Here is a 72,089-nt window from a genome sequence, read left to right as displayed (position 1 = left end):
TTTTATTTTGAGTTCACCGGGATATTTCGAGTCAACATATGAATGAAAGTAATTATTGTTAATTGATAAAACGGCATAGATATACATGTATCTAAATGTTTTGTTAAAGGCCACATCAAATATTCCCATACACATGTTTTTGAATAAATTATGTTTCATAGAAATATAAAAATAGGTCGGCTAATAAAGGAGCACAATAAGTGGCCATCGAATTTTCAACAGATTTTTGGAAGACCTGGTCTCTAATGACTACATAGATGTCACTGAGGATCTCCAGCATCTTTCCAATACGCAGCACTGTTTAGGCGTACTACGAAGAAATCAACGGAATATAAACGTGCATAAATACATACCTTTTTAAACTGAATTTATTTTTGAAGCTACTATATTATCACATGACTTTAATATCATTTGAAATAACATTGTATACCCCGCTCTTAACTGAATTTGGTTTGGTCAAGTTATTTAACAGTCACGAGATAAATGCATGTAGTGTGTACTGTATCTAGGTCACAAACAAATTTCTGTATCGCAAGGGCATACCCTAGTTAAAATTAAAAAATTAAGTAATAAATTGTTTCTACATTACTTGTGGTTTATGGAAAGTGCTGCTGCTTCAAAGAGAATTCGCATTTTATTAGTTTAAATTTCAAGTTATTTGGCTTTAGTCGAAATATGTGTGACCTTTACCAAGTATTTTATGTATTTATGAAGTTATGCTCCCGATTTCAGGAAAGCAGCAGCACTTTTCCAGTTAAGGAATGTTTCTGCATGTTACGTATATTCAAAATATGATCAAGATCTATTATGTGTATGCCATTGCGAAAAGGCGATTTAATGAGGCACCTCGGCCTGAAACATACAAACCCTGTATACAAAAATACGGTAGAATTAATTCAATACATTCTCTCGATAGTTTTTAAATAATGGCACTAAACAAAGGTATCAGATTTGTATTAATTGTCTCCCTACGATTTGCAAATAATATTCTGATTTTAATAAAATGCATTTTTCACTGTGAAAAAATTACTTGATCCGCTTCTCACTGAACACAAAATGCGTCAAATTTTACCATGATGTCATGTCATGTCATGTCGTCATGTCGGCAAGTGCATTGCGATCAGTGTCACAGTGAACATTCCCCGTATAAAATAGGCCCGCCCCCTTTATGCAGCATTAACAGACTGCGTATCAAATTCAGAGTATAGAATTCGAGTGATTTTTAACAAAGTCATAATGTATATGACAAATCACAAGATGTGAAAATTTCGAGTTCCATTTTTATTGAGGAAGCAGATGTCTATGATATCAAAAAGCCTGCTCCTTAATTTATCGTAGGCAATGGTTGTAAAAAAGCGTATAAATTAATGTGTGAATGAAAAACGAATACTGTTAATGTTGATATTTTCGAGTGTTGTTAAAAACGCCAGTTAGAATTTTGAATAAATAATGCATCATAAGAATATACCAACAGGGCTGCTAGTAAAAGGCATAAATAGTACCATTGGAATTCAACAGATTCTTAGAAGACATGACCGTCATAGACTACAAATTAAACATTGTCAATGAGCAACTCATGCATCAAGTATGTAATATATCGCAAGCAAATCAGATTCATTGAATTACACTGTTAATACAAGTTATATTGGATTTCAAATTCTAGATGCACAAGCATCTAAATCTATGGAAAATTATAAATCCCCAGGTTATATGTTAGATTACGTTGTCCCTAACATAGATATGAATACATACTTTTGCTTCCTTTCTCCCATAACATTACAACGAAAATGTAATTTTATTACATTCAGTTTATATCATTAATGTTATAGCATCCTCAACATAAATGAACTAAATCATAGATGTCTTAATAGTAAACCTGTGTTGATGTATTTCTTTGTGTTCGTATTACGTAGTTACTACTCATATTCTTATTTTTTAACTACTTTGGGTCAAGTTCGATACAAAAATGGGTTTCAATTTTACCGTAAAATCTATTTGACATTTTATTTGATAAAAGTTGGATATATATACTCAGATAAGTTAATGTACACCCATAACGCACACTTCTACATTGATTTCAACACATAGAAAGTATATATTTTCAGGTTGGTGCATGTATCGTCAACGAGAAAAACAGAATTGTTTCGACTGGATACAACGGATTTGTTGACTCCATTAAGAATAATGATGAAACATTCGACTGGTCAGACAATAAGAAAAATCTTTATGGTAAATGTATAAATATTTATTTACAGAAATTGTTTTATATTGATAAAGTGCATCGTTTCTCTTTTTGCTCCAAGTGCTATATGTAATCCGTAAATAAGTACATCTGGATTATTATCAGTCTGTCATGCGGAAATGAATGCTGTCGCTAATAGACATTGCACCGATTTGAAAGATTGCACGATCTACGTCACACTTTTTCTATGTAACGAATGCACCAAACTATTATTACAATCCGGAATCAAAAGGGTTATTTATTATGCGGACGACAAGCTGAAGGCTGAAGAAGATAACCAGAAAAAAGCCGACGAAGGAAAATACATGGCATCCAAAGAAATGTTGGATAAATCAGGTGTCGAATTGGTGTATGTATTACTAAGCTTATCTTAGAATATAATTAAGGAGTTAAACATTGCATCTAATTTTAGAAATATATTAATTTGCAAAACAATTCCAATATATGAAACCATGAGTATATTTCAAGCATTAAAATTTTATTCTCGTTAGGTTCAATGGTGAAATACAAAAGAATCTAATTGATTTGTTTTAAGATTTGTAAATGTCGTGAAGTATATGGCTGAAACAAAACAATAATTTATAAAGTATTGCATATGATAGACGCTTTTGATACGCTGAAACACATATACAAATTAAAAATGATCAAAATTTTAACAAATTATCAGTAAGATCGTTTCAAACTTAGCTAAACAAACTTCAAGTGAAATATTTTCAAAGGTAGGATGGTACACCTTCAGTGAGATAAACAAATCTCAAGGCTCAAGGTGAAAAGAAGGGAAACACATCTCCAATGAAAAAGTTAGAGGGAAGAACGGATGATTATCTACCAGTTAGAAAAGGCTGATTTTATTATTACACTATCCCAGGAAAAATGAGAAATAATAGTCATTTGATATCGTGTTTAGATGTACATGTATGATAAAAAAACTCCTGATGTGATAATTTCAGAAGAAGGGGAACAATCTCCAGAAATATATGAAAGAAAGTGTAAAAACTTACTTCTCGGAGACATATTCAGAGTAACAAACCCCCTGAAGTTAGACATATCACAAGTAAAAACGCAAATTATTAGATGATTCAATCATATCGATTCAATTAAAGAGCTTTTTGGCTTTGGGGTGAAATAACTTCATATTTCTTGAAATTTTATTTTAAAATACCAATTTCCTTTTATTTAAAGTAAATATTAATTTAGTAATTATTTTAATTCCCACACCCATTTAAAATAGTTTCTATGAAATAGAGGTCAAAACAGTACAGTTTCCAAAGTCATCAATTTTTTTATGAATATAGTTCTGTTTTCTTGGTAAGAATAAATGTTAATAAGACTCTATCAAAAGTGCCCTTCAGCAATCCCAAACAAAACGAAATATCGACAAACAACATTATGCTACAACTTGTGAAATCTCTGTATTTTTTAATATTCCAAATTTAATTATTTGGGTTTTTATTATGAATAAAACAATGATCTCTAATTCAGAAAAACTTATCAAGATTTTAGCATTCGTTAATAAGAAATCAAAACCATCCCTGTTTCATAACTTTAATACACAACGTAAATCTCTAATGGTACTCGCAAATCATGCGAGGAACTTTTTTGGAGAGAGATTTTTAAGATTATCAAAGTTTACGTGTTAAATGCATTAACTGGAGTGTTTTGTCGATGGGTGCATAGGCTTACGGCAAGTGTGACCAATCAACAGGATACTTATTTCTTTTATGCACCTGATCCCACATGTGGAATTTTTGGGGGTTCGGATTTTATGCCCTGTTCACAGATTTGTATTGCTGATAGAATTTTGAGATCGATAACAGCTCTTCATTTTTAATTTTTTCATTATAAATACATAATTATAGATATTGATACCAGCCAGGTGAAGTTATCTCGCATAACAAAACGATTTAAATACATAATGAAATCTAATCATTTTATTTTATAAACCGTGAAATCAGAGGCGTAGACAGGTAAGTTCCGAGTAAGAGAAATATGACATAAAGTATTTTCAAGTATTTTCGCAAAAGGCAAATTCTCGGTGATTCTGAATTTCACGTTGGGGATTAGTAGTTTTTCGTATTGTTTTCCCCCTTCTTAATTTTAATAAGAATGGTATTTTTCACCATGTCCTTTTAATTATGTTTAACTTTTTTATACTGCAGACAATATAAAGACCTTGAAGATGAAGATGGAAGTCCACTAAACCCAAAACGAAACATTATACTCAGTTTTGATGAAATTGCTTTACAAAAGCAAACATGAAATAATATATGCATTGTGTACTGGTTATATGTTAGAATTGCTGTTATTTGAAACATTGTTGATTTATTAGAAGTTACTATATGTATAGATAAATTAGTGAGCCCTTTACAATGCACTTTAGGACTATTCGAAAGAGGGCATTGAAACTTTACAATGCTGTTTATAAAATGACAATTTTTGAGTATATTCATTATAGTTAGAGAGGCTGAAGATGACAGAGAAATAAGTATTTCTTTTAGTATTCAATTTACGAATTTTATTTTAATAAAATGTTTATTACAAGTTAAAATTATTACCGATAAAAGTTTTAAAACCAAGAACATTTATACTAGTCCGAAAGTATTCTATTATGGACGCCGTAATACATATGTATAAGACTCTGTGTAAAATGTGTATCCCCTCATCTCAAAACGAATGCACTTGAACATAATATATAATGTCTATCACAAAAGATCAGAGGTTACTACAAAATTTCTTCATGATCCCGAGATGACAAGAACCATACGTTGCAGATTTTATGCAATGTACTGTATTAGATATGCTGGCTACAGCCAAATATTTGTTAGTTCCCAGGAGTCTTATAATATCATACTTTTTCGTGCAAATGGCACTTTAGTTAACAAGATTCCAATAAATCAAATGGTCATGTATATAACTCCCTTTCAGGACGGTATGTAGTACACAGGCAGTGGAGGAATAAGAAAAATGCAAAAAAAAAAAACATGCCATGTTCTGCATTAGATATCACGGAAGCAGCAAAATTTGTGTAAGTTCGCGCGTGTGGTTAAGTATAAAACGGTTTTGAACGATGAGAACTTTACACCTACACCTAGAAGTTTGGTCATGTATCTAACTCCAGTGTCTTGTTCACAGAGACTTGGCAAATAAGAAAAATCGACACTCAAGGCGAAAAATTATTTTCACTAAATGAAGGAGATTTGAAGGGCATAAAATTTATGCTACCTGAACCATATTTATCTGCAACTCTTCCAAAGTCGAAAAGTATGGCACCACACACCGTATTGGTACTATAACGCCTGACTCTTCATAAGTCGCAAAGAAACTGGTGTTTTCAAGGTATTATATTTACTAGAAATTAAAGATGAAATTAATTACATTATCCCAGATAATAAATTATTCTAAAAATTCTATTTGTAATAATCTAAAAATATTTTAAGTATGATAAGTCTCTATTCATTATTGGTCATTGCGGCAAAATTCCCGAGTCCGACGTAATATCTTATTGTTCACGCAACTACAAGATATGAAAAGATGCACTTTCAATCCTCTGAATTAAATGAAGTTTAGCGGATACAATAATGTGTATCATTCATTTTGATATTGTTGAAGTTTCAACATCATTTTCTTAATTTCATGAGTTTGGGATGAATATACAGTGCGTAAGTAAAATGTCCAACAGAAAAAAATCGTTTTCTAACGTTGACATTAGCCGAAATAGTGATGTGTACCATACATAAGTGCCAAAGATTAATTTTGGTGAATAATCCTTTAATTTAGTACATATATTTCTAAAATTAGTTGTGTTGATACATATTATATTACTTTTCCATCGTAAATATTAGTAAGGCTTTGTTAAGTGTAGCCATTTTTGTTATGCACATTCGAGCCACTGTACTGTTACTTAATATGTCCCAGTTACATATCATAAATATATGATTAATGTCATATCTATACCAATCATTATGTATATTGAAAGAATATTTAATACTTTATTAAATAATTACATAATTTTAACGGTAATGATCTACACAAAATAAATGCAAGCATCAATGAAAGTGTAGCCATTTTGTCACAGGCACGAAAAAACGTATATACGTATGACGTCGGGAGCGTCAAATTATTATCGCCGTGCTCTTTTTTTCCAAAGTTCTGCAGGTCCGTAGTACCAGATCGGGTAGGGAGTCCTTCTCCCATAATTTTAGAATAATTTTTGCTGTAAATTTGCTGAAAATGTTCATTGAAAATGCCTTCCTTTTTCATTTCATCTCACGTTGTTTTTCTCATATTTTGTTGTTGTTGTTGTTGTTTTGTTTTTGTTTTTGTTTTTGTTTTTTGTTTGTTTGTTTGTTTTCTGAAAATGAGAATGAGAACATCCCTCCCTCCTTCAACAAAAATCGTAAAAGGAATTTTTAAGTTTGGTGATTTGCCAGATTCTCAGTTTTGAATTGTTTTTAAATTGGTGAAACGTCCCCATCCCTCCCCTTTTTCGTGTCAAAAGCCCCTCCCCAATTTATGGAGAGAGCTTATAGATTTTTTTCCATGTTTCATAGTATTCAATACTAGCCCAAACGGCAGCCTACTACTTGGGCTGAAAAAAGCAAGAAAAGTTCAATTCAATGAAAGGCGTTTTAATTTTTTTTTTTCAATTGAGCGATTACCTATCATAATTAAAGAAACTCTACCGATTCACAAAAACATATCATCACGAAAATTATAATCAAAAAGTCTAGTTGTGTACTCAGCATTTAATTTTTTTTTTTTCAAAATGACGACTAGTTCCATTGAAACCTACGAACTATGAAAATTGAAAATTTTAAATCTCATTTTTCTCAGTAACCGCCCATTAAAGTCTTATCCTTTTCATCTGGTCAAACTGGTTTGATAAAAAAAAAGGTGGATACAGTGTAATCGGTTGGACAAATTTTTAACTGAGCCATCGAAGTAATGATTGGGGAATTAATTTATTAGTCCCCTACCGGTGAAACCGGAGTGGACTATAGGTTTCCTCTGAGTCTGTCCGTCCGTCTATCTGTCTGTCTGTCAGTCTGTCCCACTTGGTTTTCCGCATTTTTTTCTAATTTAGAATTTAGATTGCAGATATTGAGCTGATTTTTAGTATGTGACTTTACCTTGATGAGTTATAGATCAAGTTTGTATTTCGTTCCACTTCATTGATTTTTGACGGAATGATGACATTTTCAATTTTTATCGGAAACCAGATTACACTTGCCGGTAGGGGGCTAATATTGCTAATGCAATACTCTCAGAATGCTTGTTTTAAATGATTTTTTTCTCCAATTGTATTTTAATCTGCATGTCATAAAATTGATGCGTAATTGTCTCTACAAGTTAATAATTGACGTTGTCAATGAACTAGAATTAAATGGGACAATTTCTAAAGATTGGAAATTTTGCAAAAAAAAAAAAAAAAAAAAATACGAGAGTATTTGCTCCCTCCTTTCAAATCCAATATTGCACTGCTGTGGTCGAGAGGTCATACCTATTCTACGGTTTGCATTGCAAGAGCAGCGCTTCTTTTTGTTGTTGTTGTTGTTGTTGTTTTTCTAACTACTAAGATTTCATACTAAATTTGAACAATTCTGTAACAAAGAAGAAGGTACGTTATGTACCAAAATCCGCCCTGTCCCCAAATCTGATGAAGATTTTTTTCGAAACATGTCTAAGATGTCTTCTTTTTAATTCAGCTTAATTTTTGTAATTATCTCAAATCAATTTTTCTACAAAGCTGTCTGAATAAAGAAAGTTTCTTTTGGAAAATAACACCACTATGACGTTATGACGTCAACCTAACGACGCTACGCAAATACGAGGGTTGTTGGAAAGTTCGTTATATTACTTTCATATTACTTTCAAGAAATATCAAAAAAGAACACATTTTCTTATATAAAAAAATTATTTTGTAGATGCATGAAGTTTCATTTAATTCGATTTAACAGAAATCAATTTACTTAATTTTAAAATCAACATGTTTGGTAACCCCGGAGCTACATTATTACGTCAAAAACATTGCGTCATGGTGTTTAAAAAAACAACAACAACAAACAAACAAACTTATATTTCACACAGTTAGGTCCAATAGCCACTTACTAAAAACCTTTCTCTATCAATTTTAATTCATTTTGCTAAAAATCGTACCAGTAGCATAATTTCGTTTGCCTATGTTTAATTTTTTTATTATTTTACAAGATCAGCAACTGTGAAGTGCTTTTCTCTTTCCATGACTTTAACAACTCAAAGTTTCTGTTCAGATTTTTACAGATAATCCATTTTCTCACAGACCGCCCTTGTCTGATACAGAGTTTTAATCACTCGAACACAGCCTCTATCATTTCTACACGTGCACAAATCGTTTTTGACATTTGCTCCCTACAATATTTTTCAGACTTTATTCTGAAGATTTCCAGAGTACAACACAAAATTTTGCTATGCCTTTAAAAATCGGTTTCTATATAAATCTATACACATTTCCAATGTTGTATTGAGCGGTCCTAAAAAAAATCTATGTTTGGTCGCAAGTAAGATATTTGACCTGTCGATGAGAAATTGGACCGCTTATCAAAATTGTGGGCGGGATCAGCTAAATCTCATTTGCATTGGTTGGTGTTCGACAGTGACGAAATTGACCAAGTTTAATAGCAGTGTGGTTTAAGTAAATTTACATCATGGAAGCCAACACAAGATGCAAAGGTATAACAAAACATTCATTGACTATGTTCTGGGGCAAAATGCGTTTTGTCGACCCATCGATTGGTTAAATAATGACCTGAGACAGTTTGGTTTTGGGTCTAAAAATATACGTACAAATGAAAGATTAATTTATGTGATTTTAAAACAAGAGAGAGAGAGAAGAAAGAGAGATGCGTAACGCATATTTAATAGTACGTTTATTTTAAGTATCGGATTATTCTAATTCAAGCAAGATTTTTTTTTAAAAAAAGCTTTACAATATTTCTTATGCGAATTACTTGTTTTTTTTTTTTTTTTTGTTTGGTTTTTTTTTTAAGAATTCCTTAAAACATTTAACACTATTTTATAGAATGTCAGATTCCCTATAAAATTTTATGAGAGAGTATTAAAGGTATTTTTCGAAAAGTATTTGAGATTTTAATTAACAGATAACATTGAAAGGCAAATGAAAGATATTTTCGAAAAATATTTGAGATTTTAATTAATAGATAACATTGAAAGGCAAATTCCCCAGCCCATCCTTTCTAACGAGTCGCAGCGTCATAGTAGTATAGAGGGGGACATTATAGCCCACTTTGAGGATCGGAACGACTGAGGATCGATTGAGGATCGTGACGTAGCAAACAGGAAGGTAATTAGCGCCGAGAAGGGGGTAGTCGTAATCAATGATTAGGATTAATACTACGACATGTAACCTAGATTAAATCATTTGAAGAAGTCATTCCAGAAAACAAATGGTTTAGTCTGTGTTTTTATTAAAAGAGTAACACTGTGGTTAATTGGTGATAAAAAAAAATTGATTTTGATAAAGATGAAAAAGTGTGTAAGATTTTCAAATGAAGTGACAATAATTAACATTCCTTACGAGGACCGTAAAGGAGAGTGGATGATGTTAGCTGTAGACAGATGTCGGTTTAAGACACGAATCGAGAGAGTATCCCCAATGATTAATTTAGTGCTCAAGAAACATTTTAAACTTATATCGAGTAACATAAATGGAAATCCATGTATTCAGACCGGAAAACGATTACACCCGTAAACAAAAATATTAACACGCAATGTTTGCATTTCGGATGATGAAGGACAACCCATCAATTCCGGTCTAGCAAGATGAATACATTATGAATCGGATATGACGACCATCCTGTTCCGTTTCCGGAACGTGCTTTAGTATTCCAACATTTGACCAGCAGTATTCACGGTGACAACGGTGAACGTCGAGTTGACGTACGAGAATGGAAATCAACGAAAAATCGTTAGTTCCCTTCCAAGAAAGGCATCAGTTTAAACTTGCAGCTATTTAAAAGCCTAACGCTTGCAACTGATATGGTCCAGGCAGCCTTGAATAAGAAAGAAGACCTCCACTATCACGTCCGTGCTAATATTTTCTTAACGGTTAAAGGAGACTGTCCCTGTGTTAACATAAGGAAATACTGGAAACCAAAGAATGAAGAAAACCTCATACCTACCAAGAAGGGGATTTGCCTCCGTTCTCTCGAATATTTGAATCTAAAATCACATATGAGTGGCATTGACAAAGCGGTTCCCGATCTTGAAAACACTGTACCTCATTCCCTAAAAGACGATCATCAAAATCAGCTAGGGATGCTTCAATGTGCGATGTGAAATCCCTTAGAATACCAGAACTGGTGAAACGACTACAGACGAAATGTGTCGAATATTCTTTTTATGTGAAAACTGTACAAATTGTGTGTGACAATCATACCTTTTTATGTTTTGTAAACCTTAATTTTTACTTTGTGTGTAAATTTGTATTAAGTATATATAATCTAATAAATATATGTATCAAACACAAGTCCATGATTTTTTGTCACATCATCACAACTCACTACCGGAATGCGAATATATTACAAGCCGATTGTTGACAAAGCGCTGTGTATCAAGCAAATGGTGAAATTTGATCTGAAAGTCTCTTAAAAACGTCAATAGATTTGTAATATGATGTCTTCTACAAAATACCATCTAGATATAAACGTCTGGACATTAATATATGTACATGATAAATAAATGAATGCAAAAACTCTTAAAGGTGCTTGGACACAGATTTGAAGTTAATATTTACTCAAATTTTCTGTATAATTCCATGACTTATATGTTGCTATAACATTTCATACGAAAATTTGATAAAAATCTTATTTTGTCTGGAAGTTATTGAAACTTCGAATTCTGGACGCGTTTGATAGACACATCCTTGCACTTTTACAAATTTTAACTTTATCCTTATTACTTTAGAAAAGTAGCAATTTTGTTGTTTATTAATGAAAAATATTAAAACTATAATGCAGAAATTTTAGAATAGAAATGTAGAAAGCAAAATCCTATCACCAGTATTGCCAGTCCGTGCTCAGTGGTGTGTGCAGAGTTTAACAATTGAACACACCCGGTGAAACATTAACAACAACAGAGCTCGTGCCCTGTTTACAAAAACAGTTTACGTTTCACGGGTGTATTCAATTTGTTAAACTCTGTACACAACTATGCAACACTGAGCATGGGCTGACAATACTTAAATAAGTGGGTTTTGCTTTCGCACATTTTTACTCTGAATTTTCTGGATTATAGATGTAATATTATTCATTAACACACAACAAAATTGCTACTTTTCTTAAGTATTGAGGATAAAGTTAAAAATTGTGAAAGTGCAAGGATGTGTAAATCAAACACCTCCCGAAATTCGTAGTTTCAATAATTTCCAGATTAAATAAGTTTTTAATTATATTTTCATGTGAAATGCTATAGCAACATATAAGTTGTGATATTATACAGAAAATTTGAGAAAATATAAACTTCAAATCTGTGTCTATGCACCTTTAAGTATAAATCAATAAATGGTTTGTGCAACAAGGATTTTCATATATGTAAATTGCGGAGTAGAACTTCATTAAAACACTCTCTCTTTCCTCCTTTTCTTGCTATGTTGTGTATACTCAAAGTCGATGTCGATCACGAACCAATACGAGACATCGGAGGAGGGGAGGGGGAGCAGGGTGGTGTTTCTTTTGTTTTGAATTCTTAGCAAAATACTGGTGTCGATAGCCGAATTTTGTAATCTAAAATAATTTATCATAAATAATTTGTGTTACTTTACACTATAAAATCATTCAAATGAAAGATACATCAGAGATGAGTGTTGTGTAATACTTAACATTGCTATCACCCCCTACGGACTATTGTTGGTGTGACTGATCCAAGAGACCAAAACTGTTTTACTATGAGAGCGGGAAGGGAGTTAGTGAAGATATACTATCAACACAACATAACGAACCATTCGCCAGTTTCAAAAAAGCTAAAGCTACATTCTTTCAAATATAAAAATGTAAAAATAGAGAATGGAGATCAGAAATATGTGTTAGTCCTATGGTGAAAAATAAAGAAAAGAGGTAAACATAAGGGATGGGATTGCGCCAACAACAAAGCGCCAACAGCAAAATCAAAAGGAAGAAGCTTGAAGTAAGAGTTCTTTAAAACTCTCATTGATGGGATCGTCACGGCAAGATGTAATAAAACAAGCTAGATTTTCACATCGGAGTCAATATTTTCTGCGTCATTAAAAAAGACAACCCTTGCCTAATTATTAGACAAACCTGGAGACGACGCCAAGAAGGAGACATCGTGTGGGAAAAAAGGAGTTTTTTTTGTCTGACCCACAGACTACGAAAGACTGAAATCTCTCTTTAGCGAAAGACAACAAGCTTCCGAATCAGACCTACCTTGGTTCCTTGCTATCTAATAAATGGTTATTTGAATGAATTAGGCATGCTGTTTTGCCCCTATCGAATCAATAAGAGTACCAGAACTGGTCATGAAACACTGAATCAAAATGTGTGTAATATCCAAACATCTTTAAATAATTATATTTTCATGTTCGTGAAACTCATGGAAATGTTATCATGTATATACATATGTAATTAACAATTAAACAAAATGATTATTTATGTTTATTGTTGTGTAGCTTAACTGTGATTCATTTAAGATATATAAGGTACTCACTGGGTAGTGTCTATCGCTCTATTTGAAAGATGAAACGTTGTTTGCCAAAGAGAAATGAATTGTGTTATCAATTTCGCACAAAATCGTAGGGGCGATATGATCCACGTACATTTCCAAGTGTGATGTTTCACATAAAAATAGTAGGATGAAATTGTTTGAACTTTTTCAAATAGGAAGAATAATTGCAATGGGATTACGCGACGATTTTAAATCGGTTTTTAAGACTCATCTTTATATAAACATGCTAAAGAGGAGGGGAGGATGGAGTGTTTGTGTGTGTATGGGGGTATATAACTTTTAAAACCTCCGTTACTTTCAATTAAATTTATCTGCAGAATAAAATATATCTTATTTATATTCTACATTTATATGAGAAATACAAGTCTTGGTACGACCAAATGAAGTTAGTATTGAAACCCCAAGACGTGGTCCCAAGAAGGTTCGCAGTCAAAGGAAGAATTGTATTGTCACTCCACGTATGATATGCACAAGAATCTGTCTCTACAATGTTAGAGGCGCTATCAAATAAAGACGTAGTCTTTTGAACTCTCTTCTTCACAGGATGACAAAGATGGAAAAACATCCAAATATATTTTTCTTTGTATGACGTCACATTTGTCGATCACGGAAATGATCTATTCGGGATCTGCCCATTTGTTCACGCCACGGACTTTCATTCCTATAGTTGAAACGAGTAAGGGCTCCGACACCTTGAAAATATGGATGGAGACAGGAAAGAGTTAGTAAGACAATCGTATAAAGATTCGAGGTCTAAAAACTGGTGTTTTATATACGAATTGAGAGATCGGGTCCTAGAAGAAACATTTAGGAGAGATGTGCATGATCTGTGCGAATATGATAAGGCGATCATTCAGTATATCATTTGGAGATATTACCTTCAATCTTCAGGGGATATAATAGCGAAGGGATATATGAGATTAAGAAAAAAAAAGGAATAGGGGCACAGTTTGGAAATTTTTTGCACCATTGTGGATGTTTGAGGTAGAAATATACCAGGAGCGTTATTGCCATGAAACAGTATCTCAGACCAGGAGAAAGAGACGAGGACTGTTGTCATGTAGAACTTGGAAACTTCTACGAACACTGTTCACGTATATGGATCCCTAAATGGGTCAGGAAGAAAAGGTCTATTCAAATTGATCATTGTTTTATTTGTTTGAAAGACAATACAAAAAGTTCCTGGATTTGTCGACGCTGTCATCAATATCCCTGCTGTCTACAATGTAAGAAAATCATGCAAATCATGAGAATTCAATCCTGCCTCGTTTGCCGCTATTGTGGTGAATAAACACATACTAACCCTCTTTACCACTAATCCGGATAATCCTTCTTTTGTCTCTCTGTTGCTTTCGGACAGCAAAAGAATATGTTGTTTGATCGCCCCACACAGATACTATACTACTTTTGATGTACCATTGCCGAAAAGGTTACCGTAATAATACCTGTATATGGCAATTTCCACAGGTTGTACTTTACATAAAAACTAAGAACTGTCAAACTATGGAGCTCAATTCGTTGTACACATAAGCTTCTTGCCGATTTAATCCACGCCAAGCAAACATTTTGGGTGGTGACTACTGACAGATGCGGCGGAGAGGATGGCATTGTTTTTTTGTTTTTTTTTTTTTTTCTTTTCCTTCTGCGGATCCTATAGAGTTTTCGATTCATTTGAAAATACCCATCACGAGAGATTTCAACAAATCTGATTAACAATGGATCTTAACATTTATGTAGCACAGTTCTCCAATCTAGTCGGAAACTTCAATATGAAAAATGTGGAGATAAAACGAACAGTGTTTGAACATTTTTTGAACAGTTTGATGGATATTCAAAGTGAAAGTGGATGAAGAAACGTTGTCTGCTTTCTTATTTTATTCAAGATATTTATAAAATATAAAATGAAAACAAAAAATAAGAAAATAAACACTGGAAAGAAATATACTAGATATAGAGATGTGGTAAATAAACAATAAAAAAAAAATCCACGCATTTTGCGTGTGTAAATCTGATGTATTCGTTTAACAACATCAAAAAATCAATGAATAAATAAAAAAATTAAATCCAAACTTATTCATTTTGTATTGCCATTTCTTTTTTACAGCCTCTCAGTTCTACAATGTTTACGGCGAATGTCTCCATGTTGTCTTCTTCTTTAGAAGTTGCTTTCGGGTCTTCATTCAGATATGTTTGAGTTTTCATTTCACTCATCACTTTCTCTAAATGACACCATTTTGCGAGTCTTCTCCTTGTGACTTTTTCATAAACTTGTCCTGAACATGACAGGTCAACCAACAACGATTACCGTGCCAGTTACATCCGTAAAACTGGACATACGTCGTTTTTAGCGACGTCATAGCCCTCAACCGGAAAGCGTCCGATTTTCTTTTTTCTTTTCCAAATATTAGCTGCTTGTGATGAATCGTGTGCCGACCATTGTGGTTCAGCCACTCCAACAAACAATAAGCAAGAGAGTAACGATCGCGTTCTCGTGGTTTAAATTTACTTTCTACTAGACGAGGCACGAAAGAACCCACAAGCATATTCTCTCAAAGCACTGATACATGTACATAGATTGGCATCTAAATCAATTATTGTACTACAATTTCTTTTTTAGAGGTTGGGATTTCACGGAAATGTTTAAACATGATTCTAAATCCCTTGAATTAGGTTTTGCTTTTATCGTATCCATATACGTCGTTGGCCTGATCAAAAGATGCAAAACTAGCCCCTCCTTTCTACTGTCAAAAACTAGCCCCCTCTTTTCTACTGCCAATCTGCATGCAAGACCGACTCCGAAATGCTGCATGTAAAGAATCAAAAGAACGTCCTGTGCGGAAGATTCGACTTTAAAGGTTATTGTACCAAACCAGAAAATCAGGACAGAATGTCATTTTTTTTCCCCTCCCAGACTCTGTAACAAAGGGTGTATTTTTCGTAATATTTGGACATTTTAAAGAAGGAAAAATAACTTCATGTAGAGGACGGTTGGAGCAACTAAATTTTTCATTAGACACTTAACATTTGATAAAGGAAAAAGCTGTTACATTCCTGCCCGTCGAAAGGACACGAAAACCCCGAAAAATTAGAGATGGAACTCAGATACTGAGTAGTATTTTAAAAATGTAAAGATGGAACTCAGATACTGAGTAGTATTTTAAAAATGTAAACACAGGAACACATACGCAAGCATAAACATTATTTTATTTTCGGTTAATAAGCCATATTTCAAACCTAGCTCGAGATCCTTGACGAGATAGCTTTTGAAGAAATTAATGTCATATGCGGCCTAACTGAAAGGAATGCAAAATGATTTGTTTCAGTATTCTTTCATTTTAAAAACTTTAATTTTCTGAGTATTTTCTCCCTTCACCAATCATTTTTTTTAATCTCCGTCGTCATGTTCGAGGCATTCAGCCCTGACTTTGTCCACATTGTCGACGAAAACAGGGTTTCAAGGGCCTCGAACACGTAGATAATTTCTGCTTTTGCACTATTAGCTATCATTGTCATGTATTAGAGTATGATCCTGACCAAAGTGTTGTTAACTGGTTTTATGATATAACTTGGATCGGTGTATCCATCTATGTAAGAACAGACGTCAACAGAGATGGGAATATGAGTATCTGTATATTGCTAAAAACCAGAGCTTTATTGTTTATAGATCCTTACATACTCTCAAAGTCAAACACTAAAAACCACTCGTATATCTTTCGTTCTCGGGAACGTTTACACCGAACTGATTTAATCGATCAAATACAGACCTTGGGGAATACTGATACCTACCTTCATACTTTTCCTTTTTTTTTTTTTTTATACTTTTGGTCCGAACACGCTGATGTTGTTTTATATCTAAAAAAAAAAATGAAATGATGACAAATATGTTTTGCACTGGAATTTTTTGGTATTAGAATTAAAATTCGAGATGTAAGACAGATGATTTCGAATAGATTTAATTTAAACCTGCTTGAAAATTTACCTTGCGATTTGTAGACAGACTGTGCCGATTGTTCAGAGAAAAGACATATATGTTAAAATTGAAGCATTTTTCATATCAAACAAATTTCTTCTGAGGTAATGCATCGTAAAGTTTTAGTCGTTTTGGTGAGCTTTTTTTTTTTTTGGAAATAAGGCACAATGTTGAATCAAATTATTTACACGAGATTCAGAGTCATTGTGATACAAGCTTTGAGGAAGCACTGTGCATCGTAATGCACAAGATTAAATATCTGTATATCATTGACCTTTCTGGTCCCTTGTCAAATTAACAATGGATTTTGTTCGACTGATGTTGTGAAGTTAAATTACGTCCGTATTTTCAAATACAAGATTAAGATGTTTTATAAATATTCGTGCATTGGTTACTAAATATGGCTTCCATTTTATGTAATTAGAATTATTAAGTCGCCGCATGTGCTACTGCAGGCAATTTAAATGTTCGCGCCGCGACACTTAAAAAGTCCTTGAGAAATCCTTGATTATGACGGGGTTTGAAATTCCTATATTCTTTTGTTTCACTTTGTAACAATACGTGTTCAAATTCTGAATTTAATCTGAACGGTCTACTTTGACAATAATTCATGTTCTTTGCTGATGGCATGCTTTTCCCAACAGAAAACAATATCTATGGAGAAATTTTACACACTACAAACACTTCCCTCTTGGTGACGTCTTAAAATGAACGGGACAATAAGTTTGGTTATATATATATATATATATATATATATATATATATATATATATATATATATATATATATATATATATATATATATATATATATATCCTTTAATTTATCATCAACGCTTCCAACTTCTTCCAATGGAAGAATCCCGTTCCCCCATGGATTGCTTGTAACTGTCCCCTCTCTCTCCTACTTGAAAATGTTCGTTCATCTGGTGAACAGAGTCCGAGCCGAGTAAAATCTGTTATTACAAGTTCTATATGTACATCGTTAAATCGGTTCTTGAAACATCCAAACAAAAAAAAAAAAAAAAAAAAAAAAAAAAAAATAGAATTCAACACAAATAAATGAAAATTTTAAACTTCTTTCTTAAGTATTTCAATGTAGGAAAAAAGAGCTTTTTTAAATATGGTAAGTTGGAAAATAAATATACGAAGCATAGCTCATTTATAAAGCTTGAAAATGAAATTAAAAAAATGTCTAACTAACTTTGATTTTCAGCTGACCTGTGACTGCGTCACGAATCAAAATGATTGTTCTGTATAATGAAAAAAGATTTATTTAAAATTATTTGCTTAAAAATTTGAGGGGTTAATTTAAAAGAGAATTTATTAAATACCCCATTTTGAAGCAAAAATTAGTTGCTTCAGAATTGAAATGTAAAAATCAGACTTTAAAAGCAAACAAATAAGTTTTTAAAAAGTGTTAGTTATAACATTTCTTTTTCATTAATTTTATTTTGTGTCTTTCAGCGTTTTTTTAATAAGATATTTTTATTTGCTTATAAAAAAAACGCTTATCTTTTTAAAAACTTATTTGTTTGCTTTTAAAGTCTGATTTTTACATTTCAATTCTGAAGCAACTAATTTTTGCTTTTCAGAATAATTTAAAAAAATATTTCTTCACAAAGATCCATTGAAATTAAAAAAAAAAAACTTTTTTTCTTGATTTGATTTTAATTTCACCCAATTCATAAGCATTTTTCAAGATTGTGTTTGTGTGCGTTTTAAAGAAAAATCAGAATTTTCCGATATCAAGTTAGAGATCCGATGGTATTCAAAATGGGGTATTTAATAAATTCTCTTTTAAATTAACCCCTCAAATTTTTAAGCAAATAATTTTAAATAAATCTTTTTTCATTATACAGAACAATCATTTTGATTCGTGACGCAGTCACAGGTCAGCTGAAAATCAAAGTTAGTTAGACATTTTTTTAATTTCATTTTCAAGCTTTATAAATGAGCTATGCTTCGTATATTTATTTTCCAACTTACCATATTTAAAAAAGCTCTTTTTTCCTACATTGAAATACTTAAGAAAGAAGTTTAAAATTTTCATTTATTTGTGTTGAATTCTATTTTTTTTTTTTTGTTTTTTTTTTTTTTGTTTTTTTTTTTGTTTGGATGTTTCAAGAACCGATTTAACGATGTACATATAGAACTTGTAATAACAGATTTTACTCGGCTCGGACTCTGTTCACCAGATGAACGAACATTTTCAAGTAGGAGAGAGAGGGGGCAGTAACAAGCAATCCATGGGGGAACGGGATTCTTCCATTGGAAGAAGTTGGAAGCGTTGATGATAAATTAAAGGATATATATATATATATATATATATATATATATATATATATATATATATATATATATATATATATATATATATATATATATATATATATAACCAAACTTATTGTCCCGTTCATTTTAAGACGTCACCAAGAGGGAAGTGTTTGTAGTGTGTAAAATTTCTCCATAGATATTGTTTTCTGTTGGGAAAAGCATGCCATCAGCAAAGAACATGAATTATTGTCAAAGTAGACCGTTCAGATTAAATTCAGAATTTGAACACGTATTGTTACAAAGTGAAACAAAAGAATATAGGAATTTCAAACCCCGTCATAATCAAGGATTTCTCAAGGACTTTTTAAGTGTCGCGGCGCGAACATTTAAATTGCCTGCAGTAGCACATGCGGCGACTTAATAATTCTAATTACATAAAATGGAAGCCATATTTAGTAACCAATGCACGAATATTTATAAAACATCTTAATCTTGTATTTGAAAATACGGACGTAATTTAACTTCACAACATCAGTCGAACAAAATCCATTGTTAATTTGACAAGGGACCAGAAAGGTCAATGATATACAGATATTTAATCTTGTGCATTACGATGCACAGTGCTTCCTCAAAGCTTGTATCACAATGACTCTGAATCTCGTGTAAATAATTTGATTCAACATTGTGCCTTATTTCCAAAAAAAAAAAAAAAGCTCACCAAAACGACTAAAACTTTACGATGCATTACCTCAGAAGAAATTTGTTTGATATGAAAAATGCTTCAATTTTAACATATATGTCTTTTCTCTGAACAATCGGCACAGTCTGTCTACAAATCGCAAGGTAAATTTTCAAGCAGGTTTAAATTAAATCTATTCGAAATCATCTGTCTTACATCTCGAATTTTAATTCTAATACCAAAAAATTCCAGTGCAAAACATATTTGTCATCATTTCATTTTTTTTTTTAGATATAAAACAACATCAGCGTGTTCGGACCAAAAGTATAAAAAAAAAAAAAAAAAAAAAAAAAAAAAAAGGAAAAGTATGAAGGTAGGTATCAGTATTCCCCAAGGTCTGTATTTGATCGATTAAATCAGTTCGGTGTAAACGTTCCCGAGAACGAAAGATATACGAGTGGTTTTTAGTGTTTGACTTTGAGAGTATGTAAGGATCTATAAACAATAAAGCTCTGGTTTTTAGCAATATACAGATACTCATATTCCCATCTCTGTTGACGTCTGTTCTTACATAGATGGATACACCGATCCAAGTTATATCATAAAACCAGTTAACAACACTTTGGTCAGGATCATACTCTAATACATGACAATGATAGCTAATAGTGCAAAAGCAGAAATTATCTACGTGTTCGAGGCCCTTGAAACCCTGTTTTCGTCGACAATGTGGACAAAGTCAGGGCTGAATGCCTCGAACATGACGACGGTGATTACAAAAAATGATTGGTGAAGGGAGAAAATACTCAGAAAATTAAAGTTTTTAAAATGAAAGAATACTGAAACAAATCATTTTGCATTCCTTTCAGTTAGGCCGCATATGACATTAATTTCTTCAAAAGCTATCTCGTCAAGGATCTCGAGCTAGGTTTGAAATATGGCTTATTAACCGAAAATAAAATAATGTTTATGCTTGCGTATGTGTTCCTGTGTTTACATTTTTAAAATACTACTCAGTATCTGAGTTCCATCTTTACATTTTTAAAATACTACTCAGTATCTGAGTTCCATCTCTAATTTTTCGGGGTTTTCGTGTCCTTTCGACGGGCAGGAATGTAACAGCTTTTTCCTTTATCAAATGTTAAGTGTCTAATGAAAAATTTAGTTGCTCCAACCGTCCTCTACATGAAGTTATTTTTCCTTCTTTAAAATGTCCAAATATTACGAAAAATACACCCTTTGTTACAGAGTCTGGGAGGGGAAAAAAAATGACATTCTGTCCTGATTTTCTGGTTTGGTACAATAACCTTTAAAGTCGAATCTTCCGCACAGGACGTTCTTTTGATTCTTTACATGCAGCATTTCGGAGTCGGTCTTGCATGCAGATTGGCAGTAGAAAAGAGGGGGCTAGTTTTTGACAGTAGAAAGGAGGGGCTAGTTTTGCATCTTTTGATCAGGCCAACGACGTATATGGATACGATAAAAGCAAAACCTAATTCAAGGGATTTAGAATCATGTTTAAACATTTCCGTGAAATCCCAACCTCTAAAAAAGAAATTGTAGTACAATAATTGATTTAGATGCCAATCTATGTACATGTATCAGTGCTTTGAGAGAATATGCTTGTGGGTTCTTTCGTGCCTCGTCTAGTAGAAAGTAAATTTAAACCACGAGAACGCGATCGTTACTCTCTTGCTTATTGTTTGTTGGAGTGGCTGAACCACAATGGTCGGCACACGATTCATCACAAGCAGCTAATATTTGGAAAAGAAAAAAGAAAATCGGACGCTTTCCGGTTGAGGGCTATGACGTCGCTAAAAACGACGTATGTCCAGTTTTACGGATGTAACTGGCACGGTAATCGTTGTTGGTTGACCTGTCATGTTCAGGACAAGTTTATGAAAAAGTCACAAGGAGAAGACTCGCAAAATGGTGTCATTTAGAGAAAGTGATGAGTGAAATGAAAACTCAAACATATCTGAATGAAGACCCGAAAGCAACTTCTAAAGAAGAAGACAACATGGAGACATTCGCCGTAAACATTGTAGAACTGAGAGGCTGTAAAAAAGAAATGGCAATACAAAATGAATAAGTTTGGATTTAATTTTTTTATTTATTCATTGATTTTTTGATGTTGTTAAACGAATACATCAGATTTACACACGCAAAATGCGTGGATTTTTTTTTTATTGTTTATTTACCACATCTCTATATCTAGTATATTTCTTTCCAGTGTTTATTTTCTTATTTTTTGTTTTCATTTTATATTTTATAAATATCTTGAATAAAATAAGAAAGCAGACAACGTTTCTTCATCCACTTTCACTTTGAATATCCATCAAACTGTTCAAAAAATGTTCAAACACTGTTCGTTTTATCTCCACATTTTTCATATTGAAGTTTCCGACTAGATTGGAGAACTGTGCTACATAAATGTTAAGATCCATTGTTAATCAGATTTGTTGAAATCTCTCGTGATGGGTATTTTCAAATGAATCGAAAACTCTATAGGATCCGCAGAAGGAAAAGAAAAAAAAAAACAAAAAAACAATGCCATCCTCTCCGCCGCATCTGTCAGTAGTCACCACCCAAAATGTTTGCTTGGCGTGGATTAAATCGGCAAGAAGCTTATGTGTACAACGAATTGAGCTCCATAGTTTGACAGTTCTTAGTTTTTATGTAAAGTACAACCTGTGGAAATTGCCATATACAGGTATTATTACGGTAACCTTTTCGGCAATGGTACATCAAAAGTAGTATAGTATCTGTGTGGGGCGATCAAACAACATATTCTTTTGCTGTCCGAAAGCAACAGAGAGACAAAAGAAGGATTATCCGGATTAGTGGTAAAGAGGGTTAGTATGTGTTTATTCACCACAATAGCGGCAAACGAGGCAGGATTGAATTCTCATGATTTGCATGATTTTCTTACATTGTAGACAGCAGGGATATTGATGACAGCGTCGACAAATCCAGGAACTTTTTGTATTGTCTTTCAAACAAATAAAACAATGATCAATTTGAATAGACCTTTTCTTCCTGACCCATTTAGGGATCCATATACGTGAACAGTGTTCGTAGAAGTTTCCAAGTTCTACATGACAACAGTCCTCGTCTCTTTCTCCTGGTCTGAGATACTGTTTCATGGCAATAACGCTCCTGGTATATTTCTACCTCAAACATCCACAATGGTGCAAAAAATTTCCAAACTGTGCCCCTATTCCTTTTTTTTTCTTAATCTCATATATCCCTTCGCTATTATATCCCCTGAAGATTGAAGGTAATATCTCCAAATGATATACTGAATGATCGCCTTATCATATTCGCACAGATCATGCACATCTCTCCTAAATGTTTCTTCTAGGACCCGATCTCTCAATTCGTATATAAAACACCAGTTTTTAGACCTCGAATCTTTATACGATTGTCTTACTAACTCTTTCCTGTCTCCATCCATATTTTCAAGGTGTCGGAGCCCTTACTCGTTTCAACTATAGGAATGAAAGTCCGTGGCGTGAACAAATGGGCAGATCCCGAATAGATCATTTCCGTGATCGACAAATGTGACGTCATACAAAGAAAAATATATTTGGATGTTTTTCCATCTTTGTCATCCTGTGAAGAAGAGAGTTCAAAAGACTACGTCTTTATTTGATAGCGCCTCTAACATTGTAGAGACAGATTCTTGTGCATATCATACGTGGAGTGACAATACAATTCTTCCCTTGACTGCGAACCTTCTTGGGACCACGTCTTGGGGTTTCAATACTAACTTCATTTGGTCGTACCAAGACTTGTATTTCTCATATAAATGTAGAATATAAATAAGATATATTTTATTCTGCAGATAAATTTAATTGAAAGTAACGGAGGTTTTAAAAGTTATATACCCCCATACACACACAAACACTCCATCCTCCCCTCCTCTTTAGCATGTTTATATAAAGATGAGTCTTAAAAACCGATTTAAAATCGTCGCGTAATCCCATTGCAATTATTCTTCCTATTTGAAAAAGTTCAAACAATTTCATCCTACTATTTTTATGTGAAACATCACACTTGGAAATGTACGTGGATCATATCGCCCCTACGATTTTGTGCGAAATTGATAACACAATTCATTTCTCTTTGGCAAACAACGTTTCATCTTTCAAATAGAGCGATAGACACTACCCAGTGAGTACCTTATATATCTTAAATGAATCACAGTTAAGCTACACAACAATAAACATAAATAATCATTTTGTTTAATTGTTAATTACATATGTATATACATGATAACATTTCCATGAGTTTCACGAACATGAAAATATAATTATTTAAAGATGTTTGGATATTACACACATTTTGATTCAGTGTTTCATGACCAGTTCTGGTACTCTTATTGATTCGATAGGGGCAAAACAGCATGCCTAATTCATTCAAATAACCATTTATTAGATAGCAAGGAACCAAGGTAGGTCTGATTCGGAAGCTTGTTGTCTTTCGCTAAAGAGAGATTTCAGTCTTTCGTAGTCTGTGGGTCAGACAAAAAAAACTCCTTTTTTCCCACACGATGTCTCCTTCTTGGCGTCGTCTCCAGGTTTGTCTAATAATTAGGCAAGGGTTGTCTTTTTTAATGACGCAGAAAATATTGACTCCGATGTGAAAATCTAGCTTGTTTTATTACATCTTGCCGTGACGATCCCATCAATGAGAGTTTTAAAGAACTCTTACTTCAAGCTTCTTCCTTTTGATTTTGCTGTTGGCGCTTTGTTGTTGGCGCAATCCCATCCCTTATGTTTACCTCTTTTCTTTATTTTTCACCATAGGACTAACACATATTTCTGATCTCCATTCTCTATTTTTACATTTTTATATTTGAAAGAATGTAGCTTTAGCTTTTTTGAAACTGGCGAATGGTTCGTTATGTTGTGTTGATAGTATATCTTCACTAACTCCCTTCCCGCTCTCATAGTAAAACAGTTTTGGTCTCTTGGATCAGTCACACCAACAATAGTCCGTAGGGGGTGATAGCAATGTTAAGTATTACAAAACACTCATCTCTGATGTATCTTTCATTTGAATGATTTTATAGTGTAAAGTAACACAAATTATTTATGATAAATTATTGTAGATTACAAAATTCGGCTATCGACACCAGTATTTTGCTAAGAATTCAAAACAAAAGAAACACCACCCTGCTCCCCCTCCCCTCCTCCGATGTCTCGTATTGGTTCGTGATCGACATCGACTTTGAGTATACACAACATAGCAAGAAAAGGAGGAAAGAGAGAGTGTTTTAATGAAGTTCTACTCCGCAATTTACATATATGAAAATCCTTGTTGCACAAACCATTTATTGATTTATACTTAAAGGTGCATAGACACAGATTTGAAGTTTATGTTTTCTCAAATTTTCTGTATAATATCACAACTTATATGTTGCTATAGCATTTCACATGAAAATATAATTAAAAACTTGTTTAATCTGGAAATTATTGAAACTACGAATTTCGGGAGGCGTTTGATTTACACATCCTTGCACTTTCACAATTTTTAACTTTATCCTCAATACTTAAGAAAAGTAGCAATTTTGTTGTGTGTTAATGAATAATATTACATCTATAATCCAGAAAATTCAGAGTAAAAATGTGCGAAAGTAAAACCCACTTATTTAAGTATTGTCAGCCCATGCTCAGTGTTGCATAGTTGTGTACAGAGTTTAACAAATTGAATACACCCGTGAAACGTAAACTGTTTTTGTAAACAGGGCACGAGCTCTGTTGTTGTTAATGTTTCACCGGGTGTGTTCAATTGTTAAACTCTGCACACACCACTGAGCACGGACTGGCAATACTGGTGATAGGATTTTGCTTTCTACATTTCTATTCTAAAATTTCTGCATTATAGTTTTAATATTTTTCATTAATAAACAACAAAATTGCTACTTTTCTAAAGTAATAAGGATAAAGTTAAAATTTGTAAAAGTGCAAGGATGTGTCTATCAAACGCGTCCAGAATTCGAAGTTTCAATAACTTCCAGACAAAATAAGATTTTTATCAAATTTTCGTATGAAATGTTATAGCAACATATAAGTCATGGAATTATACAGAAAATTTGAGTAAATATTAACTTCAAATCTGTGTCCAAGCACCTTTAAGAGTTTTTGCATTCATTTATTTATCATGTACATATATTAATGTCCAGACGTTTATATCTAGATGGTATTTTGTAGAAGACATCATATTACAAATCTATTGACGTTTTTAAGAGACTTTCAGATCAAATTTCACCATTTGCTTGATACACAGCGCTTTGTCAACAATCGGCTTGTAATATATTCGCATTCCGGTAGTGAGTTGTGATGATGTGACAAAAAATCATGGACTTGTGTTTGATACATATATTTATTAGATTATATATACTTAATACAAATTTACACACAAAGTAAAAATTAAGGTTTACAAAACATAAAAAGGTATGATTGTCACACACAATTTGTACAGTTTTCACATAAAAAGAATATTCGACACATTTCGTCTGTAGTCGTTTCACCAGTTCTGGTATTCTAAGGGATTTCACATCGCACATTGAAGCATCCCTAGCTGATTTTGATGATCGTCTTTTAGGGAATGAGGTACAGTGTTTTCAAGATCGGGAACCGCTTTGTCAATGCCACTCATATGTGATTTTAGATTCAAATATTCGAGAGAACGGAGGCAAATCCCCTTCTTGGTAGGTATGAGGTTTTCTTCATTCTTTGGTTTCCAGTATTTCCTTATGTTAACACAGGGACAGTCTCCTTTAACCGTTAAGAAAATATTAGCACGGACGTGATAGTGGAGGTCTTCTTTCTTATTCAAGGCTGCCTGGACCATATCAGTTGCAAGCGTTAGGCTTTTAAATAGCTGCAAGTTTAAACTGATGCCTTTCTTGGAAGGGAACTAACGATTTTTCGTTGATTTCCATTCTCGTACGTCAACTCGACGTTCACCGTTGTCACCGTGAATACTGCTGGTCAAATGTTGGAATACTAAAGCACGTTCCGGAAACGGAACAGGATGGTCGTCATATCCGATTCATAATGTATTCATCTTGCTAGACCGGAATTGATGGGTTGTCCTTCATCATCCGAAATGCAAACATTGCGTGTTAATATTTTTGTTTACGGGTGTAATCGTTTTCCGGTCTGAATACATGGATTTCCATTTATGTTACTCGATATAAGTTTTAAATGTTTCTTGAGCACTAAATTAATCATTGGGGATACTCTCTCGATTCGTGTCTTAAACCGACATCTGTCTACAGCTAACATCATCCACTCTCCTTTACGGTCCTCGTAAGGAATGTTAATTATTGTCACTTCATTTGAAAATCTTACACACTTTTTCATCTTTATCAAAATCAATTTTTTTTGATCACCAATTAACCACAGTGTTACTCTTTTAATAAAAACACAGACTAAACCATTTGTTTTCTGGAATGACTTCTTCAAATGATTTAATCTAGGTTACATGTCGTAGTATTAATCCTAATCATTGATTACGACTACCCCCTTCTCGGCGCTAATTACCTTCCTGTTTGCTACGTCACGATCCTCAATCGATCCTCAGTCGTTCCGATCCTCAAAGTGGGCTATAATGTCCCCCTCTATACTACTCGTCATTCAGGAATTTATCTAAACAAAATGTGTTTAAAACGTTTCTGTCTTGTCATCTGAAAAAGCACCCCCCCCCCAAAAAAAAATGAAAAAAGTACTGTCATTCGATTAATTATTATGTCACTGGTTGGTCCTTCTCAAATGCACGGATTAAGCATCTCCCCTCTTTCAAGCTGGTAGAGATGCAGCACTTCTCCTGGATAGTTGGCATAGGCAACTTTCTATCGCATTTTCTTCAACCAATTAAGGCTTTTTTCACCAATTTAGTATAGCTTTTCAGAAATAAATAAATAAATAATTGAAGTTTCGACATTGTTGCTTGAAGTTTCGCACAATATGAGAGCCTATCTTTAAGTAAGTATTGTAAGTCTTCGATACCAAACCTATGGAGAGAAAGATCATATATAGGCATTTATGCATGCTTTTCAATCCATTTCAGGTAGAGCGCTCGCACCGTGATCGGAAGGTCGTGTGATCGAATCACGACCGCGACCGACCTGAGTCGATAAAAAATTGGTAGCAACTGTTCCTTCGTCAAGCGCTCGGTACCTTGAAGTGAAAGTGTTCAATTTTTTCCACAACCGATTTTCCTCCCAATCTACTAAATTCCTAAACTCTACCAATGCTACAGCAGATGGGGGGGGGGGAGCATTTCAATTAACATTTTCAAAGTTTGGAAAAAAATGCATGGAATGGGGCCCTGCTCCCCTGATTCTTCGTGCCTGATAAATAACTTGTTTTCAGACTTGTCCACACTGACAGATAATTTTGTTCCACAGTACTTATATTAAATTTTGTGATACACATACACCGCCGTAATGGGGTGAAAGAATTTAGTGACAGGTAACCTTGCTGAAAAGTGAACCCCTCATCCGATGAGCTTTTTATTTTTATTTTTTTTTTTTGTCCGAAATTCTTTTTTGGACCTTTCTGTCGCTTTCTCATTCCAGTCTTCTTTTAACTTCACTGGATCCTCGACAGATAAGAAATTACAACTCTGGTATATGTGGTATGATCTTAAGCAGAATATGCGGGTAAAAAAAAATTACTAGGTGAAATACGAGCCTTTGTTTTTATATGCATAATATTAACGGCAATGTCTACAATATAAACTTATGTAGATGCAACACGCTTATATTGTGCGTGGAATTATAAAAATATATTGAAACATCAACCGTGCACTTGTATAAATGACTGAAAATACAAGACTTCATAATATTAATTAATTTGATCAGTCCTGACTAACGGCATCCAAAAGATTGGGAATTTATCCCCCCGCCCCCTTCCGAAAAAAAATTGTTGCAAGGTGACCTATTGTGACGTCATCTTTGAGTTTATTGCGTAATTTATTTACATACATGTATGCAGACGTCAACTAGGCCGTTTCAGTAGCAAAATAAAATAAAGACTTTTAGTGATTTCATTCGTCAGCTTTACATTTTTATTACATTTTCATCAGTGAAATACTGTGATTTATTTTATTGCTTTTAATTAGTATATTAAATTGATCTCTTCCCTTCTTGCTGGCAACATTTATCAAGTGTAATGCTTATCTGTATAAAATAATATCGCAATTTGTCAATTTTTAGTTTTTTATGCTATATATTTGTATGAGCAATATAAATATGGTCAATCAATGATAAATTTATTTTGTAACATTATTACACGAAATACACCTTCATTATTACTCCTAGATAAGAATTCGCCTCTCGACTAACTCGGTATCCGCCACCGGAAATAGTCATGAAATGTCAAAATTAACATACTGCACATTCCTCGAGCAAATTCTTACCATTATTTTTGCTTCTCTTTCGTCAAATTATTTTCAAATATATATGTTTTATTTTGCTCATGGGGTGTGCACTACTTCAATTTTGGGAATTTGTTGCAAAAATAATGGAAAAAATAGCAATTTCCGGAAAGAACGGATGTTTAAATCCTGTGAATACCTCTAATCAACGAACTTATGAAATTTTGTTATGCATATATCAAAACTACCAATCTTCTTCTACACGTACGTAGTAGTTAATATATTTTTGCAAACGTGTATATCAAAATACGAAAAATTGTGGGCCTTCGAATAATACGTAACGTACTTAGTTCTTTGGCTCGTGTGAGATCCCCCCCCCGGGGGGGGGGGGGGGTAGAGTCCTACTAGGGTACAGATTCTGGGGAGAAAGCTGACTGTGGGGGAAATCTTACTCTACAACACCGGTTGTCATAAAAATAACGTCATTCAAATGTTTTGATTTCATAATTCCATTTTTCTCGGACAGATTTATTTTGATATTTTTTTTAAAATCATTTTAAAATTTAAAATATGCAATTATAACGTATAAAACAACGTTAAGACTTAAATGACGTTATTTTGACGTAACGTCAATGTGTACCAACACCGTGCACAACGTCTATATAATTGAAGGAAAAAGCCTCTTAGAAATTCAATACAAAGACCAAGGAGAACAGAATTTTAGAAAACCTGAAAGAATTTCAATAAATTGAAACGAGGATATGTGTGCGGTTGATTACCGTGGAAGCAAGATACCTCCTGTTATTTGGGAAATATACGTCATCAACAATCAAAATAGGTTCAAAAATATTTACCAATTTAGGCATTCATTTTCTTGTTTGTATCACGTGTCCTAAGATTAACGAAGTTAGCATTTAAAACCATTTATTTTCTTTTAAACGTGAAAGGTATTAACTACAAAAAGTACATGTATATAGTCTTAGTATCACGTTGACATGTCTTTTTTATTATTTTTTATTCATTTGTTTATTTTTTCATTTTTTTAAATATTTTTTTTATTCTTATTTATTTATTTATTTTTGAACTTGAAAATAAAAACAACTAATTAACAACATTTGAGATGTTACAGGATCTTTTTTAACTTATGAATTTATTTAAGGGTTCTTTTAATTTATTGTGCAATTTGCGGAATTGATTTATTTGAGATAATTCGATCTGCTATTGATTTTTTATTATAGTTTTACATATTGTTTCAAAAAGCAGAAGCAAAACGAAAAGTCTTGGTTATTGCAAGAAAATGTCAAATATATAGAGGATGTAGACTATATATTTTGGATTTTTTTGCATTACAAAATGCTATGTTTGTACATACATGTACGTTTCATGCCTTTATTACTATTACAAATGTAAATGTTTTATCTTGTATTGCACTTTATTTGAAATTGATAAAAATAACAGTTATTTTTATAAGCGAAATAACATTAAAATTAAAATCAATGGCAAATTATTATTTTGTAGTTTGAAGTGAAAAAATACATTTTTTAAAATAAAATGTAAAAATTAGAGGAAATAAAAGAATACATTTTAGTTCTAGTACATTAAAGTTTACGTTCTGCTTAAAAAAATGAAAATCTAAGATAATCAGTGAGATAAAGTATACTGTATATAGAATAGAATAGAATTTATTTGCCAATCATGGTCCCACTGGGGGCATAACATAAATACAAGCATAATTTGTAACACTCAAGAGGACAAGAAAATATACAGCAATACAAAATATAAAAATACTAGATATTGTCTAGGCAAAACAGAGGTGATGAGTAATTTGAATTACAGTATCTCCCTTACACCAGGAAGTTATATTTGGCATTACAATTGAGTCCCTAAACTACAAAAGATATCAAGGGACAGTGCTCTAGGTTTTACATTTCACAGAAGTGTAACTGTCTGGACAGCATTCTTCCTCATAACTGATGTAGATAAGCAATTCAATAATACATTTGTCACACAAAATTGAGAACATATAAATAAAGAAGCAAAAATTAAACAAATTTTACAATCTAGGTGTATAAATGCATATAAATTAAAGATAAGGGTGTATTAATGGTTGCAGTCTACAGAAGGATTCAAGGGACAGTCTCTAGGAAATGCATGAATTCTAGTTAAATAAATAACATAAATAAAAGGTTGCATTCCTCCTCATTTCTGATGTAGATAAGCAAAATGAGCACAATTATTATTTACAAAATGTAACAATGTAGTATTGTTTAAAAGTCATGTACAGTGTTTTGATACATGTATGAATTGACTTAGTATTCTTAAGATTGATTCATTTGCATTTGAAAATAGCCATATAAGAGTTTCTCATTAAAATCAAGATTAGAGAAATTGGTACATAATTCTGAGAGATATTTTAAGAAAATTCCTCGTTCATCTTTGAATTTAGTGCATTTGAAAAGAAAATGTATTTCATTCTCCACCTCATCTAAATCACATTTTGTACGTTCCAGTAAATGTTCAACCAAGCCTCTTTCTTTACTCCTCACTAAGATATTAACAGTAGTGAAGGGGAAACTTCAGGAGTACTGTGTAACAATATATTCGAGAAGTGGTGTAAATCAGATGTGGATACATAAAAATTCCAAGGAACTTTTGGAAAATTTGAATTCACAAGATTTTACCAAAATCAACAGCTTAAAAACGTACGACTTTTCAACTTTATACACAACCATTCCCCACGATAAATTAAAATCCAGGCTTTTTGATATCATTGACAGCTGCTTTTTCAATAAAAATGAAACTCGTAAATTTACTTACCTTGTCATTGGTCATTTGCAAAATTATTTTGTTAAAAACATTCTGATTGTACATACAATTACTCTGAAATTGACATTAAAAAGATGCTGGAGTTTCTGATTGACAATATCTATGTGGTTTTTGGAGACCAGGTCTTCCAACAATCTATTGGAATTCCCATGGGTACCAATAGCGCCCCATTATTGGCAGACCTTTTTTGTATTCATATGAAGCAGAATTTGTCCAAAATCTTATACGTGAAAAGAAGAAAACACTTGCTGTGGCCTTCAACTCAACATTTAAATATATCGACGACGTATTGTCAATTAACAATGGTTATTTCCATTCTTATGTCGATACGATATATCCCGGTGAGCTTGGGATAAAAGATTCTACAGAGTCTGACATTTGGATATTTTACTTGAAAAAGACGTTAATGGTAATCTAACAATCAAGCTTTATGATAAACGTAATGACTTCAACTTTTCAATCGTCAACTTCCCTTACTTATGCAGCAATATACCTTCATCACCTGCATACGGGGTTTATATCTCTCAGTTGATTCGATACGCAAGAGCATGCTCTACGTATGTACAATTTCTAAAACGAGGTAAATTATTGACAAACAAGTTGATGAAACAAGAATATCAGCAGTGTCGTTTAAAGTCATCATTTCGTAAGTTCTATGGTCGATACAATGACCTTGTCAGCAAATACAATTTATCATTGAGTCAAATGCTGACTGACGTTTTTCATACTAATTGTTAGGCCATTATTTACACACTGAATTATCGACTGATTTTTCCGTTATTTCCCGATCATGACAAGGAGCACACGGCGGGTGTGACCGGTCGGCAGGGGATGCTCACTCCTCCATGGCACCTGATCCCACCTCTGATGTTTTGGAGGTCTGTGTTTGCTCTGCACCTATTTTGTAATGTTTAATGGACTTTTGAGCTTGAATACTGTTCGTTATCTCCATAAATTTCATTTGAACATAATCGCATGTGTGCTGGGATACCCTTGGACCTTCCAACTTCAATTTGTAAATGATGTGAATATATTCCAAATCTACTCAGACATCTCCTCAACTCAAAATTCTAAATGATATTAAGATAATTTTCGAAACCAAATTGATCTTTAATTTTGACATAAGTACGTAGTTTACCATCCATTTAGCTGCACAAATTGTCATGCCATAATTTTATGTAAGTTTTCCTCGGAATTTTGTGAATTGTATATTTACGAGTTCCTAGACTAGCGCCATTAAATTAGAACCGCCGTAAGTACATCAATAAATTTTTACACATTTAGTTAGTATCATCTTTTCTATCAATAGAATAAATAATAAGTTTTAGTTTTTTTTTTTTATAAATTGTTAATGTTTTTGTAATCAATGGTGTGTCCAGGCGGCGCAACCTCGAACATGACGTATTTTCCTACCTGAGTGTAACTGAGAAAATCGCTTTTGATATGAGTATTTGTCATTCAAAAATCCCGTTAATTCAGGTATGTATTATGACGCAATTGTTCCGTACTATTTGCACTTTTTACCTCATTCTGTTGTTCTGTGAAATTTTATCGTAAATTTTGTGTCGTAAGGTGAATTATAATTAATTAATTAATATTCCTGATTATCATTCATATCATATTCATAGGCATTATATTATTATAGTAACTAGTGAATTCCGTTCTCACTACGGAATTTACTACGTTCATTCATTGCCTTATTCATTCACTCATTCATTCATTTATACGGGTGAGTGGTCAGTGAGAGTACGGGTGTATGAGTGGTCAAACTGGTTTTACTCTGTCCCCTACGCATTCGCGCCAATACTAATATTCTTGAGCACTCCAAACTCAGACTTTGGGGAGAGAAGACGCTCTCTCTCCCCAACACAAATTTACCTTATGGTAAATTTGAACTTTTTCTAGGATTTACGGTAAGAAATAATTGGTAAATTATTTCTAAGGATTCAATTTCACTCAATATCTGTTTGATCATTTTATTTCAATCAAGTATTTTATAAATTCTCCAAATTTATAAAATTTAAATTATGATCCGCGTAAAAGAGTGAGTGAGGCGAGAGATATTTAATACCTGTTGTTATATTTCAGGTCACCCTTCCTTCTTTGTTATAAAATTCCATAATCGTAGAATATATATTATATATAAACATCGAACCCAGCAGCCGTGTTGTTTTGTATTCTACCACATTTAAAAGGCTGTGACAATTGTATGGAGAGTCCAAGCAAATAAGGGATTAAAAATGACGTTCAAAATGGGGAGAGGTTTCTTTTTTCCAACATTCTTTATAGTTAAGCCCCATGGAAAAACTGCTATAGACCTATGAAATGTTTAACGGGCTAGAGAGAAATAAAATACATCCAGAGTACTTGTCTTTTGATGTCAAAAAGATTCAGAGAGACGAGAGATGCACAGTTAATGCCGATTTGTAGTGAGGGTGTCAAAAGTAAGTCAAATCGAAAAGTGACGTTAATCATGTGTGGTAGATATTGAACTCCAACAAGCAAAATATGCTGGCATAATCAAGTATGGATTTTTCCCTCCGTATAGATCCATTTAAAATATTATATGCATTAAAAACAGATGTTCATAACATAGTAAAGTCATATAAACACAAGACGATTCAATTCCTTACTTAACTCAAGGGAATCCCATCAAGATAAGTGTATGTGGTAGAGGGAGCGGATATTGAGAAACAATGACATTGTCGGACGTCAGGAAACTCAACGGCGACAGCGCCGAGTGATCATATAATGTCCTTTTTATTTTATGATAATTTAGCAAATTATTAACGTACCAAGCTAAAATTTTCAACACTTCTTAAACTTTTGTTGTTTTATGTTCCTTATAAATTTTGTAAGCACAAACTTCATAGTATTGATTTTATCGCATCAGTCCACGAACTTTTTGATAACCCCTCGTACTAACTTTTTTCCTGTTATTTAAACATCCATTCAGTTTTGGTATATTTTCTAGAATAATGTAAAGTTACCTGTACCAAGAGGATCTATTATCAGCATATAGTTTCTTAGAATGTTTATATGCATTTCTGAGAAAGGAAATTATCCATCATTTTCTTCCAATCTTTAAGTCGTTGCCAATACCTAACCATGCTTTTTTTTCTATGTCAAAGTGTTATGGGAATCTACCAAGCTCTGATAAAACAGAAAAATTTGAAAAAAATTTATGCACACCAAGAAGAAATTTATAAACCTTTATGTGAAGTTCTTCATATATGGTACTAGATTAAATCTGATCCAAACAGACCTTATCCCCCTTCTGAATTTACTAGCTTGCAATTGAATGGTCCCCAAATCTCGCATCCATATAGAAGAATTGGTTTAATTGTGTGATCAAATACATGTAGGCATGTTTTAATTTTGGGATTCCTTGAAAGAACTTTTTTCTGTAGTTTGAAATATGCTTTTAAAGCAAAGGAGAAAATGCCTGATGCACTGAAGTATATACCAAGATGCCAAGATATCTACAATGCTGTACACATTCAAGGTTATATTCTTGATATTTAGAAATATGTTTGATATGTCTGTCCGCTTTGTTGAAGACTTGAATTTTTGTTTTCTGTGGATTTAGGGTAAGACACCAATTTTGGCAGTATTTTTTAGGATGTTAAGCTTTGATTGTAATTCTTCTGCTGAGGTAGATAATAAAATGATTTCATCTGCATACATCAAACAATGTATAAGAGAGCCATTTGTGAATACATGGTCCATTGATTTTTCAAGATAGTTGGGAAGATCATTTAGGACTAAAATTGTCTCTTTGATTAACCCCTCATTTATTGGAAAGCAATCTGTTACACTGTTTTCAATTAGTATGCAAGACCTGCTAACTTTATACATTTGTTTAATAATATTATAGAACAGTGAGCCTACTTAAGCTTCAAGCAACTTATTTTCAGTCCTCTGTGAATAACAGTATCAAAAGCTTTCTGAAAGTCAACAAAGCAAGCAAACACTCTACCTTCTTTTCTTTGGCAATATTCATCAATTATACATTTGAGAATAAACAAATGATCAGTAGTTCTAGCATTCTGTGTAAACCCCACCTGACACTCTTGAATTATTTTAAAATTTTTGTTAAAATATCATCAAGCCTTTTATTTAATATGCTATTGAATAGCTTAACAATGGCACTAGTTACAGCTATACCTCTATAGTTGTTTGGATCTGATATATCATTTGTTTTATATGTAGGAATTATGACCTCATCTGCTCACTATCTAGGATAATTACTGCTAAAAAAACAAGCATTAAATAATTTTTGAATACATGAAATAAGATTTTGTTGGCCACATTTTAACGTATTGTTATATAGGCTATTAAGACCAGGTGCTTTATTCCATTTTAGGTTTGAAATTTCTGAATTTCATTTCTGGAGATGGAATTATCCAATTCGTAAAAAATCTTTTGCTTCTCTAGAGTGTCAAGTACAGTTTTCAGATGTTTAATGCGTTCCTGAAAATTGCCTTTGATCTCATTCAGTTTTTTGAAAGTGAAATACCCAAGTTGATGGATCAACGGCAGAGCCTCTTTTCTCCTTTTTTGTAGATAGAGAGAGAGAGAGAGAGAGCGAGAGAGAGAGAGAGATCATTTGATGGCAAAGTTAGAGGCCATGCTTAGGGGAATATCAATAAATTTGATTTTCTTGGGCTTAGAAGAATAATACTTTTCAGAGAAAACAAGTCAATCATTATAATGCATGATTTATTAATTTTAAGGAGTCTACTAAAATACACATTACTTGTTTAAACTGTTTTATAATAAAAATATTTCTAATTTTTAAAAAATTAGGCTAAAAGGTAAAATCATTTAAGCATTAAGAAATCAGTCTTCTATTACACATTTTAACTTCAATTCTAACTATGTATTGAAAAAGAATTCTACGTATATAGCAATTTGACAAAAATCAATACTTTATTTCTCTCCTGCGAAGAATTAAAATGTTTCTTTCTTTATATACCTCTTCTAATGTATAATGCACAACAGAGTATTCAAAAGTTTTTATACTGAATAGTTGTTGGTTTTATCGATTTCTCTTTGCTGTCTATCCCCAGTACAAAAAGGTACTTAATTTAAAAGTAGGTCGATTGCACGGAAACTTACAATTCGTAAATTCAAAATTGCGGTGGCTCCTGGTCCAAGCGGACAACATTTTGTTACGTGTCAGCGGTGCGAAGACAATGTTCAGTTCTACTGTACTCCGTGCAAAATTAGGCTTTGTGTAAAATGCGTGTCTCCTCATCTGGAAACCAACGCACCGGATCATAATATTGTATATTATTACAAACGATTTGGGGCTACAACTAAATCTCTTCACCATCCTCACATACAAAGAACCATACCTTGTGGACATCATGCTATGTCTTGTATTAGATATGCCGGAGATAGCCAGATCTTTGTTAATTCGCATGTGTTCCCCGGTATCAAAAAACTCGTTACTCTCGACGGAACTTTAGTCAAAACTCTTTCACCAAAAAGTTGTACTATTTATTTTACGCCATTTGAAGATGGTTTATTGTACACAACAACTGGAGGAATTCGAAAAATCAATAGTCAAGGTGATACAATATTTTTACCAATTGAGGGTTTGTTGAGAGGCATCAAATTTGTGGAACCTAACACTATATTTGTCTGCAACTCCTTCAAAGTTGAAAAATACACTACTGGAGGAAAAAGGCTTTTAAGAATTAATTATAACGACCAAAAGGAGCAGATTTATAGACGTCCTGAAAATATTTCAATAAATGGAAACGGAGATATTTGTGTGGCAGATTATGACTGCCGGGAACGACGACTCTGATCCTGTGGTTGATAAGTTTGGGAACTATCGCTTTTCATACCCTAAAGGTCATAAATATTCTTGCCCAAGGGATCTTTGTTGTGATTCATGTTTTCACATTATTATTGCTTGCATATCTGTGAAAGACAAAGATGGTAATTTCCTTCGATACCTTTCTTATGATGGGATAAATGAACTGTGGAGTGTGACCATTGACAATGAAGACAATATCTTTGTTTCTCAAATGCGTGACGATTACTTAAGAATGTTGAAATATCTCTACTGATCTGTACTAATCAGGTTTTAGTCGTACACGTACTTAAGAGATAGAAATTCGAATATTCTTGTTGACCTTAAAGTTCAATATGCCAATCAAGAAATTGACGCAAGTAATATGTTATATTCTAAATCAAAGGTCCAGTCTTGTATTCCACCATATTTCAGATAAGACCTTGTATTTCTTACAAATGAACATCGACAATTACTTCCAAACATTTCAAATAATCCTCCAACATTTTCATGTACTTCATCACCCTACAACTATAACCCTGCAGGACACGCAGGTAGGTTAAGGCTTCCCATAGAATATCAGTGCACGCTGTGCTTTCACTTCTCTGAACTACTAAAATATGACGTCATAATGGAAAATGACGTCAAGTCACTGCCAACTTGAGGTGTAATGACGGGGAGAGTGTCATGAACTTTACACTATTTCAAACTGCATGTAAAATGCTAGGTAGCTATTGCAAAATTCACTTGTCGTTAAAGGTTTATTAAGTCTTGTATGTCCGAATATTTTTTAAAAAACGTCGCTTACCTACCCTTGATTGAAACATTTTCAGAATGCTTATGAAAGATAAACTTTTGAAATCTAATCTGTGTTATTCCCGTGGTTAGAGGTAGAATTTATTTTGTGTATTTAAAAGAGTCTGGCGTAGGTGATTAATGAGGATTAATCTAAGGTTTTTTGCGGAAATCTGTAAGAAGAGGTTGTTGTCTATCTGAATCTTGCTTGGGAAAAGGTAAGTTGAATTTCTCACGAAATATTTTGTAACCAAGAAATACCATGATTTTTCCCAAGCACATTTCGGGTACACAAGGATACGATGAGTTTATTTATATAACAAAATGTTTATAATTATTGTGTTAATCGGCTGCCCCAAACCGATTTATTTAAAACACTTTCAAAATTATAAATGACTTTCACGTGATCAACAGTCATGTGATATCATAAAAAATATATTTATATATAGCCGAGGGAACCCTCTACATTAATTGGAAGTACTAAAGTACAATACTTATAAATTAAAACCCAAACCGACCTTGCAGTGAAATATTATGTTTTGAGCGCATTTTAAAGCTTCAGGAAGCCTTAACATAGCTGCGCACGTCATTACTGGTTACGTAAATACATGTATAATTAATAATTAGGACTTCCATTCATTTTGAGAGCCAAACTTATGGAACCCCGATCTTTCAAACTGCGTCATAATTTCATAAATTTTATGAATTCTGTAGAAGTTTACACTAGACGATTGACCAAATATGAAAAAAGCCTTGACACTTTTTTCAGAATGGATTAAATGTATAAGGTGGATGTTGAAATCTCGCATTAAGCGATTTAGGGGCAATATGAAAACCATCTATGGATTACATGATCAGTATGTAACGGTCCTCGCTGACAAAGCAGGTAATAATATTGTCTTGTTTGTATAGCTCATTATTTGAGTTGTATTTTTACATTTTGCAAGTGGTAATCTAATATGTACCCATAGTTCCCTTTCTAAGGAAAAGATTCTTAAAAACCATACGTCAGTTTTAAATATCTTCAATATTTCTAATATTCCCAACAATCAAAATAAATTTGAATTACCGTACGTATTCTGGATCCAATAACTCTATAAAAATCGTTACAAAGAGACATAGTGGACTCCAGTAAATGTTCTACCAAGCCTCTTTCTTTACTCCTCACTGAAATATTAACAGCAGTGAAGGAGAGACTTCAGGAGTACTGCATAACAATATATTTGAGAAGTAGTGTAAATCAGATGTGGATACTTAAAGACTTAAATGAACTTTTAGAAAATTTTAAATAACAAAATTTTATTAAAATCAATAACATCAAAAGGTACAACTTTTCAACACTTTTTGCAACCATTCCCAACGATAAATTGAAGTCCAGGCTTTTTACATCACTGACAGCTGTATTTTTAAGAAAATGGAACTCTGAAATATACTCAACTTGTCATTAGTCGCTGGCGTGGCGAAGTGGTAGAGAGTCTGCTATACAGTCGCGGAGTAAGGAGTTAATCCTTACGTCATGGGTTCGAATCCCACTGTGGGACGTCGATACCGGTCCTTCGGATGAGATCACAAGTACTCTGAAACTGATATTAAAAAGATACTTGAGTTTCTGACTGAAAATATCTCTGAAGTTTTTAGAGAACAGAATTTCAAACAATCTTTTGGAACTGCCATGGATACCCATTGCACCCCGTTATTAACAGACCTATTTTAATTCATATGAGGCAGAATGTATTCAAAAGCTTATGAGAAGAAGAAAAAAAACTTCAACTCGACATTTAGATATATCGACGACGTAGAACCAATTAACAATAATTCAACTACTAAAAACGTATGCTTCATCAATGAAATGCAATATATGCTTGGCAGGAAAAGAGTAAACTTTGAGAGGCAAAAAGATATCCCTTCTGTTTATAGACAAAAGATGTTTCAGATCGCTACTATTGTTCTCTCTCTCTCTCTCTCTCTCTCTCTCTCTCTCTCTCTCTCTCCATATGTACATCAGCGGATGCAGAGATGGGGTAAACAATTATTACATCACTTTAAAACGATAAAAATGGATCGAGATGAATAAATTATAATGTTTTTTTTAATGCTCAAATTCTTTCGTTTTCCATAAATAATGTAAGTATAAATTAATCTAAAACTTATCTTTGTATAATAACATTAACAAAACAAAAAACGAAAGCTTACTACGAGAAATTATCAAAAAAATCGTGAACTAACTCCATAAAATTAAAACCGCTTGAGGTACATCAATAATTATTTTTACGTATTCAATAAAGGTCATCTTTTTCTATCGATAGAAATTTAACCCGTAAAATCTGGCTATCATAACGATGTAATTTCAATGATGCTTTGAATAATATATGATGTATTTTTGTTATTCTTTGAGGGAAATTTACTCCTTAGATAGTTTCTATTTTCCAAGTGTAATGTTTGCTTTTTGCGTGGATAATATAAACTGTTTCAGTAACATTTCTTGAGAGGAAATTTAACCCGTAGAATTTTGATATGATTCATACTAAATACTACGTACAGCTCTCGCGCCTTCGATGCTTGGGCGGATGTAACATGTTATGGATTTTTGAACAATAGATGTCCTATTTATAATTTCACTTTTCTCAAATTATAAATGCATTCCAAAATCAAAACAGAAAAACTCTTTTCTTTGTTTTAAGCACTTCCCCTAAGGCATTGACAAAATCTAATAAAAAGCAAAATTTTAAAAGGTATTTATTGTTTAGATTGTAAAAAATATAGCATTTTCCAATATAAAGACAATCTTGCGTCACAAATAAAATGAAATGTAAGCATTTAAGGGAATTAAATACTGACAAAACATCATGAACATATTCACAACAATAGGAAAAATTTTCCAATTTATGATGGTTAGACACTATAAGTCGAAAATCAACCGTATAAGTAGAAATTTTAGCAAGGATTCAATTTCGGCATTTTTAGCGAGGGTGTTGAGATCGCTAAAATTAAAATCAAATACTGATTTTTAATGACAAATCGCTAAAATTGTGTCTTGCTAAAAATTCCACTTATATGGTTTGTTACAGTATATCTATTCGCAACAAAAACAAACTGAACCTCTTTCTGAGAAAAAAAGACGGTACGGGGTAAATTTACCTCCCAGGAATATCACTAATACAGTATTCACTCCTCGTAGAAAACGCGATCTTCAGAAAATAGCGGAATTCTAAAGTGTTACTTTCCTCTCTACAATGACATTGATAAAGTTTATGCATAGTAATTGAAAGCAAAAGCAACCATCTTTATGATAGCAAGACTTTACGGGGTAACCCCCCCCCCCCCCGCCAAAAAAAAAAAAAAATAAATAAATAAACAGTGATGCAGTATGTATAATTTGCAACATATTGAAGGTAGCAAAAATCTACAGGGTAAATTTTCCCCAAAAAGAATATCAATAATACAGTATATGATATTCAAAGCATGATCTAATAGATGGATTGTATGTTGTTTTACGTCCCATTCGAGAATTTTTTACTCATGTAGAGACATCACCATATACCGGTGAAGGGCTTCAAATTTTGTCCTTTACTCGGCACTCAGGGTCATTGAGCTGTGAGGAATCTTTATCGTGCCAATACCTGTCGTGACACGGGGCCTCGGTCTTAAGGTCTCATCCGAAGGATCCGCAACTTTCACTTCAAATTGCCGAAGGCGAAGGAACAGTTGCTACCCAGTTTTTATCGACTTAGGTCAGTCGTGGCCGAAATTCGAACTCACGACCTCCCGATCACGGAGCGAGCGCTCTACCGACTGAGCTACCATGAACGGTTGATCTATTAGAGAGACTTACGGGGTAGATATCTCCTCCAAAAATATCACCTACACAGTACTAATGATTCGCAACATTTTGAAAATAGTATCAATTATTCAAAGTATTTAATATGTAGGTTCATATAAAGTCAATTAAGAATGTTTCGTGCATGATATGTCCTTATCAAATCAAATTGAGCAAATTTAAGGTCATTTCAAAAATACATAAGTCAACAAATTCTAATAAAGAAACATTTTCAAGTTATATTTGAATAAAATCAGGTTTTAAACTTCATACAAATGTCGCTTCTGGACATTTGATATGGATTTTTTTGTCGCCGAAGCGATACGTGGTATGGGTTTTCGGACCGGTCTTTGCTGTGAAGTATCGTGATGACATTTGTATCGCACACTGCAGAATCGTGAATTTACTACTAAGTATACGACATATAATGGCATAATATGAAACATATTTCCTGTTCTCGATATATATCTACAGTAATACACACGGCCTTCAAAGTATATATATTGATAAGGATAGAAGAAGGCTTATCGGAGTCGTCGCCGATAGAGACATTATCACGTCGTGAAGTAGGTCGACAAAGAAAACAGCTTATGTCAAATGGCGCAGGCTCTCAATCTACGTGGTCAACATTTCATTACTTGTGAGAGGTGCGAAGATAATGTCCAGTTCTATTGCAGACCGTGTAACATAAGACTTTGTGTAAAATGTGTGTCTCCTCATTTGGAAACGAACGCACCAGACCATAATATTGTGTATTATCACAAACGATTGGAGGCTGTAACAAAATATCTTCACGACCCAAAAGTATTGAAAACAATACCCTGTGGATATCATGCAATGCTCTGCATACGATATGCAGAGAAGAGCCATATATTCGTAAGTTCGCATGTTTCGGATGTTATTAAGCTCTTTCATACAAATGGTACTTTATTAAATACGCTTACACCGCGTTCTTTGGCCATGTATTTGACTCCATATGAGGACGGCGTGTTGTATACAGGTACTGGGGGAATAAGGAGAATCAATAATGATGGTGATCAGTTATTTTTACCAATGGAGGGGAATTTAAGAGGCATTACATTTGTAGAACCTAATACAATATATGTCTGCAAGGGGTCCGAAGTTGAAAAGCATACCACTGGAGGTACAATGCTTCTAAGTGTTAAATACAACGACCAAGGGGACCAGATGTATAGAAACGCTGAAAATATTTCAATAAATGGAAAAGGGGATATTTGTGTGGCTGATTATGATTCCGCTGGGAACACCGATTCTCACTCTGGAGTTACTGTGGTTGATAAGTTTGGGAAATATCGCTTCTCATACTCTACAAAACCTCCCTCTTGGATAATGGATCTTTGTTGTGACTCAGGTTTCCACATAATCATTGGTTATATATCTAACACAATACACGTAATAGACAAAGATGGTCACTTTCTGCGAAAACTGGAATATAGTGGAATTGATAAACCTTGGAGTGTGACCATTGACAATGAAGACAATCTCTTTGTTTCTCAAATGCATGACGATTTTTTAAGAATGATGAAATATATGTACTAATCACTCCTAAGCAGTGTAAGTACAATGCTCCACGGAAACACGTATAATTCATTTTATTAACGGTGATTAATACGTGTAAAGCATTTTCAAAAGTTCATATGTATTTTATTGGAAAGATTGATTGATTGATTGTATGTTGTTTAACGTCCCTCTCGAGAATTTTTCACTCATATTGAGACGCCACCACTTACCGGTGGAGAGCTGCAAATTTTGTCCTATACTCGGCACTTACGGCCATTAAGCAGTGAGGGATCTTTTTCGTGCCAACACCTACTGCGACACGGGACCTCGGTTTATACGGTCTCATCCGAAGGACCGGTCTCCACGTCCCACAGTGGGATTCGAACCCGCGACGTAAGGATCAACTCCTTACTTCGCGACTCTAGAGTAGACGCTCTAACCACTGCGCCACGCGGGCGACTTTATTGGAAAGAAAAGTTTGTTAAAGCTTTCATGCACTTAGTTTTTGTCAATATATTTGTTTAAATTTTCAATTGATATAACTTTAAATTCACCGGATAAAATCTGACTTTAAGGTTTTTTAGGAGAGTATTACAAAATGATACATTTTTTAAATAGCTACCGTCCCATTCCATTACTCCTGTTCGGCAGTTTGATTTTTCCCATACAAGATACCCGGATAATCAAAGCATCATGATAAGTGAATGAGTTCTAAATGAAGTCCATGCTTGATGCAATACACATGATATCAACTTTTTCTTTTTTTCCTTCGAATAACCACTGACGAATTTGGTTATTTAAATGGTATTGACTGATAATTTTGAAAATTAAAAATATTATCAACCGGCCAATTTAATAACAATATAATTTTTTTTGATTAGTTTAGTTTTGTTTTAAACGAAACACAAGTGTATTTTATGAAATATTTATGACAGATTAAATGGGATTGCGTAGTAGGCTGAGCTAATCTGAACCAACAATTAAGTTAGTTTTAAAAGACACAATACACAATGTTAAGTTCAAGTACATTGTTGAGGATTTAAGCAACGTTTTACTGTTTGAAAATTTACAAACAGGATGTTTTCCTTAGAGTGTCGTCACTATAGATCCACAAATAGAATATCTCAAGATTGTGTCCTTCAATGAAGTTCCGGAGACGTCCGGGAGAACTAAAGAATAAAGGCTTCATACCTAACGATAGACAATGATCAAAATTCTGCTTCACAATAAAGTTCAATCAATTAAATAAAGACTTTAGATCCATTCCTCAGTTGGCTCTTGAGCAGGTGACAGGCTTAGTAATTAGCCACATCTATTCCATATGTTTAGCGGGTAGTGAAACATGAGTTATGTCTTTTTTTTCATCTAAATACCTCAATTTAGAAACTGAAAATGTAAATGTGGCTCTCTCAGATGGAGTACCTGAAATATTTTTACAACAATTTAAGGGTATCACACTGTTTTTAAATTATATCTCACTTTTGCATTGCAAACATGCAATTACAAAAAGTGCTCTTCTTTATAATGTTTCAAAATTTGTCTCAACTTTGTAAATAAATGAAAAAAACCGTAAGGACTGCTGATATTCCCTAAAAGATAGTGCTATCTGGAAAAAAGGATGTAGATACATATAAACCAAAGATTTTAACTCACCTTAGCAAAAGGCTTAAGAAAGCTTTTCTGTTCGAAGGGTGTACGTCGTCTGTCGTGTGCTTTGTGTCTTCTGTCGTCAGTAAACTTTGGCCGCCGGGAGTAGATTTGGGCCACAACAGGGTAGCAAAATTTTGCAAAGCAATAGATAGGAAATACCTTTTTTCAAGCTCGATCAGAAATGGTATGATAAGAATATTTATAGTATCAAAAAATGGTAAAATACTTGAAGAAAGTATTGCGCACTTTACTTTTATTATGCCCGTGCAGTTTCAGATTTTACGCTATATTGCCTAATTAATTGCAAAAAAATTGATATCAGTTTACAGTATTTTGAAATGAAATTTTGAGGACCATATGAGTTTAGATAATTTTTTAGTATGTGCTACATTTGGTTTGTTTGCGTTTTCATTTTTTTTTTTTTTTTTTTTGAAACTGTTCCTCATTTGGCTGAGGAAAATATCATTTAGTATGGGCTACGAGATATAATTAAACCCATCCTTAAAATTAGAACCTGAAAGTCCATTCTCTATTTGAAATAAACAGATTGTCCTTTTGCATTCAGATGTGTTAGTCTTCAACCGTAGAAATACCAGGAACTGTGCAAAATAAAAATAAAATCATGACCGCTCCAAAGAAAAGAAGTCTATACAATAATGACCTTCATTTTTTAAACTAACATAGACGGATTCCAGTGTTCTGCCAACCAATTTCCCTTTTGACATTTTTGCAGACTTTTTATATAGTAACATAACACTAATTTTGGGGACTTTTATATCTGATTAAGACAATTATTTTAACCATAAATATTTTATCTCTTTTACCTAAAATGCAGCCATGAATTGTGTTATGATGACGAACAAAACAATTGGAATGGAAAACGTAAGTCAGCATTCGACTTAATGATAGCTTGTACTTACTGACAAGGTCATTGTATCGACCATAGAACTTGCGAAATGATGACTTCAAACGGCTATTGATATCCTTGTTTTATCAACATGTTCTTCAATAGCTTGCCTCTTTTTAGAGAGCGTTCGTATACGTAAAGCATACACTTGCGTATCGAATCAACTGAGATAACCCAATTTGCATGTGATAATGGTGTATTTCTATACAAGGAAGGGAAAATGACGATAGAAAAATTGAAATCATCATGTTTATTATAAAATTTTGTTGTTAGGTTACCATTAACTTCTTTTTTCTAATTAAATATCTAAATATATGAAACAGATGTGTTAGACTCCATCTATTTCATTACAACTCTTAATGTGCTTCTTGTTATTTAATCAAGATAATGATGGTTTAACCCTAACTGGTGCCATTTGTACAGGCCCAGAGGTGCTAATTATACCCTCAGAGGGTATATCTACCCGTCTGCAACAGGTCAGGTGACGGTCCACAGTGAATAATTTTAAAACATAATTAGTTTCATTTCTGCATATTCAAAATCTTTCTATGAAGATAGTCATATCATTTTTAATTGATTTAAGTCAGGAGCTTAGGAGTTTTGTGAACATTAGTAAAGATTTGTTTTTTGGACGTAAAATGGTCATATTGTTTCAGAAAAGCACATAATTCCATAGAAAATTTGACCAACAATACATTTGTGTATTTGTGGATTGTTTCAACTTATAACAGAAACAGGAAAGTTTAAACACTACTTTAGCAATATTGGACTCTACTTGTATATCTGAAATTTGTAACAAATCATATTTTGACTTCTTGCTGTGTCCTCTTGGAATCGAAGACAAGATGGTGAGAAAACTATTTTGCACTGGGATATAATTTTGGCTCAATTATCCGTGACACAACGTAAATCTTATCAATCAATATAACCAAGCTTAAATTTCGATTTTAATTTTGACTATTTGATTATTAATGACAGGTGATACAAACAACAAAAATCGTGAAAATTACAACTTAAATCCTGTTTATATGACATTGCGCTGTGTCAATGATTATAATCTATCATTGATAATGATAGGTTTAAATAATTATGCACACAAAATGGCATAGTCATTCAACCATGAAGCTTGGGCTTGGAGTGTACCAGGTGATTTGGTAGTAGCAAAAACTATTGTTCGAGGTATGAAACATGTACTAAGTTTCATTTCTAAACACACAAGTGTTACAATTCTGAACACCTTTTTTCAACATGTTTAGAAATTTTACATGTTTGGGAGTTAAAACAAAGTGCTTCAACACATTTTTACAGTGTATATGTATTGTAAGTTTTAAATGTTCACATAAAATGTCCATTGTAATTGTTTTAGGGTGTTATCGGAGTTCTCTTCAATGATTTAAATCGTGGGGGTATAATGTAGGTCGATTGCACGATATTTACACATGGTTTACATGCCGCTAAGATGGCGGAGGCTCCTGATCCTCGCGGACAACATTTTGTTACGTGTCAGCGGTGTGAAGACAACGTACAATTCTACTGTGGACCGTGCAAAATAAGACTTTGTGTCAAATGTGTGTCTCCTCACCTGGAAACTAACGCTCCAGACCATAATATTGTGTATTATCACAAACGATTTGGGATGACAACTAAATCTCTTCACGATCCCCAGATAACTGGGACGATACCATGTGGATACCATGCCATGCTCTGCACTAGATATGCCGGAGACGGCCAGATCTGTGTTAGTTCGCACGTGTCGTTTGATATTAAACGTTTTTATACGAATGGGACTTTAGTGAATACGCTTACGCCTAGTAGTTTGGCCATGTACCTGACTCCAAACGAAGACGGCGTGTTGTACACAGGAACTGGAGGAATACGAAAAGTCAACTCTCAAGGAGATGAGTTATTTTTACCAATTGAAGGAAACTTAAAGGGCATTAAATTTGTGCAACCTGATACCATATTTGTCTGCAACTTTTCCAAAGTTGAAAAGTATTCAACTGGAGGAAAACGGCTTTTAGAAATTGAATATAACGACCAGGGAGAGCAGATTTATGGAAGACTTGAAAATATTTCAATAAATGGAAACGAAGATATTTGTGTGTCTGGGTATGCTAACAACCATGAATCCAATCATGTGGTTACTGTGGTTGATAAGTATGGAAAATATCGCTTCACTTACACCCCAACGCCTAAAGCTTACAATCATCCAGTGGATCTGTGTTGCGATTCCTCTCTCCATATTATTATAGTTTCTAATACAATACATGTGATAGACAAAGATGGTAACTTTCTAAGATATTTGTTGTATGATGGGATAAAAAATCCTTGGAGTGTGACTATTGACAGAGAGGACAATCTATATGTTTCTGAAATGCATGACGATTATTTACGAATGATGAAATATATGTATACTGATCAGTTCTTGGAAGTACTCTTACATAGTTCCATGGGATATTTTAGCGAACATTCTTGTAATTGTACTCATATATCATTTTATAATATATTTTTTCTTAAATAAATCAAATGCAAATTCATACATCGCCGTCATATATGTGCATGATTATTATTTGCAATTATTTCCCTTTCTTTTTTCTTTCCTTAAAATCAAAGTAAGTCTTTAAAGAGTCTCAAAGTCCCCTGACTATTTTGACATTCAAAGGGTTGATAATTTAAAGTAAGAGAAGAGGAAACTTTAGGGGTACTCTACAACAACATACTCAAGAAGTGGTGTTAAATAATATGTGGATAATATATGAAACTGAAAATTCTTAATTGATAAAAGGTCGTCGATATATCTTAATGTCGAATTGAAGGCCACAGCAAAAGATGCCTTCCTTTCATGTAGAAGTTTTTAAATAGACTCTACTTCATATGAAACAAAACCAGATCTGCTACAGTGTAATAACGGGGCACAATAAGTACCCACGGAATTTCCAACAAATTGTTGGAAGGCCTGGCCCCAAGACCATAAACTGAGAATAGACTTAAGTCAAAATTTTGATTTTTAATATCTTGAGTTTTATCTAATCTATTTGCTTAAAATTCTGCAATTTTATATAACATTTCAATTCAAATACATGATGAAAATTTTGTTTCATTATCAAAATTATTTCAGAAGTTATATAGGTTTGAAATTTTGACTCAAGTCTGTTCTCAGTTTATGGTCTTGGGGCCTGGTCTTTGAAAACTATGAATATATTGTCAATGAGAAACTCAAGCATCTTTTTAAAATCAACTTCGGATTGATAAGATATAAGATATATCGACGACCTTTTATCAATTAATAATTTTCAGTTTCATTCCCACGTTGGTTCGATAAACAATTTATTACATTTTCAACAGTGAAATACCGTGATTTATTTATTGAATAAAAGTGATATTCTCTCACAGTGTGAAAGGATACCAAAATGATATTCTCTCACAGTGTGAAAGGAAATCAAAGTAAGTAAAAATTAATTTCTGGCCTGTCATAAGATAGAGATATTAACTAAGCATCTTGATAGAGCTAAAACTGCAAATTTCTTCCCAAATATGTAGCTAAAATCCATGCTATGTAATGTTTTCAATCACGTAACTGCAGCGCTAGGCTATGACGTCTCAACCGCTTAACTATGACGTCAAGCCTATGACGGTGTTAAGAAAAGACAGAGGCAAAGGGAAAATCAAAGAAAATGTAATAAACAGAAAATTCAATGTTTTGTAGATGAATATGGAATTTATTTCACGAGTGGGACAGGATTTTTTTTATATTTTCACTCGTGCTTCGCACTCGTGAAAATATCAAAAAATCCTGTCCCACTCGTGAAATAAATTCCATATTCATCTACAAAACATTGAATATCCTCTATGTATCTCATTTAAAATATCTGTTCCATATATGAGTGTTTCCCTTGAAAAATGACATTGATAGTAACAGGGTTGGGGTCAATTACTTGAAAATGTAATTAAGGCTGACCTGCTTTTCCACGATTTTATTTTCGGAAGCTTGTTGCTTTTTCCGCGACAGCTCTATACTGCTTTTCCACGAGTGGTTTTCTTATATGTCATGTGTTATATCCTTTTTTTATACTTCCATTCCGCGATTTTTAAATGGTCCCGCTTAGCAATTAATATCAAACGGTTGCCGATATTTACCTGCATTTACCTGTATTTCAGTCCCCAAAGTGTTCTACTCGGTAGTGAGTCCTTACTCACATGGTGATAAAAAATGAATGAATCTCACATTTCACACTCGTCGGTGATAGGTTTTAGATGTTTTAAACTATGGAAATTGTTCATACAGAAACAGAAACAAATCAGGGGAACAAATGGATTTACATACAAAAAAAAAATAAATGTTCTAAAGAACGGGGATGTGTCATAGCGATATAGCGTTGATAAAATCTGCAAAGTCACGATTACAACTGATGCTGAAGGAATTACGGTGTTGAAAACGAAAAATACTCACAACCACCTCAGTAATGTGATCCTACTGCTTAAAATCTTACTTTTACCTCCCCGGAGTCAGCGCGGGGGGGGGGGGGTTAACCTGGTTAACGGAGGAGATACGGGGAAAAAAAAGTCGCGGAAAAGCAGTAAAACTTGTCGCGAAAAAGCAGGATTTTTTTTCGCGGAAAAGCTTTGTCGAATCGCGAAAAAGTGAGGCTGCGGTAATTAAATACTTTTAAATACACTGATAATTTTGTCAATTACTTGCAATTACAATTCCATTGAATTTAGCAAATGTAATAAATTACTCTAAATCACTTTGAAGAATGTAATTACATACATATCAATTACTTTAGTTTTATTTCCAAAAATTTTGAAGCAGCAATATTACATGTATTTAATTTGACCTTTCCTATTGCCCTGGTCATTGTGTTCATGCTGTATAAACATTATTATAGGCATTTAATTATTGAATAAATACAAACTCATGCCAAACGGTACTGGTATGCATCATGATAAAACACCTTCTTTTCTTTTTTTAATATTTAACTTGAAAAATAAATTATTTGAAATGTAATTGGAATGTAATTGACATTTTTAGAATCTATTTAAATACAATCAAGATTGAATGATGTATTGTCAGTATGATTAGAAGCAGACAATGATTTGTGAATTTCATATATATATATACAATGTTTTCATTGTATATGATTATTCCTCCACATCAAGAATTAATAATTTCTATATTTTATAAAAACTGATATCCAGCTATATTTTTAGTTAATTACATAAAAAAATCTTTCTTTTTTGTGTTTTGTTTATTTATTCCTTAAGCCATATGGCTTATCAGCTAGATTACATACTCATAATTACAAAATACAAAAATCTTCAACAAAGAGAAAAAAAATCACAAACTTTGAACACTTTACTGTACCAAAATGAAAAAAAAAAATTCAAAGATTATTTAACCCCGACCCCTCTTTCCCTTAAATAACTTCATTTTATTATTTTGCAGAATATAGTTTTAAATTCCTGAAAAGACTTTCAACAGATGGAAAATCACTTATTCCCATTTTAATCGGGCTCGACATCCATTTTCCCTCTATTTCTACATCCGGAGTGAAACCACTCGGCGTCAACACATTGTTTTGCTGATCGTTAAAGCCAACACTGGAAAAGATCCATACAAATGATGAGGTAAAGCTGTCTTTTATGGACCGTATGCATTTAGTTGTACATTTTTCACTACGTGCACTTTAAACGATGCACTACAGTGAATGTTACAAATATTGGGGGAAAAAAATCTTTCACATATATCAAAAGCAGAAATATTTGTAAACAATTGGGCCCTTGAATTGAATATTCTTGTAAAATTAGTTGCGTGACAATGTTGCTTGAAATACACAGACTTTTCACATTAACAACTTTGTAATCATCACATAGCCCCTTACTTTGCTTGTGGAACTAAGACAGGAAATTGTGCAGGTTGAATATGGTTAAGTTAAGCATACAGCAATAAGTTGAATAATAATATTTACATTTTGTATTGTGCGTTTATTGTTATAGATGAAGATGATTGTAAACGTAAATAAAAATATTATCTGTTAATGTAAATTAGATTTCTCGCATAATGACGTGCTGTTTCCTTTAACAAGTGTGTAGTGTGTAGCAATCTCATATTTCTGATTTAAACAACCTTAGTTTTCTCACATAATGATGTTTTGTTTCCTTTTAAGAAAAATTTAGCAAACTTATATTTCTGTTTTGTTATTTCTTTGGAATATTTTCTGATTTCCAACATAACTATGATATAGCTTTACCAATGGGTAATGTGTTTCATTTCCATATGATCATGTCTATTTGATTGCTTACTTTTTCTTAACTTTAGGAATATGAGAGGACGTGGAGGTCCAATGAGGGGTGGAATGATGCGACCAATGTCTCCCATGGGAGGCCCCTTTAAACCTGGACCCCCGTAAGTTATGGGATGCTAAATCATTAGGAGTGAAACGGTTCACCGCGGTATCAATACACCGCGGTATTTTTTCTCGGTTTGATACACGGTGCAAAATCTCTAATTTTCGGTTCGGTTCATTTTTCGATCGGGATCGTTATTCAGTCGGGTTTGGCATAAGGTAAAACACGTTACTCAGTATAATAAGTATAGAAAACGTAAATTTTTGATGACTGATAGCTTGTAAAATAATTTTTGACAGTCAAATAATTTTAATCAATTTCTTCTAGTCAATTTGCAAATAAAATTCGTAAAATATCTGACTAGATTTAGAAAAAAAAGCATAAAACAACATTGAATTCGTTTCCTTCTATCAAAATGTATCGTATCGAAAATAACCGAACCGAGACAAAATTATACAATACGTATCGAACCGTGAAGGAGGTGTATCGTTTCACCCCTATAAATCATACATAACAAAAGACTTGTTGTTTAAAGTTAAATGTGAACTGTCAGAATTGTGACTTGCCTCACAAAATATATGGTGCCATTTAAAATGATTTTTGAAGCAATGGGACATTTTTGTAGGAATATTCACTGTACATATTTTGATAATTCTGTATATTTTTAATGATTATGATTCAATCATATTCATTGTTTTTTTTTTATTACAAGATGGAGTATTTTTCAGTTGTGAAAAGCCACTTTGCTTAATGGATGAATTTACTATTTTTTCAACAGGTTTCGGGCATTCATTCCTCACATACCATTTGATCTGGTGCAGGTAAAACATAACTTACTACCTGATACATCCATTTTTTTCCTGGTTCCTATATTTCTTTTCTACATAAGTTTATTGCAAAAGTTTAGAATTTGACCAATTTCCCAGTTAAACATTTCTTATTTATATTGTACAGTTTTAAAGCATTCTTTTAATTTTATTTACAGTGTGAATCAACATTTCCAAGAACCAAACCAGCACCCGATGAGAAGGTTTTTACAGATGTAAGTATTAATTCATGTATGATTCCATACTTTTAGGCATTGAAAACTGACATTAAAGAAGTGTAGGACTGCCACGATAAACAGAAATATCGGTTAACCGCGAATCAAAATCTTTCGGTTCGATTCAGTAGGTTTTTCCCGGATTTCGATTCGATTCAGGTATGATTTTTTCAGACTAACATCCGCTGTTGTCAGGTGCATTCTGATTGGTTAATCAGAAGAAGTGATGGCAAATCATGAAACAATTTGGATTTTTTCATTCTAGTGTCACATAATTTTCAGTTTTTTCTTCAGAGAAGTGTAACAGTGTTCTACAATAAATACAGTCAAACCTATTGTCTGAAATTTAAAGGACATGAAATACCAATTGAAAGCGTTTTTCAGAATTTAACTTAGAACTAACAGGGGTGTGCAATTAGCATCGCCCGACGCCCGGGGCTACCATTTTTGAGGGTCGGGCTAGTGGTTTTCTGCATGCAGGTAGCCCTGTGGGTTAGAAAAATTAAAAATGCTAATGTAATATATATGAAAATCACTACTGATATTTTCACTCAATTTTTTGCTTTTAAATTCCCAACCAATGAAAAATTTCCAGGCAGCATGCTTCTTTTGTTCGTAAATCTCCATAACCTTATTCATTTTGCAGTACTGTACTACCTGACTTATTTACTTCCAAAAACGATCGTTTTTTTTCTAATCCAAATTTCCTCCATTCATGTGTTTATGGTAAATGAAGGTAAATTATTTACGATCACTTAATCAACTGAAAGATAAGTGTTACATGTGTATGTGATTTACATAAAATATATTTCCAGTGCATTTAATAATTGAAGTTGAAGGAAAATGATATCACTTCGTTTTAGATGAGCTAGTGCAATGCATCGTTAGAAAAAGGAAAAAAAAAATTTTTAAATTCATTTTTATTTTTGATTATAATTATTAATTTATACATAATCCAATTTTAATAGCGAGAATTAAACTTTAATTTTAAAAAGAATGACCTTAAAACCCTGACTTTTTCAACAATAATCTTTTTTTTTTTCAATATTACTTACTTCCCCCCCCCCCATGCATTTGGGCTAGTAACTTTTTACTTGGGGTTAGTAACTTTATAGCTGCCACTGGCCCATGGGCTAGTACTTGATTTTTTTAATTGCACACCCCTGAAATAAGACTCCTCTTCAACACATAACCAGTACTAGTAAATCTGTATTCATCCAATAGGTGTATGGGTTACTGTTGTTGATCTGTTCAGATATTTTGTAATTTATCTGTTTCTTTTTTGAATTTCCAGTGTCTACTGAAAAGGAACAATGACCTGACACCCTCTTCCCAAGAGCAGGCCTCGATCTTAGCCCTGGTCACCAAGATACAAGGTGTGATGGATAGTTTGGTGCTGGCCCCCACCTCATTTGATCCTGCAGTAAGCAACTTCCTTGTTTGACACTGTTAATGTATATTAATTTTTGAATCTCAGATGATAGACTATAGGTAAAAAATTTCCTTCAAATGAAAGAAAGTAGAAAAGTTAAAAATGATAGAAACTTAATATGTAAGAAGTGGATTTGCAGGAATCAACTTAATTGTATAATTGAAAAGATATATGACTAATGTATCAATTGGGATATATTTTTTTTCAAATGCGAAATTGATTTAATCAAATACACTAAAGATTAAACTGAGATGGGTGAATTCTCCATTGACAATTTTATATAAGATACCAAGTTAGTTGCTGTGTGTTTGTTGTGGAATGATTATTGGACATAGATTTTCTAAGCATTAGATTTAAAATTTATATATTTTTTTCATGAAATGTTGCTTCAGATTCTTATCAAGTCTGGCATACATGTATCTAAGGACATTTATGTGGTAACTCGAATGTCTTTGTTTTATATTGTTTAATACAAGTTCTTTGATATATTTATGTTTATAATATTTTATTTAAAATCAGCAAGTTATTTGAGTTATATGTGTATGCTACCAAGTAATACAAAGTTACAGATTTCACAAATTTATCTACCATTATTATACACATACATGGCCATTTTTATTCCAACATTAATATAAGAGCCCTTGATTTTGAATGCATGTTTTTCTTCACAAGTACCGGTAATGTCTGGTCATTTTATTTTCAAATTTAAGCGAACCATAAAAAAAAAATGCACACAAATTTTTTAGCATGCTTCAACACAAAATGGAATGCAAATATGTACCAAATTAAAAAAGAAATGAATTACATGTAAATTGAAACAAAAAAAGATATTTTTTTTATATTACAAGGTATTTATGCTAGCAAATATAAGCTGCTATTATACAGTTTGTGAAATCTGCAATATTTGTTGTGATGAACGATAGAAAAATTTTTGTTATTTTGTATAAATGTATTTATTACTCTAAAACTATTAAAGAAAATTCTGGTTCCAAAATTCACATTCCATACAGCTAGATATTCAATAAAACATGCAAGTGGGATTCCAAAATATTGAAGAGAAGAGGGGGAGAGAGGGAAGATTTGTTATAATTAAGAAATGAATTTTTACTGTTGAAATTTTTTTTTTAATGTAAATTTCTGTTCTGTTTCATCAGACTACTTGAAAATGTCACAATTTTTTTTAATTGTTTTGATCTGTCGAAAATTTATTTTCAGTGTTTCCAGGAATAATAAATTCACCTTAAATGCTTTTAAATTGCATGTAGTTGTGAACATTTTTCTGTAACAAATTCACAATTGTGAGAAAATCAATAATCAGTAGAGTGGTTTATCTTAAATCAACATATCATTAATGTAAAAAATGATCCATAAACTTTTTGAATTTTTGTGAATATACTTGTACTGTAGATCACCAAATTTTCACAACACCTTATTTTCGCGAGATGGTCATTTGGTATTTATAAGTAAGACATAATTTTATGTAGTTATTGATCTATATAATCTTTGGTACTACAAATATGCACGAGAAATAAATTTTGACGAGCAGGCAGTCTCAGGTCATGTGAAAATAAAATTCTCGTGAATAAAATGTGAGAACGGTACTTGAATTATATGACCTATATTAGGTTTAATTTTCTTTTGACAGCAAATCGAGGAGGTGAGACAGGTGGGGTCGTTTAAGAAGGGCACCATGATGGCGGGAAACAATGTGGCTGACATTGTAGTCATGCTGAAAACTCTACCTACAAGTATGTATGGGGATTTTGTAATATTTTAGATAGGAATCACACTATCTAAATTATAATTATTACTCTGATTTTTAAGTGTTGAAGTTTACTTATTCATTTATCTGATCTAGGGGAATAAGGACTTAAAATGAAAAATTCTTGTATCAGTAAATTTGAAATAATCAGTATTTTATATATATATCAGGGCTCGACATTAACTTTTTTCCTACTTGTCCATTCGGACAAATGAACAAGACATTTACTTGTCCGAACTTCAACTTCACTTGTCCGAAAAATTTTCAATAAAGATCTAATACTGTCAACTGGAAAACTAAAATAAAGTCCATTACACATAACATGTGCTTGATTGATTCGTGATGTTACATGTATTGATAAATACAACAAACACATAAAACGAAATTTTATCTACCGGTAGTCTTTCTGGTCTGACAACAACATAAATGTCCACAAGTGAACCAAACTTTGTTAAGTTCGTAAGTTCCATGCCTTTACAGTAGTATGCAATTAGTGAACTTCGATCACGATCGAATGTGAACTCAATTAATAGCGATCCCTATCGGGATCGAAGTCCGGTTTTTATGTACAGCTTCCGTCTTGAAACTACCGATTAACTTTCAACAGTCGTTTTTTTTTTTTAATTATTTAAAGACTCCTTTACATTAAAATGCACTTGTCCAATCGGACAAGTGCCCAGCAATATTCACTTGTCCGTAATTTTTTTTTCACTGGTACCGGATAAGCGGACAAGCGTTAATGTCGAACCCTGTATATACATGTATATATGGGTAGTTGTAATGCTACTTAAAAGTGTTGTAACGGCCAGATATCTTTAGTATATACATTGTACAGTATTTAAAATTGGAAGAAGTGTTTGTTGTATGCCTTGTGATTTGTACATTTGATATATAATGTATGTAATGTTTATATTTTTTTATTTTCCACAGAGGAGGCTGTGGCAGTGCTGGGGAATAAGATTGTGGAGGATCTCCGAACACAGGACCCTGACGAAGGTACGGCAATATATGGTGTATTGCATAAGCAGAGAAACTGTGTATTCTGGCTGATTTTGTTTTTCAATAACATGAACATAAAAATGTAGTTTTTTAATTATGAATAAAAGCCTCTTCTCTAAGTATTATATTAAAAAATTATACATGTATACATATATATGAACTATAAGACTACTTATTAGGAAAGTATATATTTAAAATTGAAATCAGCGTTAATTAGAATAGAGTTATAAGGAGTTCTGCAGGTTCCTGTATAAAATAGACCAAAAAAAAAAATACAAGGGACGTAAAGGATATGGGTGTGGCTTTTTCTGATGAAAAAGTTTTAAAGAACAGATCTTTTTCTTATCCAGTGTTGACCATGCTGACAAATGACACAGGATTTGAAATAAGTTCATCAGATGCCACAGTGAAATGTCTGATCACAACTATTCCCCCAAATCTGAAGAAACTGGACCCAGAATTACACTGTAAGTATTGCTTTAAGTCCTTCTAATACACTGCACACTAAAGAGTTTTTTTATGCAGTTAGAGTGATCTGCCCTTAGAGCAAAAATAAATTTAAATTTACAGTTTTTAACTCAATTTGTAATCAATTTAAGCATTCTTAACATTTTAATTGACCAAGATACATATATTAAACACTCTATTTGCATGTATTTTCCCAATTTAAACAAGCAACAGTGATTTCTGTTAATCTATACTTTGTTGCCTTTGAACATTTTTCATGGGGATAAATGGCAAGTTGAAAATGAAATAGAAAAAATTCAACATTTACACCTTCATACAAAATAATTTTCTCAATGTCCAAAGTTTTTTCATTGGTGAATAGATGGTCCTTAAGAAAGAACTATTGAAAAAAATGCTATTATCTGCACAAGTTTGTTTAACAAATACATGCAGTGTATTAGGAGACCCAAATGTCGTTTTTAACATTGATCTATGATAATTGCCTTATGTCTTTCTTGACCTTCATCTTGACCTTGTAGTGGACGGGAAGGTCATGCAGAGCCACCTGGCAGGAATCCGTCATGCTCGCTGGTTTGAAGAAAATGCATTCCATTCAAGGTAGTCATTTCTATGTAATATTTTTGATGTATCATTTAAAATTACTGCTGTAGGAAAGGGCTCAAAAAGGCTGAGTCCACTAAGTGAATATCCATACCACACTGTATATACTGAGTAAAATGTACAGTAAAACATGCTTATAACCAAGTGCCAGGGATAGACGATTTTGCTTTGTTAAAAACCTAATTCACTATATCCGTTAAGTTTACAATATATTTTAAAGCCACAGGGAATGAAAATCGCTTTGCTGTGATCGTCATTCCTTCATAAGCATGTTTGCTAGCCTATAAGCGTGTTTTACTGTAGTTTAAAATTTACTTATGTCATGTTTTTTGGGGCACAAGTTATATCATCTTTGTGGATACATGTATTTAGAAAGGAAACTGCATGAGAAGGTAAAACTTAATTGAAAATATGTTTGTCTAGAAGATGATTTAACACAAATGTACATGTAACCTTCAAAAACACATTAGGAGAGAAAAGATAATTATTTTTTTTCAGGCTATACATGTATTTACATGTACAGTATATTTCTTTCAGCTCACAGTTTCATTGATATGATTTTTTTCTGTTGTAGTATTAAAGTGCTGATAAGATTAATGAGAGATCTGAAGAATAGATTTAAAGGATTTGAACCCCTAACATCATGGATTATTGATCTGTTGGTAAGGTGTTTGATTTACTTCATAAAGTCCACCCCACCCCCCACAATTTTGTTTGTACTTGATACTTTAACAGATCAGTATTAATTATAATATTTAAAAATTTTTTTTACATTATTTTTGATAATTGAAAATAGTAAGTATCCTTTGGATTTGCCAACAGAGCTTTTATGCTATAAAGTAGGGTGCGAAACATTTTAATCTATTCACCAATTATTGATTACTATATTGTTCTAAAAAAAATTTTTTCCTTATTCAGTCTCACTATGCCATCATGAATAACCCCACAAGACAGCCCCTCCCTATCAATGTAGCCTTCAAGTAAGTGGACTCATTCTCCATTAATAATTAGGCTAATCATTTTATATAATTTTTCTACCTCCTGACAAAAGAGAGTTTAATGATTTTTTACCTAGTATGTATGATTTGCTATTAAATTAATAATTTAACTGGATACAAAGTGGTTTTTGTCGTACCAAAAGGTCAAACATGATATTTGAGATAAAGTTAGGGCTATTCCAGGTAAAAAGGAGGGGGATTATCTCATATTGGAAAAAAAATATTGAGTGAAACATATCGAATTAAAAACAGATATGTTAAATAAGGTAAATCCCATGAAACAACTTAAGATCATGGTACACCCAACTTTACATGACAGGTTAACAGGTTAAGGACTAGAATGTAACTGACATGATACTTTGTTTTCAAACCCATATGTGTCACCTTAATACTTTTACTCCATATGCAAAATATTTTGACTTTTAAATTCAGTACCCATGCTCAGACTGAAGTTTTTTCATCATTAGTCTTTTTTCCCCTACTTTCTGTTTAAAATAAAACCAATCTCCTGATTGTTTTAATAAGATTATTTAATGTACCAAATTATGTTTTGATCATTAAATTTTGGAAAGGAAAATCAAACAGGAAGCCAAGAGCACAAGAAATCCATGTCCCAGTTCTCCAATGACACTGCTACAGTGACCACAATCATATTACATGTAGCATGTTTTTCTGTAGTTATCTGCCCTTGTTCCAGTTTGTTGGATACAAGTTTCACTGTCAATGTAAAAACATGATTTTGACAATTGTTTAGAGCCTGCTTTTGATAAAAATTGATAAATGCTGATTTATACAAATAAAAAATAAAAACAACAGAAGTACTTTGCAGTAATAAAACCCTCATCATAAAATTTATCAGATGAGGACAACCACGTATAGGAATTTATTTGCTCCAGCCCCTACTACCCATGAAAAAATATATGAAGAACCATCCAAGGCAATCCTCCTGTACATTTTTTCCTGGAATAGCCCTTAGTAAATTTTCCACCTAGCCTCTTTTAATAATTATTTGTTTTGAAAGTTGTAAATGATCCATGAGCAAATAAGTTCATAAGGCTGTTTGGTATAGGTTTAAAACATTCTTCTGCACCTTGAGAGTTAATTGTTCAAAATGAGCCATCAGGAATTACATACATATGTAAGAATTGTACCATTGTACATATGTACATTGATAAGTTGTTTGAATACAGGAGATGTCTACAGTTGTTGGCAGCGGGATTTTTCCTCCCAGGATCAGTCGGGATCACAGATCCTTGTGAACAAGGAACGGTACGAGTCCACACCGTGATGACCCTTGAACAGCAGGTTTGTACAGGAAGTTGTGTAATGTACTGATCAGCACGGTATTTACATGCAATCAATTATTAATAAGTGAGGGGAAGTGATATCCATTATCAAGGTCAAAAGTGCCTTTATTTACGACATTTCCTGGTGATTCATAAGGTATATGGCAGTCGGTAAAAGTAATAAGGAAAGTTTTCTCCATATAAATTGAAAGTTGTAGTTTATATAAAAACTCTTTGTATACATGCATGTGTATTGCTGTGTGATTATTAAAGCATTTTATTTTTACTATTGAATTGGTTGCGTCTTGGTTATATGAACACTGTTAAGGGAAGCAACTCTTTTAAGCTTCACATTTTATTCATTTCACAAATGCCATCTTAGTGATTTCAGAAGCAGGTTAAAAAAATTATATTCTGAAAAATAGGATAGCGTTATGCTAATTAAGTTACAGTATATTTCAGAAGCAACTTCTCTGATAGTTGAAATTTGCAAAACTTTTATCTTTCAGACAGTACAAAAAATAACACTTTAGATACCATATCTTTAATTTTGCAAGCTGCATGGAAGTAAAAAGTACAACTTTAAAAAAGCATGTGAAGGACTTGACAATTCTGATTAAAATCAGATCTTTTCATACGCTCTGAAATACTGATAGTCACTGTACAGTGACAATCAGAATTTTGAAAGATAACAAAGATTTGATTTAAATCATATTGAGGACTAAATTGCAAAAATTTCGAATGACACAATTTTTTCTCTCTCCCTTTTCCCCTTTTTGTTCCTCTCCTCCCCCACTTTTTCCTTGATTTCTCCCCCTCCACCCCTTCTTTTACCCTCCTTCTCCCATTTATTTTGTCTTACCCTTGGTATGGTATGTTTGAAATCATTGGAAATGAGTGGAGAATACATAATGTTGATAATGCCATCTTTCTATCGACAGGATATGGTGTGCTTCACAGCTCAGACATTACTCCGAGTACTGACCCATGGAGGATTTAAACAGATCCTAGGCATGGAGGGAAACTCTAGTAAGTAAAATATATCTATACATCTAAAAATAAGGTTCTCAAAAAAAATGTTATAAATCTAAAACAAAAAAAAAAAAAAACAAAAAAAACAAGAGGCCCTTATTGTTCAGAGAATTTTATTTTAATTAAAAATAAAACATTCCAGCAGTCAAACATATTATGAAAGCTTGACTGGTTGCAAGATGTTTATGGTGGTGTAAGGTTTGGAGATTTAAATAAGAGGAATGGCTTTACATTATGGTTTATCTGATTCACTATCAATGGATTTTCATCTCTTCTCACAGGTATAGCGACAGAGATGAGCGTGTGGGAGGGGGTGGTTGTGACACCGTCAGACAAAGCCTACGAGAAACCGGAAAAACGGGAAGGGGAGGAAGAAGATGAAGATGGCGATATGGAAACACAATGATCACCATGGCAACACCAACAACTACATGTGAGAATTTGAAATTTTACATTTTTAAGAGTTTTTTGATCTACAGAATTTCATACTAGATGTTATAGTGTCGTGCATTTAACAAAGTACATGTAAATATTTACTGCTCTGAGCAAGAATGGTAAATTGTGCTGTGTTTAAAGAATTAGCTCAAATTAGAATTGATTCTGGCCCATAAATTTTGAGATAATGGCAGATTTTTAATTATTTATTTATTTAATTTTTTTGTTGATAAGAAGCTTACTGTGGAATCATTTGAATTTGTGGGGTTTAGTAATGTGCAATGAAAATTTTCATGGAAACACTATAGGGTGACCAAAAAATAAACAAACTTTGGTCCCCCACAAACAATGATGATTCCACAGTATTCATGTCAACGCTGAATGGAAAATAAGATTCTTTTGAACAGAATACATGTAGTCATTTGACTGTGACTTTACATTTACAACAACTGTTCATAAACTGGTTCAAAATAATGCAAAATAGGATTTTTCCGTTAGCTTTCTGGTTAGAAGATTTTGAGGGCATGCATTGAGTAAAAGATGTTCATATTTATGAACATAATGACAAGTTTCATGCTGTCTATGCTCAAGCAGATGTTTTCTAGGCCCCAAAAATCAGTAAAAATTGCTTATTTTACTTTTTATTTTTCATGCAAAGGTGGTGAAATGGGCTATACATGTATTGTGATATCAAACACAAAGAATGCCTGCATCATTACAATATTTTTTATTGACTTATCACTAAATAAGTTGTTTGCATTGTGCAATAAACAAGTTAAAAGTGAGTAAGAACATGTCTCATTTTGTTTATAAAATAATTGCAATGAATCAATACTTCTGTTATTTCATCTATTCACAGGATGTCCCTACTGCAAGAAATTTGTGTGGCAATTACAGAATTGCAGCTGACATTTTATGGACAAAAGTGGCTACAGCAAATGGAACCTAAGTGTGGTATACATTGTTCTGTTGAAACTGAGAATTGGAAAGGAAAGAACCAAAGGAATATACAAATGTACATGTATGTTAGAGAGAGAGAGAGAGAGAAAGAGAGGGGAGAGAGAGACTTGATAAAATGCCATATTTGTATGTTTTACTTTGTTTTCATCCCATTGTGACTGTATTGTTTAGTTGTATGTTGTTGAAATTTCCATGTCAGAACAAATTGAAAATTAATTCCTTAAGTTTAATTATTAAAAAAATGGAATTTTATTTATTTTACTTATATAACAGGCATGCATTTGCAAGTTCTTGCAAGTTAAAAAGGCAGCAGATATATAATTAGAAATCCTGATGAAATTTAAAAAAAATACAATGTTTAGTTATGAAAATTGTATGTGACTTTAAGTTAAATATTTTATAATTTTGATGGTAAGTATAAAGCAAGAATAATGTTTCTGATGTTAACAAAGAAAAATTTAAAGGATAAAATGTACATGTATATATTAATGTCATGAAATCTTGAAAAAAAAATTAAAAATTTTGAACAGTTCTTTTTTTTTTCTTTTATGAAACAGTATTATAATGTCAGACTTGTGTGATTGTCTTCTTCACAGAATACTGTAAACTTACTTATCTTAGCAGCAATCATATTTTAGCACCTTTTGCACTGCTTCATGTTTATCTGCTAATACATATACATGCTAATACATGATTCAAACCACAGTCTAACCTCATTATCTTGAAGTCAATGGGACCGAGAAAAAAATTTAAGATATCCGAGGATTTGAGATATCCAAGGTAAAATATTTAAAAAATAAGCGGTTGGAACTTCCAAATCACTTTGACATATCCATCGTATTTGAGATATCATGTTCGAGATACCGAAGTTCAACTGTAGTACATGTTTTGCAACGATCAAGTGGTCTAATTTATGATTGCACTATTCAGTTGGAAGATTGTGCTGAACTTTGAGTTCTCTTATTTATGTATGTTTGCAGTATTTATTAATAATGTCATGCTTGCATTGAGTATATATTATCACAGATCGTGCTGTTAATCTTTAACCTTGACAAGTGTTAAAACTCTATTTCATTATCCTGGAAGTCTCTGAATTTGGGTGACTTGCACGTTGGGTTTGGTTCATCTTTAGTATGGACAAAAGCTGCTACAGGAACTGTCCTTTAAGTAAAAGTGAATTTCATAAGATCAGTGAAAGTTTTATGAAGGAGACTTAGTTTTGAATTAATTGAGGTTTCCTTTGAATAAATTCACCATGAGTCTTTACCTTGGTTTTATAGTCTCTTTAATCTGAGCTTTCTTTTGAAATTTCTCATCTTGCTCATCCCGTATCTGAAGTTCTCCCTGTAGTCTAGTGATTTGTGATATGGAGATGTTGTTAACATTTCTGCATTAAAATAAATATTAATTTAAAAATTGGCTCTGTCAGATCAGTTCGTCTAGTTTGTTGGGTATTCTAGGACAATAACGATAGTTGGAAATGTGTGATAATTTGCATAATAGGCCCGTTATGCATAAATTATCCCACGTTTCTACCGTCATTAATGTCCCTGGCATACACCTCTTCTAGAGCAAATTTTGAGGAAATATTAATTACTAGCCAAAATTAAATATTTGGTAATTTTGGGATAATTTTCTTTCAAAAACACAGTTTTTCATATTTAGTCAATACCCCTGGTAATGAGTGCTGTTTTTTTCCCTAAGAACCTCGAAAGGGAGTATCATTTGAAAAATTTTCAATGGGCCAAGTACATTGTATGGTACTTTGCGTAAGACCTTAATTGAATTTTCTTAAATTTTTTGTTTGTTTTTTTTTTTTTTCCAGTCAATTCTTGATAAATAATGCAATTATAAAGTTTTAATGAGAATAAACTTTTAAAGTTATAAACAACAATACTTTTTTATTTCTCTGTTATGCAGCATTTTTGTAAATTTTTTGTTCGTTTTCTATGTTTTATATGTTAAAAGAAGAATAACTTATAGCCTTTTTTGTGCACATTACTGCCCAGCTGTACGTTTTTAATGTGCTTCAAATCTCTATCATTCAATAGCCCCGCCCCGTCAGGTCAATTTGCTGAGAACATGTACATACATGTAAATGACCTTTATGATGCTTACGGGCGATTCCTTTTCAAAATTTATAGATCCGCCACTGATCACTGTACTTACGAATGTGATATAATTTGCTGATCCTCCGTGGTGTTTCTCGTCTTGAGATATTGCTCGAGTTTATCAATGGTGGTCTGTAATGATTGACACATATGCTCCGCCTCTTCACGCGCAGCCTTCTCTTTCTCGAGAGCCTCGTTTCGGAGATTAAGTATTGCTTGCATGTGCTCAATCTTTAACATTAACTGTCTGCATCTGAAATTGACATTTTTCAACGAATGAGGAAATGCTCATGAAATAGGAAGGTAGCGAACAGTAATCAGGCTCAAAGGTCTACTGAAACAGCAAACACGGACTTCTAAAAACATCAGAGGTGGGATCAGGTGTCATGGAGGAGTAAGCATCCCCTGTCGACCGGTCACACCCGCCGTATGCCTCTTGTCATGATCAGGAAAACAAAAAAAAAATCCGTAGACAATTCAATGTATAACAGTTTGTATTGTGCTTATTAATAGTAATGATTTTTTCCATCTTTGGACTTCTAAAAGAAGGGCGGAGTCACCAAATTTTGGGGATATGTCATGTTAATTTCTGAGTTTATAACCTATACAGTATTATGTCTACATGATTTCGGTTTACTAATAAGATAGTAATGCTTTTGATGGAGACTTGTATACTTTGCAAAATGTTTCATAAATTAAACGTAATCTATTTTCAACATGTGTTACAAATATATCTTACCATACATAAATTATATATCATATATTCATCATACATGCATTCAAATAAGTGTATGTTGAAAAAAATAATACATTTATACTAAAATATATAGCAAACGTATATGTATTGAACATTTGGTAATCATACAACTAAAACTAAAAATATGTTGCATATATGTCATATTCATATCTATTTTCACCTGATTAATGTTTTTCTCTTGAAAATTGAACATATTGAACTTTCTAAATAAGTTTCTAATATATTACAAAATAATGTTTGTTTGAAACATATGTTAAAAGTCGTTACGCTTAGCAATCGTTGATCGAATAAACTTTAAGCATATAATTGTTCATTGCACATAATAAACATATTTTACAATATTTAGCTGGAAACGTTACATGTACAGTTAACACGTGCTACTGCATGCATTTTGATATGCTTTATAATTTTAGATACATGCTGATGAACTTACCTCGGCTGTTAGCAACTTACCTCGGCTGTTAACAATTTCTCGGCTGTTAACAATTTTACGATGAACTTACCTCGGTTGTTAACAATTTTATGAAGAATTTTATTTCTTTACCTTTCCTCCGTATCCTTGCGGAGTTTTCGCTCCGATTCCATTTGTGCAGTTAAAAACATCAACTCATCGGGTGACCTTGGATCATTTCGACTGATCAATGACCTTGTGATATTACAAAAGAAAAAAAAATCAATTAACTAAGTGAACATACTAACAAAATGAAGATGTTTCAAACAGTGATCAAGCTCATAAATTTGGTAAAGAATAAGAATCGTGAACAGGGGGGAAAAAAAACCCGAAGGACCTCTGTATTGATCAAGTAAACTGGAAATCTGTATTAAAAATGCTATTAAAATTATATAAATATTGCATGTAGTTGAGAGTAACATTAAAAATTTTCACCCCAAGAAAACCAATGTCAACCGAGGCGCAGCCGAGGTAGACGATGGTTTTCGAGGGGTGATAATTTTCAATGTTACACTCAACTACATGCAATATTTATTATTTTATACTGAATGTTTTATACAATGACATATAACAGTGAACCTTGCGCGCATAAATTCTGCGCAGTCGCTATTTTTTGGAATAACACCCGTCGTCAAGCAATGTTGACTGTTGCTACGCTTGAGGGCGTGGCTCCATCATTCAGCGGGTATTAGTGTTTTTTAACAAATGTTTGTCGACGAATCAGATTCAACTAACTTACATGAAAGTATAATATAATAGATTAACAACTGATGGGAAATGTGTTAGTCAAAATACGACCCAACAACAGGAAGACTTTTCCAAAAAAGGTCATTATAACGACCTTTGAATTTGCAAAATATAGACTTTAAACGTGATAGTTGAAAACCCTGTAACATTAACTTATTTTTCATAAGCCTGCCTCTATTTAAAAAATATTATCATACTCAGAACATATGCTCTTGAGTATCGAATAAGTAGGGAGACATTAACATCATATGCAGATGTTTTTTGGAATATTACTTCTCGGAACATAAATAGGGGAAGTTGACGATGGAAAAGCTGTCATCCTATTTGATATATAGTTAGTTGTTAGTTGATATATAGTTAGTTGTTAGTTGCCCATGGTCTAAATATAAATCAGTAAAATATCATAGTATGAAGCAGATGTGACAGACTCTTCGATGTACTTCAGAGTACTTGTGTATGGAATCAGAATCAATTTTTAAAAAAAAAATTTTTAACAAAGTAATTTTGTAGATCATAAACATTTACGAGTTTAATTTTAATTGAGGAAACAGTTGTCTATGATGTAAAAAAAGACTGCCAAGGAATGGTTGTATAAAAAGGCATATTTAACATTTTTCGAATAAAAAACACAGGCACATTAATATCTAAAAGTTTCCCAAAAATTTTGATAAAGAAATGATTCACAGATCAAAAACACTTATCATTCAACAAGGACATAAAATAAATGATATGTTTTCTTGTCTTCTAAAATGCATTCTCAAAAACCTTTCTGATCCAGAGCCCTATTTATTATTATTTTTTTCATCAAAAATTTCAGAATTTGTGATTTCTTTGCTTCTGTCTGTATTCTAGAGGCCAACATTACCACATACTCATGGCAGAGATATATCATTTTTAATGAAAGTAACAATAACAATGCGTAAGTTGATTTTGAACCTTCTGTCCAAATTTAGTTATATTTAGAAAATAATTAAATGTGACTTTTATTATTTATTTATATGGCACTTGACCATATTTATTTTAGTAAAACCAATCTTTCAACCATTTTCTTTCATTTGAAGACTTAGAGAAAGAGAAGCACAAAAATAATTTCGCAAACATTGATATCCTGAAGAAATTTTTCTTAAAATATAAATGACATAAATCACAGTGTACCTGTTCAGTGTTACATAAAGCACAAAACAGTGTTCTGTGTAAATGTACAACGTACCTGTTCAGTGAAACGCACTCCGATAGTGGACGACTTCTATCATAACTGAAAGACAATTGAGTACAGATATATTTAATGTACATAAAAATAAGTATTTGCTAAGAAAAATTAAACATTTTATGTTTTGAATATACTGATATTTATAAAATAAGCAAAATGAATCGTTAAAGGAGAGATGTAGTAATTTGCAAGGTGTCTTGTGATTTGTGATATTTTTAAACTTTTTTAGTGCAGAATTTTTTTTAACAAAAGTGGTCAATTCAGAAACTATTTTTTAAAAAATGTCCAGAAAATTAGTTTTAATTTATTTCAATCAATGAATCATGTAAGAAAACATCTTTATAACACTTAAATCCCACAATTTCACAGATAAGGAAAATTCCAAGAAGTCTCAGTCTTCAGGAAAGAAATATGTTGTAATAATTCATTTTCAAAAAATACAAAAATTAAAAAAATGCATTGCTTTTATGATTTCATTATAATAACAAGAAATTGATTTCAGTAAAATAATGAAAAAAAAATGTAATAGACTTTTTTCGATACTCTATTTTTATTTTGTTTCATTTATTTATTCATTTATTATTGTTTGTAATCTTGGAGTAGTACAGCAGAGTTTCATTGTTATGGGAAAAAAGCTAAGAAAAAGTGTTCTAAATCAATTACTAGATTTTTCCCTTAAAACAAGATTCTCACTAAAAATGGTCACTGGATCTTCTTCCTTTCCGCGACATCCTTAAAAAGCTCGGTTGAAAGCACCGTCAACAGTTATAAAATACAGGTCATCCTGCTACGTGCCTACCATTTTGTCACCGTGTTTATTAAACTTTTTAGTTTGTCGCCTTATAATTTGATTCAGTTCCTTTTTTAATTTCTCTCAGCTGTGAGTCAAATGTATGATTCCAGACAGTCTTCAATGTTAACAGTTTCAATTTCCGCTCCTTAAATTTCTAGCTTATTAAACACTCTCGCTAAATTCCAATCACTTTAAAAAAATATCTGATAATACATATCCACTTAGAATATCCTGTTATTAAAAAGATAAGTCCTGATTGAAACTAACGATCAAATCGAAATACACAAGTCCTAGACATGCAAGTGACATCCTGTGAAAAACTTTCAATGGTATTACTGTGTATTACTATTGTGTATTACTTTACATTGTGTTGCAATTTCCTTTGTTAAAGTTACACCTGACCCTGTGAGTTAAAGCATAATAGCGTTTTAATCTTCTGTTATGAAGGTATTTAACCGCTGCAGAATAAATCACAAAAGGGAAATGTGTATTTCAAAACATTTGTCAAGCATTTTAAATATACGAAGAGTACTTGCGTTCTACTTTTGTATTAATAAATGCAGTGTTCATTGAACATGGTATGCTATTTTTATTTTTTTTTTTTACTGTTGACCTCTTAAGAATATTTATTATATAACCTCACTGAGGCCAACATAAAACCTGAATTATTACAATGGTGCTTTAAAAAAAACAAAACAATATATGCCAATAGGTAGAAATGATCTTAATCCAGTTTCATTTTCAAAACAATATTGCATGGTTTTTATTATTATTTATTTATTTATTTTTAAAATTAGTACAATGTCAGTTATTGTGTACGAGTAAGATTATAATTCAAGGAATTGAACTAATTAAAATAAAATAATGAATCGAAAACATGAAGTTTTCCTCAATTTCATAGTCTATGTGAATTGGTAATAATGTACCTATCCAGCTCTAGTTTTAAATACCGTTTTTGTCTACGAGTTAAATGATAAATTCATTCAAGAAAAAGATCAGCATAGAATAAAAGACATAAAAAATTTTATTTTTTACCTGTTCAGGATTTATATTGTTTGAGGTAGAGTTGCCCTTAATTATTTCTAGCTCGGAAATTTTATATATATATATATATATATATATATATATATATATATATATATATATATATATATATATATATATATATATATATATATATATAAAGCACTAAAAATGACCAACGACACGAACAATAATAATTGTCAAATTTTCGGGACAACCTGTCCCTTCCTCAGGACAAAGAAAAAAGTTAAGAAGTCATAAAAACAAAGGAAATACAGAAGCAAAAACAACTAGCACTACTACTAAACTACCGAACACTAAATATTTACAATGTTACATGTTTAATTTTGAGTTTATAAACAGTTGTGAACAAAGAAATCCGGAGCGCTATGAATTGAGTCCGGTCTATCGGGTGTAGTCTGGTGAAGTGTGATTTACATAATTGAACGAATTAATTATCGCTAATTAATTACGGCCAACAGTAAATCGTACATTGTCTTATTCTCTCAAAATAGCGTAACTCTACATAATAAAAAGAAATTAAAGAAAGATAATATGGAAGGACAATTTAGAAATATGAATTTGGATATATTATAAATTTGGTAATCGGAAAAAAGAAATAAACAAAAATGTGAGCTGTAAATATTTGGGTAGGTTGTTCCAGGATTACTAAATACGAATTGACGGTAAAGTTAACACTACATAGAGAGAATGAACTTGTTTGTTACAATCCAGGATTGGGTCTAGTTCACGTTCATCCTGGTGAAGTCATTAAGTTTGTTAATACCATTAGGGCGGAATGACTTCAGCCTGTGCATCCAGAACTTTTCCTTGCCTTTTCTCTGCGCGTCTGTCCATCTTGGATTATGGTCAATAACCACTACTGTCATGTCCTCCCATTTGTGACCTTCAAGGTTAAAATGTTCCCCAACGGGTTCATTGAGTTTTTTGGTCCTAATGGTAGAACGGTGATTATTGATTCTCCTGCGGAGATCTCCTGTTTCACCAACATACTGTTT

At 32.7% G+C, this 72,089-nt stretch overlaps 4 protein-coding genes across 4 annotated transcripts in view; 3 read left to right on the top strand and 1 right to left on the bottom strand.

The window, feature by feature from the left end:
• Positions 1-4,501, top strand: part of LOC133175589 (deoxycytidylate deaminase-like) — a 6,663-nt gene extending 2,162 nt beyond the window's left edge. Inside the window, exons 3-5 of the mRNA XM_061310707.1 lie at positions 2,106-2,229; positions 2,348-2,591; positions 4,402-4,501. Of these exons, the coding sequence (XP_061166691.1) occupies positions 2,106-2,229; positions 2,348-2,591; positions 4,402-4,501 (468 nt within the window). The remainder of the gene's footprint in view (positions 1-2,105; positions 2,230-2,347; positions 2,592-4,401) is intronic.
• Positions 4,502-43,498: 38,997 nt separating this feature from the next.
• Positions 43,499-44,098, top strand: LOC133175588 (uncharacterized). The gene has a single exon (XM_061310706.1). The coding sequence runs from the start codon at positions 43,499-43,501 to the stop codon at positions 44,096-44,098; it is 600 nt and encodes a 199-aa protein (XP_061166690.1).
• Positions 44,099-52,131: 8,033 nt separating this feature from the next.
• Positions 52,132-64,472, top strand: LOC133175608 (interleukin enhancer-binding factor 2 homolog). The gene is made up of 15 exons (XM_061310719.1): positions 52,132-52,244; positions 52,936-53,022; positions 53,743-53,785; positions 53,950-54,006; positions 55,301-55,429; positions 57,084-57,186; positions 58,131-58,196; positions 58,550-58,666; positions 59,186-59,264; positions 59,842-59,929; positions 60,186-60,247; positions 61,456-61,570; positions 62,493-62,580; positions 62,865-63,016; positions 63,878-64,472. The coding sequence occupies exons 1-14, from the start codon at positions 52,237-52,239 to the stop codon at positions 62,987-62,989; spliced, it is 1,167 nt and encodes a 388-aa protein (XP_061166703.1). The 5' UTR covers positions 52,132-52,236; the 3' UTR covers positions 62,990-63,016; positions 63,878-64,472.
• A 350-nt stretch (positions 64,473-64,822) lies between these two features.
• LOC133175574 (uncharacterized) lies at positions 64,823-67,489 on the bottom strand. The gene is made up of 4 exons (XM_061310691.1): positions 67,391-67,489; positions 66,148-66,342; positions 65,246-65,365; positions 64,823-65,139 (listed from the first exon to the last, which is right to left on the bottom strand). Exons 1-4 carry the CDS (start codon positions 67,447-67,449, stop codon positions 65,037-65,039), a joined length of 477 nt encoding a protein of 158 aa, XP_061166675.1. The 5' UTR covers positions 67,450-67,489; the 3' UTR covers positions 64,823-65,036.
• Positions 67,490-72,089: the final 4,600 nt, after the last annotated feature.

This window comes from Saccostrea echinata, unplaced genomic scaffold, assembly GCF_033153115.1.
Source record: "Saccostrea echinata isolate AGI-Se365-2 ecotype Australia unplaced genomic scaffold, CSIRO_AGI_Sech_v1 ptg000063l, whole genome shotgun sequence".
Lineage (NCBI taxonomy): Eukaryota > Metazoa > Mollusca > Bivalvia > Ostreida > Ostreidae > Saccostrea > Saccostrea echinata.
This window is presented reverse-complemented; position numbering and strand designations above follow the sequence as displayed.

Excerpts from the sequence above, each read along its gene's own strand:
- LOC133175588 (XM_061310706.1), top strand. The coding sequence starts at position 43,499 with ATGTATTTGACTCCATATGAGGACGGCGTGTTGTATACAGGTACTGGG.
- LOC133175608 (XM_061310719.1), top strand. Across the intron at positions 58,667-59,185 it reads ACTGGACCCAGAATTACACT|TGGACGGGAAGGTCATGCAG; the intron begins GTAAGTATTGCT and ends TTGACCTTGTAG. Across the intron at positions 59,265-59,841 it reads GAAAATGCATTCCATTCAAG|TATTAAAGTGCTGATAAGAT; the intron begins GTAGTCATTTCT and ends TTTCTGTTGTAG.
- LOC133175574 (XM_061310691.1), bottom strand. The coding sequence starts at position 67,449 with ATGTTTTTAACTGCACAAATGGAATCGGAGCGAAAACTCCGCAAGGAT. Across the intron at positions 66,343-67,390 it reads CGCAAGGATACGGAGGAAAG|ATGCAGACAGTTAATGTTAA; the intron begins GTAAAGAAATAA and ends TGTCAATTTCAG. Across the intron at positions 65,366-66,147 it reads CAGCAAATTATATCACATTC|AAATGTTAACAACATCTCCA; the intron begins GTAAGTACAGTG and ends ATTTTAATGCAG.